The sequence below is a fragment of the Solanum dulcamara genome, chromosome 3 (assembly GCF_947179165.1).
Source record: "Solanum dulcamara chromosome 3, daSolDulc1.2, whole genome shotgun sequence".
Taxonomy (NCBI): Eukaryota; Viridiplantae; Streptophyta; class Magnoliopsida; order Solanales; family Solanaceae; genus Solanum; species Solanum dulcamara.
The window spans coordinates 36561330-36633418 of NC_077239.1; positions in this window are offsets into that span (position 1 = coordinate 36561330).

Below are 72089 nucleotides of genomic sequence, written 5' to 3' on the forward strand. Positions count from 1 at the left end.
TTGGTCACAAGCTCATCATGAAGCTGATGGGACAATTTTCACTAGAGATATGAACGTCGGCGATGACACTGGTGACGGTGAAGGAGTTCCGGCGACCAAATTCGACCAAATTCAATACCAAAATGTCCACAATGATGATGTGCATCTTCTTAGCATGGAAACACAGCTCGAATCTTCACCAAAAGCTTCGAATATCTCCAAGACCACTGACAAGAGTGATGGCGCCATAGCTCCGGCCAACTATACGACGCAAGACAAGTCGCAAAATGGCCACAATGGTAATGAGCACCCTACCAGCCACTTAAGGTACTTCGAATCTTCAACAATAAGCTCAAATTTGAAAAGTCGTCAAGACTACTGTGGTGTCACCGGAGCTCCGGTGAACCAATTGATGAAGGACCAATGCCAAATTGTTCATCAGAGTATTACGCAACTTCCAAGCCACAGAGGGTCACTCGAATCTTCACCAACAAGTTCAAATTCAAAAATTCGTCAAAACGACTATCAAAGTGAAGAACACAGTGACAGGCCTATTCAAGATGTGAATAATGCATTGACTCAAAATCAATATCAGCAACAATGGGAGGTAACACAATACCACAATATTCAAAAGAGTATAAATGATCATCTAGATAAGGATCACCATGAACACATGACTATGAGAATTGATCATATCAATCATAACAGCAGCAGTTCAGCACAAGGATTATTAGGTAAGACTACTGACTCTTCTATATTAGGTGTTAATCATGTGCACAATGGTATCCAAATACAGGCTAAAACTGTTGACCACAATAATGTCAATTTAAAGTTTAATGCTCTGCAAAATGACAAGACTGCTAAGGTTGCTAATGCTAGCACTACTGAGATGCATTTAGAGGTGATCAAGAATAATAAGGTGCTGTAGGATTCAGTTGATCAAGTGGATATTGCTGCTAAACATACTGAATAAGGGAATACATCCCTTGGAAATGTGCAAACAAACAACAATAAAAACTAACAACCTATACAACCAAATGTGAATACTCAATCTGCCCAAAGACCTTATGTACCAAATACCAATCCTATGATAGTGTCTAACAATTTTGTACTCACAACCAATAACAAAACTTCTACTGTGAATAATGGAAGCAATGCAGGTCCCAAAAATCCAAATCAAATTAGAACTCCAAGTACTAATATTCCTAATCCTCCTAATCATGTGGTGCCTCAGGCCTGGGCTAATAGAAATAATCCTGCACCCCAAAACACCGACCAAATAAGAACTTTTAATCCTAATAATCCTACTCCACCAAATCCTGTTGTGACCCATACACTTGTGACTAGGCTTAGAGCCCAAGAAACTATGCAGAATGCTCCTATACATATCTCTCCTCCTGAAATCACTACAAAACAAGGATACCCTGCAGTATTGTTTATAGAGGAAGACTTCATGGTTAATCTGGCAAGTAGGTGTAAATACACTCTTATTGGGAAGTTTACACATACTATGCCAAGAATGGAAGTAATTAGAAAGGAGTTTATTCTCCAAACAGAACTTAAAGGAGGGGTGAAGCTGACTCATTTCAATTCTAGACACTTATACATTGATTTAGACAATGAATTTGATCACTCAATAGTGTGGTCAAAAGGAAAAATGTTCATCCAAGGCCAACTTATGAGACTGCAACTTTGGACTCCCACATTTAAACCAGAAGAGGAAACTACTTTGGTCCCTATATGGGCAATCCTACCAGAACTTCCTTAGCACTGTTATTGTATGGAAGTAGTCACACCTCTATTGTCTCCAGTTGGGAAAGTGTTGTTCTTAGACTTGGCAACATATAAGAAAACTAGAGGTAGCGTAGCTGAGGGAAAGGTTCAAGTTGATCTTACCAAGCAAAGACCTCAACATGTCTGGATGGGTTTTGAAAAAGATGTGAATGGCAAAGGTAGATGGCAAAAAATTCAGTATGAAGGGGTGCCTGAATATTGTCAGCAGTGCAAGCACCAGGGTCACACCCTCAATGCCTGCACAGTGAAGAAAAGAGAGGAAGAAAACAGGAAAAAGAAAAATTAAGAAGAAGCTGCAGTAACCAAGGATAAAGGCCAAGAACAATCACAACCTGCCAAGCTACAAGTGTAGAATAACCCTTCAACACCTACTGCTACACTTCATCCACATATTGCTAATGCTAACACAGGAGAAAATCTACAAGAAAAAAAGGTGTGGCAAACTCAAAAGAGGAAGGGCAAGAAGAATGGACAACTTCACCAGCAAGCACCACACCAACAAAGTAAACAAGGCATGATGCACCAAGGAGAAAGTTCTAAAACTCATCAAATTCCCACAAAGGACAATCAGCAAGCCAGGAGCATGCAACAAACCGGTATGACCTCTAATATTAATGTTTATAATCCTCAAAGCTGTAATGTTGCCTCTGGAGTCCAGAGACAACCCCCTATGCCTCATAGAATAGCAAATCCCAGCCCTCATTATCCCTTGAATCAAGTGGACCAGGACAAGGAAAAGACCATGTCTACAACTGCTAAGGTCAATACTACAGCAAGGAATTGCCCAGGTATTGACTCAATGCTCCCACACCCCTAAAGCTCCCCCAGTAATTTCTTTAATGCTTTAACTGTTGTCACTGCTGATGCTGAAGTAGTTAATGGAGGTGAGGATGGGGGATGTCAGGAGACACCTACTAACATGAAGGAAGGGGTTACCAGGGAGAGGGAATCTCAATTGGATGACCATAGGAATGACTTTACAACCCCTGCAACCATAACTCACACTTCTAGCTGATCAAAGCTGCAGGAACATCAACTTGAGGTCCAGGAAGAAGGTAATATCAGAAGGAAAAATTCTATGGAAACACTACAGGGTACTAAGGCTGATAGTGGTAATCAAACCATTACCAGCCACAACATTCAGGTTCACAAGGATAAGTCTCCACAATCTGATGCTCAGCAGGCTTAACAGGCTTCTAAAGATAGGCTACAGGTTAATGAACAAGATATGGGACATGATCAAACACCAAATATCAGTAAAACAAACACTGGAGCACAAACTCAGATCCTCAATAACAAATCCACATTGTCTCTCAGTAAGAAAAAGAGGGATGCAATGAGGAAGAAACTTATCCAGGATATGAAAACAGGACAGCCAAGTGTGAACTATGTTCTTGTACCAGAACAGACAGGCATTTATGTTACCCCTCTACAAGTTCAAGATGTATCTAATGAAAGGTATGTTCTTAGCAAAGGAGACATCTCAGAGGACTTGACTGATGAATACAGGGTCACTCATTCTGAAGATAAGGAAGACCCTGACCAATGGGAGGAAACATAGCAGGCAGATCAATTGAAGGCCTTCAGATCCACCATGGCAGCTGTGGTACATCAGGTTAATGAGAAGAATAGTCCATATCCAAGAAGCAAGCAAGAAAAAAAGAAAAATAAGCAGAGTACCATCAATAATACTACTAATGTTGCTATCAAAAGCATAATCAACACAAGGTCTAAATCTCAAAAACCTCAATGATTAGTACACTTTGTTGGAATGCTAGGAGTATTGATACTCAGGGTGCTCTAGATAAATTACAGAGGTTGAAAGATTACCACAAGCTCTCTATGATTACAGTGCTGGAACCTTTCTCCAACAAAGCTCAGCTTCACTTCCACCAAATTCAGTTAGGTATGAATAATGCTATGAACAACTCCAACAACAAAATATGGTTATTCTGGAACCAAGACATTGTGTGCAACCTGGTGGATCAGGATGAACAGCAGATCACTTGCAAGTTCAAGCATTCAGCTTGGCCTAATCAATATCTTATTACCTTTGTATATGCCAAATGCAAAGACTATATGAGAAGAGAGTTATGGGAAAAGATGCTTCAATTCTCTAGGATGGAGGAACCTTGGTGTACCATTGGAGACTTCAATGTGATCACAGGTGTTGAAGAAACGATGGGGGGGGGGGCAGCTTTATAACATGAACAAGAGCTTTGAGTTCATTAGTGTCATTGAAGCTTGTGGACTCACTGATCTTGGTTTTCATGGACAACAATTCACATGGTGCAACAAAAGAGATGCAGAGGCTAGAATATGGAAGAGACTTGACAGGGCCATGGTCAATGGTGCTTGGTTGGAGGTCATGCCTGTGACCACTCTTAATCTCCTGGAATCTACAGGTTCTGATCACTGTCCTCTTCTGCTGAAATGCACTGAAAGACAAAGTACTACTATCAAATATTTCAAGTTCTTACACTGTTGGGTTGAAAATGAAAACTTCCTTGCTACTGTGAGATCTTGTTGGGAAAGACCTGTGGATGGAAATCCAATGAGGATCTTTCATCAAAAACTGAAAAAAGTTTCTAATACTCTTAGCCATTGGTCCAGAAATCAGTATGGGGATATATTTGCCTCAGTCAAACAATTTGAGGAACAAGTGAGACAAGCTGAAGAAGATATCATCAGTGACAACAATGAAGATAATAGGGCCAAGCTAAATCAGATCAATGCCTAGTATATTAGGTACTTGAAGATGGAGCAGTCTATTTTGAAATAAAAAACTCAGTTGCATTGGTTCAAAGACGGAGATGCCAATACCAATTATTTCCATGCCATCATCAGAGGGAGAAGAAGAAGGTTGTTCATCTATCAGATCGGTGATGAACATGGTAATTCCATCCAGGGTAATGACAATATTGCAAGTGCACCATGTGCACACTTTGAGAAAATATTTACTGCTGAGGAGAAACAAATCAATGAAAATGTGCTTAAATACATCCCAAGGCTAGTTAATGATCAACAAAATGAATTACTACATTCCCTACCTACCAAGGATGAGTTAAAGGAAGTAGTATTTTCTATGAGTCCTACTTTAGCTGCAGGGCCAGATGGCATGAGTGGCAAGTTCTTTCACTCATGCTGGGATATCATTTGTGATGACCTGCTGAAGTTAGTACAATACTTCTTCAATGGTCACTATATTACCAGGTATATATCACATGCTTGTTTGGTTCTACTTCCTAAGGTTGGACAGCCCAATAAACTTTCAGATTACAGGCCCATCTCCCTCAGTAACTTCACTAACAAGGTTATATCCAAACTCCTTTGCCTCAGACTTGCTCCTATTCTACCTTAACTCATCTGTGATAATCAATCAGGATTTGTTAAAGGCAAGAGTATATCTGAAAACATAATGTTGGCCCAGGAAATTATTAATAATATTAAGAGGCCCAAGGTTGGGGACAATGTAGTGATCAAGATAAATATGGCCAAGGCCTATGATAGGGTCTCTTGGTCATTCATTTTTATGGTCATGAGGAGGATGAGATTTGGAGAAGTCTTTATTGATATGATTTGGAGGATCATGTCAAACAACTGGTATTCAGTGATCATTAATGGTGCAAGACATGGTTTTTTCCATTCTACAAGAGGTCTTAAGCAAGGAGAGCCCCTATCACCTGCCTTATTCATTATAGGAGCTGAAGTTCTTTCCAGGCTGCTGAATAATCTTTACCAATATTACCTATATACTGGTTTCCAAATGGAAAGAAAGGGTCCTCAAGTGAATCACTTGAGCTTTGCAGATGATGTGATTATATTCACATCTACCAATAACTTTTCTCTAACACTTATCACCAAGACTCTACAAGTGTATGAAAATAATTCAGGCCAGCGTATTAACAAGGATAAAAGTCAGTTCCTGATTCCTATGAACACTTTTGCAGAAGTTATTGATAGAATCAGTAGTATCACAGGTTTTAACTGTACACATGGTCCCATTATTTACCTGGGATGTCCACTCTACATTGGAGGACAGAGAATCATATACTATACAAGTATGGTGTCCAATGTTCTAAGCAAAATCAGAGGTTGGCAGACTAAAGTGTTAAGCTATGGAGGTAGAGCAACATTGGTAAAGTCAGTGTTGCAATCACTACCAATCCATTTGTTTCAGATCTACTACTACCTCTATGAAGTAGATCAAGGCCCTTATTGCAGACTTCTTCTGGGTATGGGACAAAGAGAAGAGAAAATACCATTGGGCATCCTAGGAGACTCTCAGCTATCCTGTTGAGGAAGGGGGAATTGGCATGAAAAATATACAAGAGGTGTGCTTAGCTTTGCAATACAAACAGTGGTGGACCTTCAGGTCCAAGAAGACTTTATGGGGAGAATTTCTGAAGGCTAAGTACTGCCAAAGGGCACACCCAGTGATCAAAAAATAGGACACAGGTCAGTCTATTATGTGGAAACACATGATGGCAAATAAAATTCATATTGAGCCACATATACATTGGCACATCAACTCAGGTACCTGCAGTTTTTGGTGGGATGATTGGCTGGGTATTGGCCCACTAGCTACTCATAATAACTATCTTCTAAGACTCAACAATAGTACAGTCTCTAAATTCCTTAAGAATGGGGAGTGGAATGTGCAGAAAATCAGACAACAAGCCCCTCCCCAGCTGGTGCAGCAAATCCTTAACACAGACATTATGTACAAACCTCACATACCTGATCAACCTTGCTGGAAATTAAATTCTCATGGTGGTTTTACTTGTAAATCTGCTTGGGAACTAATTAGAAAAAAGAAGCCTAAGACCTTAACTGGTGGCAACACTTGGCACATCAATATTCCCTTCAAAGTTTCTTTTCTACTATGGAGAGCCCTCAGATACAAGCTTCTAACCAATGATAAAATTATCCAATTTGGAGCAGCACCAACAACATGTTCTTGCTGTTACAGTCTTGGATTGGACAATGTAGATCATATATTTACTTCTGGAAATTTTGCCAAGCATATTTGGCAACAATTCCCTAGTTCCTGGGGGATCCTGCAAGGGACCTACCCATTGAGATGTATCCTGATAAAGTGGTGGACTACCAAGTCCAATAATGATGCTCATAAACTCATGTTGCAGGCCACTCCTATCTTTGTTTGTTGGCATATATGGAAGAATAGATGTGCAAGTAAATATGGAGGAAAGAAATCTAGTGTTACTATAGTTAAGTTCTCCATAGTCAAAGATCTCTACATGCTGATAAGCAATGCTTACCCTTACATTAAATGGCCACAGAGCTGGAAAGAGCTGGTTACTATGGTAGAGAACTGCCAACATGACATGAGAGTGACCAAAGTTATGTGTATCAGACCTCCACCTTCCACAGTGAAGTTGAATACTGATGGGAATGCATTAGACAACCCTGGGAAAATTGGAGCAGGAGGAATATTAAGAGACCAGAGTGGTAACTTAATATATGCCTTTGCAACTCCATTGGGACTGGGTACTAACAACCAAGCAGAAGTGCAGGCAGAAACTATTGGCATCACTTTGTGTCTCCAACATGGCTATAGTAGAGTGATTTTGGAGGTTGATTCAGAATTATTGACTAAGTGGCTGAAAAAGACCTCAAACCACCTTGGAGCATTCACAGATATGTTGCAAAATTGTAGTCTTTGGTCCACCATGTGGAACTATTTCATTGCAAACATATATTCAGAAAAGCAAACCATCCTGCAGATACCTTATCTAAATACAGCCACATGTTCAATTATACACAACACTTCCACAACTTCCAGCAGCTACCACAGGAAACAAAAGGCTACATCAAGATGGATAAGCTAGGAATGACAAGTTTTAGAAGAAAATGCCTAAAAAGAATCAAACAACCTCCTTGACTGATCTCCCTTGCACTGTGTAATAGACTTTCTATGTATAATTTAGTTTATTCTTTCATATTCAACCTAGTTATTTCTTATTGTAAGGGGAGAGTCTCCCTTGTTTATTGCTTTCATAGAACAACCAACTTACATTTGGATGTAAGAGCTAGAGTAGTGGTGTCTGCTTTAATTTTTCTCTGTAGGTAGAAGGTTGCATTGCTATTAGCTGAGATCAGCAATTCATTGTGCCCTTAGAGTAGCAGTAGCGTGGTGCATCAGTTGACAACTTGGAGCTGGCCTTGGAGATGCAAGATTGATGCAGAGCTATAACACTTGAACCAGCAATTGGAATTATCCTCTTATTTGTTTAATTGTGCAGGTACTCTACACAGCAGCAGCTTCCAAGAACAGGATCTTCAATATCAACACCCTACAACAACCTGCAGAACTGCAAAAATAAGCCAAACATGCACCACACCATCCATAATTGCTTCTTGGTATAGCAGTGGCATGGTGCAACTTTTGATAGCTTAGAGTTTGCCTTGGAGGTGCAAGAATGAGTACAAGGCTCATTATACAACATCCAAGAATGAACAACAACAAGAAGAGTGGTTGCAACAAGTTCAAAACTACAACAATTTCATATACACTGCAGAAATGCAACACCAAACAACAACTCAACCCATAACTGAACCTGAAGTTACAGACTTTGAAGATGAAGCTGCAGGTAGATGGGCTACAACACAAGAAGCTACAGGAAACACCAACAGGCTACAACACCAATAATATCCATAGCTACTTAGCTACATTGGGACAGGAACTGAAGCTGCAGGTAGGCCATCTTTTGGTCATCAACTTCTTCAGCATCCACTCTTTAATAAGAGGAGCACTCACAGCCCCTTGACATAGCAGCTGCAAGTCTGCAGGGACAATGTTCTTCCACAACTTTGACAACCTCGGTATTATAAGATTAAGAAAGACAAAGATGAAAATAACTTTCCCGACCCATGCGAAATAGAAGTTTTGTATACTTGCCCTTTTTCATTTTAGCTATGTATGATATGTAGCTTACTTGAATAGGACTAGTGTAGGTTACTTTTTTGTATTAACATGGAAGGAGAGAGTCTCCCTCATTTACGTTTTTCTTAGTCGAAGTGTATCGAAAGGAGTCCTCTCATAGGTTTATTACTTTTTTAATTATTATATAGCACCTTTTGTATTAGGGATGAGTTAGCCGACCTTAGTAGGTTAGCCGACTTATGAACCAACATAGGATCAGAGGTAAGGTTTATGTCCCCCTCCTTGTATTTTCTATTTTGTTATTTATGTTAAGGTTTGGAGGTGATGCTCAACCCCTGACTGTGCACGAGAGGTGGGAGCCTCGTGTAGGGTCTGTTCCCATAAAAAAAATCCAATTAGAATTCCGAAGGGACACACTCCTTTTAGAATATGAATAGCCCAAAGTTTCACAATTTCACATCTAATTAGGATTTGGAAAGAATAAATTTGTATCATTCTACTAGAGTCCTACCCAAAAAGTAATTATAATTACTTTGGAGGAAGGACTTACTCACCATCACTACTTGTCTATAAATAGACTCCCTCCTTCTATTTATTTTCATCATTGGTATTGGCGATTTTGATACTTCTTTTTGCATATCCTCTTGAGTTCATCAATATACAAGGTACGTTTTTTTTTGTTTGTTTACTTTAAAAAAAAAATTGCATCATTATACATATGTACTCGCAGTGATGTTGTAAGCGACTTTCGAAAGGGTAAAACACAGATTTTTTTTTTCGTTTTTTTTTTGCAAATGAAAATATTACTTCATATACAATAAACATTTACTCTATTGGAGTCAAATGCATCACATAGTCTAAGTCAAAGACTTTACACCGTCTGAGACAAAGACTTTACATGATTTGTGGCCAAGCTAAGACAAAGACTTTACATGATTTGTGGCAAAGACTTTATACCGTCTGAGTCAAAGGAATTCCATAGTCCAAGCTAAAGACTTTACACCGTCTAAAGCAAAGACTTTACATGATTTGTGGCAAAGACTTTACACCGTCTGAGTCAAAGGCATTCCATAGTCCAAGCTAAAGACTTTACACCATCTGAGGCAAAGACTTTATATGATTTGTGGCAAAGACTTTACACCGTCTGAGTCAAAGGCATTCCACAGTCCGAGCTAAAGACTTTACACCGTCTAAGGCAAAGACTTTACATGATTTGTGATAAAGACTTTACACCGTCTGAATCAAAGGCATTCCATAGTCCGAACTAAAGACTTTACACCATCTAAGGCGAAGACTTTACATGATTTGTGGCAAACACTTTACACCGTCTGAGTCAAAGGCATTCCATAGTCCAAGCTAAAGACTTTAAACCATCTGAGGCAAAGACTTTACATGATTTGTGGCAAAGACCTTACACCGTCTGAGTCAAAGGCATTTCATAGTCCAAGCTAAAGACTTTACACCGTCTGAGGCGAAGACTTTACATAATTTATGGCAAAGACTTTACACTATCTGAGTCAAAGGCATTCCATAGTCCAAGCTAAAGACTTTACACCATCTAAGGCAAATACTTTACATGATTTGTGGCAAAGACTTTACACCATCTGATTCAAAGGCATTCCATAGTCCAAGCTAAAGACTTTACACCATCTAAGGCAAAGACTTTACATGATTTTTGGCAAAGACTTTACACCGTCTGAGTCAAAGGCATTCCATAGTCCAAGCTAAAGACTTTACACCGTCTAAAGCAAAGACTTTACATGATTTATGGCAAAGACTTTACACCGTCTGATTCAAAGACATTCTATAGTCCGAGCTAAAGACTTTACATAATTTATGGGAAAGACTTTACACTGTCTGAGTCAAAGGTATTCCACAGTCCGAGCTAAAGACTTTACACCATCTAAGGCAAAGACTTTACATGATTTGTGATAAAGACTTTACACCGTCTGAATCAAAGGCATTCCATAGTCCGAACTAAAGACTTTACACCATCTAAGGCGAAGACTTTACATGATTTGTGGCAAACACTTTACACCGTCTGAATCAAAGGAATTCCATAGTCCAAGCTAAAGACTTTACACCATCTAAGGCGAAGACTTTACATGATTTGTGGCAAACACTTTACACTGTCTAAGTCAAAGGCATTTCATAGTCCGAGCTAAAGACTTTAGACCATCTAAGGCAAAGACTTTACATGATTGGTGGCAAAGACTTCACACCGTCTGAGTCAAAGGCATTCCATAGTCCAAGATAAAGACTTTACACTGTCTAAGGCAAAGACTTTAAATGATTTGTGGCAAAGACCTTACACCGTCTGAGTCAAAGACATTCCATAGTCCAAGGTAAAGACTTTACACCGTTTGAGGCAAAGACTTTACATAATTTGTGGCAAAGACTTTACACCGTCTGAGTCAAAGGCATTCCATAGTCCAAGCTAAAGACTTTACACCATCTAAGGCAAAGACTTTACATGATTTGTGGTAAAAACTTTACACCGTCTGAGTCAAAGGCATTCCATAGTCCGAGCTAAAGACTTTACACCGTCTAAGGCAAAGACTTTACATGATTTGTGGTAAAGACTTTACATAATTTGTGCAAAGACTTTATACTTTTTGAGTCAAAGGCATCTCATAGTCAAGCCAAAGACTTTATACCGTCTAAGGAAAATACTTTACCTGATCGGTAAAGACTTTCCACTATCTAGATCAGACATAGGTTTTGCTCAAAGAATATAATCGTTCATTATTGAGATTCATTACCACGATTATTGAATTATTAATTTAAGCGCTAACACTTTTTTTTACATATTGAATCATGGTTTACTTTAGAGATTTGACTTCCTCTTTTTTAGAGTTGCGATACCTTTTGTGTTTTGATAGTACAAGAGATATATCATTGTATGAGAGCACCAAGCCAGGAGAGACTTAATTTGTCATAAACCAACCTTCTTAATCTAAAACATATCCAAAATGTATAGCTCAAGTCCCTCAGGATCGTTCTAAACAAACTTCAAAAATAAACTTCACATGAAGGAAAGCTGACAGATTCATATTCGGATGATCTTATTAAAAAAAACTCATATCTCAGCGTAGAGAAACTGAAAAAAGGTTCATAGAAATACACTATGTACAATAACCACAGCTAATAGCTTTATAGATTTGTATAAATACTTCTTTGAAGTCAATTAAAATTCTGTCTTGATTGGCCTTCTCTAATTCACACATTATATGACAATCTACAAGAATATTGTGATGCTCAAATATTGGTGTGCCTCATTTCTTTTGAACTTATGAGACTAAAATTAGGATGTAACTCACGGACTATGGTGGAGAGGGTCAAGGGAGACTATGAGTTCTTTGGATACTCATGCGGCTGAACTCAGAATATAATTCTAAGCGCCTACGTACCTTAGTGAAGAGGATCAAGTCATAATGTAGTTCTGAGAGAATGATTTTTTATTTTTTTGGGTGCCGTGCATAGTTTATACTCTTGTGGGCCAGGAGTAACATGCAGTTTATACTTGTACCTTAAGGAGTGTGTTTCTTTTCTTCAGGGATAGTATCTCTTTATGAACTTTCCGTTAATGGGGCCAATGCGCAATCCTTCTAAGTCAACCAGTTTGTAAGCGCCATTTGAGTATAGTTCTTGTACCACATATGGTCCATCCCATTTAGCAAAGAACTTGCTTCCAGACCAACAAGAAGTAATAATGGTCCTTGTTATAACAAGAACTTAATCACCCACTTGGAAACATCTAAGACGAACTTTCTTATTAAAAGATTGAGCTAGACGAGCTTGATAACATTCCAGACTTTGTTGGGCCTCTAGTCTTTTTTCATCAAGAGCCTTCAATTCTTCAAGGCATAACCAAGCATTTTCTTCATCAGTGAGCCCTTCTTAAATGGCAAGGTACAATGAAGGGATTTGACGTTCAAGTGGAAGAACAGCTTCAACTCCATAAATAAGAGAATAGGGAGTCGCTTGTGTTGGCGTGCGATACGTAGTCCTATATGCCCAAAAAGCCTCCTCCATTCTTTTATGCCAATCTCTCTTAGACTTGGAAACAACTTTTTTCAATAAGTTGCAAAGTGTCTTGTTAAACGCTTCAGCGAGACCATTACCAGCCGCATAATACATCGAGGAATTGCGTTGCTTGAAGCCAAAAAGATCACATATCTTCGTCATTAACTTGTTATCAAATAGCTTGCCATTATCTATCAATATGTATCGAGGAATACCAAAACGGTAGATAATATTGACTCGAATGAAGTTGGCGACATTCTCTTTCTTTACTTCTCTAAGAGAAACAACTTCTGTCCATTTTGAGAAGTAGTCAGTTGCAGCCAGGATGTACAAATGTCCACCAGAGGAATTAGGCAATGGTCCAATAACATCCAAACCCCAAGCTTCAAATGGCCATGAGGCAATAGTTGGGTGCAATACTTCTAGGGGTTGATGTATAAAATTCGCATGAAATTGACAAGCTTTACATCTTCGGACGTAATCCAGGCAATCTTTCACCATGGTTTGCCAGTAATATCCCATCCTTTTTATGTGAAAATGAAGTTTTGGCCCTGATTGATGCACTCCACATACTCCAGAATGTACTTCGTGCATAGCTTGAGTAGATTCATCTACCCCCAAACATCGTAAGAGAACTCCATCGAACGACTGCCTGTAAAGTGTATTTTTATAATAAAGAAAATGAGGGACTCATCGTCAAATTTCTGTTCTTCTTTGAAGGTTTTCTAGCAATATTCCATAACACAAATAATCTATTATTGGTTGTCGCCAATCATCAATTTTAGCTTCCAAAGTGGCGATAACTTGTCAAAATTCTTCTTCATGCTCATCTGGAGGTGGAGTTATCCATCTTTGGCAAACTACAACTTGCATTTCATCAGGAGATACTAATGCAGAAGCTAAAGATGCCAATCCATCAGCCTTTTTATTTTCCTTTCTTAGGACATATTGAATAGTCACCTCTCCAAGCCACCCTATCATTTTTTGAGCATAATTGTAGTATAGGATTAACTCAGGCTTCTTTACTTCATAATTACCCAAGATTTGATTGATCACCAACTTGGAATCCCCAAAAACTTGTAGTTGTAATTGTTTCATATCAATGGTCATCTCAAGCCCAAGTAAGAGTGCTTGATATTCAGCAACATTATTGGAGCAGTGTTATATTAGAGTGAAGGAGTATGGCAAAACTTCTCCATGGGAAGTGACAAATACCACTCCAGTACCGACTCCTTCACGATGTGCAGCACCATCAAAATACATCTTCCAAGGTGGCTGAATTTCCACTAGCATTGCGTCTTCATCAGGTAATTCATCAGATAACTCCCAATCATTCAGAATTAGATAATTGGCTAAGAAATCTGCTAGCACTTGTCCTTTTACTACCTTCTGAGATATATACATAATTTCAAATTGTTGAAACTGGAGGTATCACCTTGCTTGTCTATCACTTAAGACAGGCTTGGACATGAAAAACTTGATAGGATTCGCTTTAGAGACAAGTTGCACAATATGAGCTTGGAAGTAATGCTTCATCTTCTGAATCGAGAATACGAGTACCAGACATAACTTCTCAATAGGTGAATACTTGATCTCATTTTGTGTCATCATCCTACTCAAGTAATATAGGGAATTTTCTTTCCTTTCATCATTTTCTTGTGCGAGAAGTGCTCCTACTGACCTTTCTTGTGATGCGATGTATAAAATCAATGGTTTTCCAGGTATAGGAGCTATAAGTACTGGAGGTTTCATCAGATAAGACTTTATGTTCTCAAAAGCATTGGTACAAGCTTGGTCCCATTCAAAAGGAACATCTTTCTTCATAAGGCGACTGAATGGTTGACATTTCCCAGCCAGATTTGAGATAAACCTCCTAAGACATGCTAATTTTCCTTGTAAGCTTTTTAACTCATGAATATTTTTTGGCTCAAGCATCTTCAAAATAGCATCTATCTTATCTTGATCAATCTCGATTCCTCGTTGTCGAATAATAAAACCGAAAAACTTTCCCAAAGTAACTCCAAAGGCATATTTTAAAGGGTTCATTTTGAGTTGATATCTTCGAAGTCGTTCAAACACCATTCTCAAATCTTGCAAGTGGTCATAACTTTTCTTTGATTTCACCACTAAGTCATTGACATAACGCTCAACATTTTTACGAAGCATGTCATCAAAAATATTCTGCATGGCTCATTGATAAATGTCTCCAACATTTTTTAAACCAAACGACATTACTTTGTAGCAATATATACCTTTAGGAGAGTGAAATGTAGTAAGTTCTTCATCCCTTGGTGCCATGCGAATTTGATTATATCCAGATGAACCATCCATGAAAGGTATTGCCTCGTATCCAGTTGTAGAATCAATCGTAAGCTCAGGGATTGGAAGAGGAAATTCATCCTTAGGGCATGCATTATTAAGATCTCTAAAGTCAACACAAACTCGTATTTGGCCATTCTTCTTTCTTACAGGTACAATGCTTGAAATCCATGTAGGATATTTGACTTCATGAATGAAACCTGCTTCAATGAGCTTGTTAACTTCAGTTTCAATCAAAGGAACCAGTTCAGGTCTAAAGAGACGTTGCGCTTATTTAATAGGACGAGTGCCTCATTTCACAGCAAGACGATGAACTGCAACTTTAGGGTCTAATCCTGGCATTTCTTTATAACTCCAAGCAAATACATCCCTAAATTTCATAAGCAGCTCAATATATTTCTTCTCTTCATCGTCATCCAGTGAAGCACTTACATATGTAGGCCTTATATCATCATCAACACCAAGATTTACTTCCTTCAATGCATCAACAGTATTCTTTATCCCATCCTCGAGTTCAGGTGGCGCATCTTTAGCATCCTTATTTTCTTGAGGATCATCATCATTAAAAGATATGTGATTTGATGATCCCACACTTTCTTCATCTTCATCTCGCTCCCTAGTGTGAACTATGATATGAGTTCTTTCTCTCAGGACATCTCCACATGAAACTACAAGTTTTGTCTCTCGCCTCATTCTAGAAAGGATCAAACTGGGCTAATTCTTGGGTGAATTATGCTCCCGAGCATGTACCCGTTCGTCCATTGTTCTATAATTTCCTTGGCGCTTGTATTTCTTCTTCATTGGTCCCAATCAATCAAACACTGAAGTTTTTGGAGTTGATTCTATTAGCCGATCAGATGCAGAAATGTTAGGAGTCATGCTACTAAGTCGATCAAACACAAAAGGCTTCTTGTTGAACATCATCAGTTCTTCCACAGGGGTAATGTAGTTGATGCTCATCCTTTTTATAGAGATTCGGATGGGTGATGGTTGTTTGTAACCCAAGCCTTCGCGCAATTGCTTGACATCATACCCTATCTCTATTATTATCCTTTGAGTTAGATTTAGGCCATGATTTGCCCTTTCAATAACTTTATTTGGAAGCTTCCCTACTTTAGCAGCTTTATTGGGATTGTATCCCTCTTTCACTAATAACTTATATGCATTCGGGTCAAAACCCTCATTTGTACGCTTTTTAGGAAGTGATTCATGTGAATCATGATTTGATGGTCTGACAAATCCTTGTATCATTTTTGAAGGTGATTTGATTGTATCAATTTTCTTGATAGGGAATGTCAACTTTCTACTCTACAATTCAGAAGGTGGGATCTTGACTTTGTTTGTCTTTGGTACATAGTGAGAAATAGGAATCATTCTCTTACTTGAAGATGCCTCACTTATCTTAAGTACTTTACTCATGTCTGAAAGCATTTTACTCTTTTCAATCATGACCCTTGCATTATCAGGTGCTACATCAACCTTTTTTGTAATGTCAGCAGGTATCGCATTATCAACTTTGACTTCTTTTGAAGCATGGTTCTTTAAGTAGAATTTTGCATCAGCAAAATGTGCTTCTGTCTCGATGAAAGGTTCATCATCAGCAACTATCTTCTTTTGAACCCCATCTTCAAAGTATTTGAAACATTGATGGTAGGTGGATGGCACCACTTTGTTCTCATGTATCCATGTCCTTCCTAACAAGATATTATACGAGGTCTTTGAGTCAATAATATGCATCCACGCACTCGAACGCATATCTCCCATCTTTATATCTAATTTAACAGCACCAATGGCTCTCTGCCCCCTTGGTTAAATCCTTGAATCATTAGATGACTTTCAGACAGTTCATTTATCGGGATTCCAAGTTCCTTCACAGTATGAATAGGGAGAATATTGACCCCAGATCCATCATCCACCATGATACTATTCACTTTATGTCCAACCAAAAAACCTACCATATATAAAGAACGATTATGCAGCACTTCACCCAATAAAAGATCATCATTAATGAATGTAAACTTCGCATCACAAGTTTTCACTTCTTCAGAGTGAGGCTTTATAGGGCCTTCATGGGATGGAGGTAATGATGGTGATGAGCTTTCTCCCATTGTCTCTTCTCTATCAATGTTACAACACGAGGCCTTGGTGTCACGATGAGAAATCTTTTCACGAAACCAACTTGGCAAGAATTCCTCTAATATCACCGGAGGACGTTGCTTTTGATAGTAATTTCCCCCAACTCTTGACTTCTTCACATTCTTCTTTACCCTTTGAGTTTTAGGTAGTTTCTTCATCTTTGCTCTAGTCACTTGCTTACTTGGTTCTCTTTGCAAGCACATTTTACAACGTCTTCATCGTGTCACTAAAATCCATCTTTCATCATCAGTATAAGCACCGCAAGATTGGTTTTCCTCTTGAGGTTTATCTTCCCTTATTACTTCATTCATCAAAGGAACAAGCGATGATGCGTTAACATCTATTGGTTTGAAGTCACCAAATTTAATCATCTTTTGTGGTGATGTGGCTAGGTCATCACCACTATCATGTATTTCGACAAAGTTGCAAAGAACTATGGGGTCGAGTGAACCAAAAGTGACAAAGACTTGATTTGAACTCTCTTTCTCATCTTCAAGCAATATCTTTCCTTCAAGGGCAAAGTCCATGATCTTTTCCTTAAAGATAAAACACTTTTCGATAGGATGTCCCATCAAACAGTGATATTTGTAGTAATTTGGATCATTAGTCCTCCCAGCCTCATCTGGATGCTTCATTTCAGGTAGCTCAAAGAGTTTTAATGCCATAAGCTCTTCAAAAATTGCTGGAACATCTGAGTCCAAGAAAGGATACTCTTTTGCTTGCATTTCCTTCAAAGTCAGCTTTCTACCAGCGTTATTCTGAAAAATCGTGGTCTTCACCCTTTGATTCTTGCTTAGATTTGTAGCCACTTTCAAAGGTACGGCATTAACATTCATCGACTCCTTATTTCCAAACTTAGGTGCCGATTTTCCTCCTTTCTTTACCTCTATTTTGTCTTTTCCCTTGCGAGGCCCATAAATAAGTAGTCCTTCAATCCCACTTGCAGACATGCTCAACTCTATATCATGAGCACGTGTGGCTAGTTCCTCAAATGATTTGGGTTTAATACCCTATAGGATATAACGAAGTCCCCAATGCAATCCTTGAATAGACATTTTTATTTTGGAAGTTTCACTAAGCCTGTCCTTACAATTGAGGCTTGCATTTCTTCATCGGTTGATGAACTAAATGACGAGTTCATCTTCCCATTGATGTGTATTTGTGAGTTCAACCATGCTCACAATACGCCTTGTGCTATAGAAACGATTAAGAAATTCCTGTTCAAGTTATTCCCAACTATCAATAGAGCCTACCTCGAGATCCGTATACCAGTCAAAGGCATTTCCTTATAAGGAGCGCACAAATTGCTTGACCAGATAATCTCCATATGTTCCAGCATTATTGCAAGTTTCAACAAAATGGGCAATGTGTTGCTTTGGATTTCCTTTTCCATCAAATTGTTGAAATTTTGGAGGTTGATAACCTGCAGGCATCTTCAAAACATCGATTCTTCAAGTGTATGGCTTTGCATATGTAAATGATGACTTTGAAGACACGTCATATTTATCTTTGATGGTTCCCATAATGAAGTCCTTCAGTTGATGAATGGGAATTCCTCCTTCAGCAAATACTTGCAGCTCATCACCCACATTTATTTGCTTCGTAACTGAATCTCCCTTTTTTTGTATCATCGGACGTTTTCCAGGTGCATGACTTGAGTCCCCCTCCATAACATTCTCAACTCTGTCCGTCAACTTGACAATTCAATTATCTTGATCTTGCATATATTTTGTTAGACCTTTAATTGCCTTTGTCAAACTTGCCAATTGTTCTTCAATAGTTGAGGTGTTAGTCATCATCGCTTGGATGGCCGTTATGGATGATGGATCAAAGTATGGATTTTCCCTCAAACTGAAATTTGACTAAAATAAGTTACGTGGAGTGACTGGGGCAGATCTAGTGATCAGGACATCATCTTCATCTTGAATAGTGCAATTCCTTGTGTTAAAAGGACTAAGTTGAGCCAACGTCCTTTCAACAATATCAGCTATATTCTACCCTTCTTCTAATTCATTCGAAAAGAATCTTGCCCCCTTTGAAGATGAAGGATCAAAAACAGGAACCGATGCGGACGACACTTGGAGTGCTTGTTGTCCTAGCAAGTTTGCTCTGTTCCTAGTGATGGGTCCCAAACTTCCCATAGTCGCATCCAGTATGTTCTCCACCTCAGAGGAGAATTTGGAATCAGTAGCCTTAGCAATAATAGCCCTGGAGTCAAACTTCTTAGATGCCATTTTAAGTATTCTTGAAGTTTGATGATCGATGTAAAAAGATGAGAGGTAGAGATTGTCCCACTGGGCGTGCCAAAATTTGTAAATAACAAATTTTTGAGCCGAGAAAAATAAATAATCAAGACCCGAAAATTGGAGTAACAAAGTATAATATTTGATTTCAAAATGTAGTGCGGGTTACAATCTCTATGATAATCCTCTGATTCTTCAAAAAATATGGAACACGTTGAACTTGAATTTGATTTAGAGTCAAGGGCTTGAATAGCTTGATCTTGAATCTTCATCTTCAAATTTGGATTTGAATTATTCATCACGAACACTTGTATGGTTATGACGAACAGTAAATATGAACAACAACATAAGCTTCTTTTGAGCTTTGCATTTTCTGTTATTTCATGTTGATGGAGTCAGTTATACTTTAGAACTAGTTTATCTAACTTTTTTTCGTTTTCAGTAGTTATAGATAATTATGCTATATGTATTCATTTCTGCAAAATCAGTGAAAATGCCAAGAAGTGCTATCTTTATGTCATTAGTTAGGTCATTACAATCAATGGTTGATTCTTTTTTCCAAACATTCTACTTGCGTTTGCTTTTCAATGTTTCAATTTTCTGGCTTAAACTTTGATGATTTGATTCTGTAACATATGTGGTTCGACAATTATGTAATGTTTTTCCATTTTGTATATATGAGAAAAAAGTATTTAAGTTTGTTGATCTGTTTCTTTTTTCATCTTTTAAGATCAGACTTCGACAAAGTATGCACATGGAGATTTGGTGTAGCTTTCTCCTCTTCAATTTTTTTTAGTTCATTTGCCCTTCTCAATGTTTGTTAAAGTGGGAGATTTGTGTACATAGAAAAAGTGAAAATACGAAAAAGTAAGAAAATCACAGTATTCAAGAAAAAATAAAAGAAAATAGGATGTTGGATCAAACATTATAGTGAAACTCAATCTTCGGTGTTGTCATCCAGAAAATAAAATATGAATTGCAACAAGGATTTTGAATTATTTTACTTAGTAGACTTTGGAAATCCCATGAAAGTTGTTGGATCTAAAATTGTCACGATTCGATTTCTCAGGTCTTGATGGCATCTACTATAACCCGCCAGTAGGTAAGCCAATCCGTAAACCCGAAATGACAAGTAATGGGTTTGAGGGCAGAAACTAATCATGAATGGAAAATTCTAACCTACACAGAATAAATAAACGGAAGAAAATCCAAAACATTATATATACAACTAAAGATCCCTCCCAGAACCTGGAAGTCACAAGTACAGAGCTACTACAAAATAAAATACGAGTACAAGTCCCAAAACTGGACCAAAAATATATACATCAACTACTAGTCTCAAAAAGGCAAAAGACGGGTCATCCACACTGCAGGAGACAGATATGATCCCAAAACGTCAAGTGCTCACTCTAGTCTCTGAAGTTGACTGCAACAGGCTCGATCTATCCTCAACGGTAGCTGGTGATCGGCCCTACATCACAAAAGAAGATGTAGAGTATAGTATGAGTACCAAAACAATAGGTACCCAATAGGCATCATAGGTCGACAGAACAAAAAAGGTAAAAACATTATGAAAAAGATGAATAAGTCTAAATAAAAACTCGAACGAATCCCATAAGCCCATGAGTACACAAAATAGCTACAACTACCAAGAATTTGAGATGCCCAGAATCGAAGAACCATGTCATTTCCAAACCAAGAATCTCCTAGGGTCGGTGAACCAAGAATGCTTTAGGGATAGAGGTCGGTACTAGGAACCAGATGCTAGCCCGAATAATTAATGTGGTCGAGGCCGAGGCTAGGTACCCGGGTGCTTGCCATAAAACATTGGTACGGTCAGGCTGGGCTAGGTACCCGAATGCTCATCGTAACACATCAGTCAGATCGAGGCTGGGGCTCGGTACCTAGATGTTCATCATACTAGCAAGCTGGCAGAGGCCGAAGCTGGGTACCCGAATGCTCCCCAATGAAATTTCAGAACGGAGGCCGAGACTGGGTACCCAAATGCCCACAAATAATTTATTTTGTGGTGTCAAATGTTCTCCTTTTCAACTGGACACTAATAGATTCGAGAATCTCTTTCCCAATAAATCAACTAATATACCTCCGAAGCTTGAACCAAAGCCGAAACAAAATAATAACAAAGTCTAGCATCGTCGACGGATCTCAAAAGTTGCAATCATGCCGAGTTATGGATGAGGGTATTCTTAAGGGCAAGATTACCGCCTAGCTAAGGCTAATCTATCAGGCACCGGCCTGCTATATCATTTTACAGGGATCTAAATCCGTCGGAGTGACACTGGGCAAACTAAGGCAAGTTTACAACCTATACTAAGGCCACATGCTCCACAATATAAACAACATAAGCATTCAACTCTTCTTACAACACTAACAAACAACGAAAAAGAACACATGCTTATAATTACCCGAAAAATCCAATAAAGGCCTAAAATATGGTTTCTAATACCTAAGATATAAAAATAAGCTACCCAACCTGAATTCCATCTAGTTCAACATGATTTCACACATTTCAGCTCAATCTAAAGAAACAAAAGTTGTACTCTACCAGCAGGCTGAACACGCGCGCTCCAAGTTATTGTGTCACAAAATCGTTACAGCCGTTTAGACACTAATTTTATAATTTTCAGAGATGGACCAATTTTGAGGTCTAAAATGGAAAATGTGGGATATGCATCTGAAATTTCAGAATTGACCCTAAAAATAAATTCTAAACAGTACCCTAAGCTCAATGATCGAATTACAACACAATTCGAAGTGGAAAAAATAATGCAAGACGATCAAACAACCAACTTTCACATTTTCAAACTAAGAAAACAAATAAGGCAGCCTCTTTATGCAACGATTTCTCAAAATGAAACTCTCCCAATCAAAACAAATTGCACAATCACGTTTCTTGCAAAAAATCTCACAACTTAGCCTAAAAAATAACTAAAATGGAGCTCAAATGATCAAACTACAATTTTTTAAAATGTTACACAATTTCAATCAGAAAATAGCTAAAACAGTAGCTAGATTCATAGATTTACCTCACACGAAGCCTCCCCACAAGATTCTGATCTTATCACAAAATTTGCTTGGATCTAAACCTTTAGATCATCAAATTTAAGCTTGAAACGAAGGTGAAATCGATGTATGAAGTGAAGCTAATTTCCAAGTAAATGCTAAAATTGGTTGCTTTAATAGAGGTGGGGGTGTACCAGATAGTGCACCAGCACACCACCAGATTTCAGAAATTATCAAATCCTTGATTTCGATGCTCCGAACTCATTTAGAGTCGGACAAAACACAAACTGTATAAGAAATCTCATTGGAAATGATATTCTGGACTCAACGGTGTAGTCATAATTCCCATCAGAGATCGTTTCAATCAAATATGGGTCCTACCTCCGAATACCAAAATCCACCAAGACGGTCAAAATGAACCCAAAAGTCTCAAGAACCGAACAAAAGGTTGTTCTAAACTAAACTCGATGTTTCAAAGATAACCGCGTTGTCAGAATTCCCATTCGAGCATAGTTTCCAAGAATTATGACCAAATTCAACCATAGACTAACTTTCAAAGTCAAAAGAGCCAAATAGCCTCAAACTCATATTGATTTTCATGGTATTCATGTCGACCATGCTACTAGCCTAATTTGGCCATTCCAAAACTGATGGAACTATCAAAATTTGAATTCGAGGTCTTCTTGATCCAAACTCAAAAAGTCACAACTAAATCAACTTAGGCCTTCAAAATACCAAAATGGCTCGAGACCTCTAAAAATTCAACCAACAGTTATTCTAGATCAAAAATCATCCCCTGAATCCAATGAAGTCATCAAAAATCCATTTTGAGCATCAAGACTTTAAAAGTTGACCAAAATCAAATCTTGGCCTAACATTCCTCGAATTTCCAACTCAAGACCTCAAATCTTTGTTACAACTCCAAAACTGATTTCGTAAACTCTTTTAGGCCAATTTCCATGTTTTGGAGCTGCTGGAATCAAAGGAATTCCATTCCGAGACCCATAGCTTTGGTTGACCACGAATACCACTTTTGAACACTTAAAGCTTATGAAATCTCAAAATTTCGAAAGACTTAAATTTCTGTAGGATTTTCTAAAAGAAACACCCAGTACCAATCAAAAACAACTCTAGGCAACTAAAGGGAGGGCTAAATGGTCATTTTACCAAAAATTTCAAAAATTACCTTCAGGGTCATTACAACATGCTAGTCTAAAAGAACTTTCGTCTACAAAAGTAAAAGTATAGTCACAGCCTGGAGGCACAAAAATACCAGGGTTCTGGGCCTGCAAGCTTTGCCAGAACCTTAGACACCCTCTGAGATCGAATAACACCATTAGAGAACTCAAGCTGAGAGGAAAATCCTCAAATTCACTTCCAACTCCAAAAACTCCTCCTGTCCTTTCTTGGGCTCCAACTCTTGCTCGCTTAGCCCAAACTTGACCAAAAACATCAGATTTCAACCGAGGACGACCAAACTAAACCAGAACCACTGAAATGAGCAATACAGGACCATTCAACTACTAACTTAATGGGACAACCTCTAACTACGACAACCTTATAATCCAACTAAAACCACTAGAACCACAACTCCGAGCACCAAACAAAGTAAGTCTAACCACCTATCTAATAAGGAATCGCACCACCGCAAAATCAAGAATAAGGGAGACAAAAGGGGAAGCTAACTAGCTTGGCTGCACACTCAGAACATCACCACCAAGATAAGGCATGGGGAGTTGCTCAACCGCCACTACTAAAAGAAATCATCTACAGAGGTAAAACACACGCACATGAGTCCAGATAAGGTAGTCACAATAGTCAAGAGGTAACTAACAATCCAAATAGACACGTATGGGTCTAAAAACCACAAAACTCATATAAAATGAGCAATATAGAGCAAACCAAAGAAATAAACAACTGCAACCAATACCTGGATCCGAGCTTCCCAAGCTCTATGCTGTTGGGGAACTATGCAAGGGTCTTACCACCTTCTTGATTTACTATATTTGAGTCTTTGGAGTACTTTAGGATTATATTATGCGTCGAGGATTTATGCTTGTGGGCTGGGATCCACTGAAGAAGATCATTATCCTTCTCCTTCCCTTTTTGAGGAAGAAAGATGGGATCCAAACAAAATCGATGAAACAGAAGAAATTTGAGTGAATGGAAAGGACAAAATAAAGGATAATTTCCACTCCCACCTTACAAAAATAGGCTATAACAATATGAATACTAGTAATCGTCTAATTTATGACTGGCTGAATTGTGAAAGCATAGAACAAATCCTAACCGACCTCGGTCTGAACACCTGAAGCATCACCAGTAACGCTCTTAGACTACCTCTAACTTGAGGCGACGTAAAGCTATGATACTGACTAGCTTATGTGATTAGATCTCACATCGAACTCCATATAGGTAGTTCCATCAAATCTTAAGTGCAAAAACTACCACCGCCAACTCCAAGTCATGAGTGGGGTAGCTACACTCATGCAACTTAAGCTGCCTCAATGCATAAGCAATAACCCGGCCCAGCTGTATCAGTACACAACCCAAACTAATATGAGATACATCACTATAAACATTGAATCCCTCGCTCTCTACTGGAAGAGTCAATATAGGAGTGGCGGTAAGCAACTCCTTGAGTCTCAGAAAGCTCCTCTCACATTCCTCCGACCACAAAAATGGAACATCCTGGCAAGTTAACCGAGTTAAAGGTGTTGTTGTGGTAGAAAATCCCTCAACAAAGTGCCTATAGTACCCTGCCAATCTGATGAAGCTACGAATCTCAGTCACAGAGGTAGGCCTGACCCAATCACAAATAGCCTCAATCTTCGCCGGATTTACCACAATGCAATCCTTAGACAACACGTGCTCCAAGAATGCTATGGGCTCTAGCCAAAAGTCGCACTTTGAGAAATTAGCGTAAAGCCGCTGATCTCTCAAAGTTTGGAGCACATCTCTCAAATGTTGCTCATGCTCACCCCGACTTCACCAGTATAACGGAATAGCATCAATGAAGACTATAACAAATGAGTCAAAGTATGACCTAAATACCCTAGTCATCAAATACATGAGCGTGGTAGGGGCATTAGTTAACCCGAAAGACATCACTAGGAACTCATAGTGGTCGTAATGAGTCCTAAATATGGTATTACGGACATCCGCTGCCTAATTCTCAACTGCTGGTAGCCGGATCTCAAATCAATCTTAGAAAACACCACGACACCCTAAAGATGGTCGAATAGATCATCAATACTAGGCATGAGATAACGGTTCTTTACCAATACCTTGTCAACTTCCTGCAATCAATACATATCCGCATAGTACCATCTATCTTCTTAAGAAATAGGATTAGGGCACCCCAAGGCGATACGCTAGGCCGAAGGAATCCCTTATCTAAGAGTTCCTAAAGCTGAACATTGAGCTCCTTGAGCTCTTAGGGGCCATACAGTATGGTAGGATGGAAATAGGATAAGTACCCGGCTCTAAATTAATGGCGAAGTCAATATCGCAATCTAAAGGAAGACCAAGCAGGTCGGCAGGAAATACATCTGTAAACTCTCGGACTATAGGTGCTGAACCATAGGGCCCTCCCTACTCATATCCCTAACACAAGCCAAGTATGTCAAACATGCGCCAGCCACTGACCTCCAATCTCAAACAAAAGAGATTATCCCAATCGGCGTGCGATTGGAAGAGCCTTGTCACACCACTGGTGGAATACCTGGCATGTCTAAGGTAATGTTCTTAGCATAGCAATACAAGACTGTGCGGTTAGGGGAAACCAGTCCATGCCCATAATCAAGTCTAAATCTACCATATCAAGCAAAATAAGATCAACCCTAGTATCTCCCCACTGAATAGTAACCACATATGATGTAAAGACCTAATCCACTACTAAAGAATCACCTATCGAGGCCGAAACAAGAAATGTCTCAACAAAGGGCTCTTGACTCAAACTAAATCGAGGGGCACAATATGCATATATATAAGAATAAGTCAAGTTAGATTTTAGAAACTGATAAGAAACATTCCGCGCAGCAATGATACAAAAGAGACACGTTCCTAAAGACATCTTTTAGCCTTTCGAAGATAAGTCACGGATTTCTCTACACCGATCCGTAGGACTCTACTAGACGTTAGCTCTATAAAGTAAGACCGGAGAACCTGGGCTCTAATACCAACTTGTCACGACTCGATTTCTCAGATCATGATGACACTTATCATAACCTGCCAGTAGGTAAGCTAACCCGTAAATCTGAAACAACAAGTAATGGATTTGAGGGTAGAAACTAACTATTAATGGAAAATTCTAACCTACACAGAATAAATAAGTAGAAGCAAAACTAAAACATGATATATAAAACTAAAGATACCTCCCAGAATATGAAAGCCACAAGTACAGAGCTACTACAAAATAAAATACGAGTACAAGACCCAAAACTGGACCAAAAATATATACATCAACTGGCTAGTCTCAAAATGGCAAAAGATGGATCATCCATACTAAAGGAGACAGATATGATCCCAAAATATCAAGTGCTCACCCTAGTCTATGAAGTTAATTGCAACAGGCTTGATCTATCTGCGACGGTAGCTGATGCTTGGTCCTATATCACAAAAGAAGATGCAGAGTATAGTATAAGTACCCAGACAACATATACCAGTAGTCATCATAGGCCGACTGAGTAGAAAAGGTAAAAACATAATGAAAAAGAGGAATAAGTCTAAATAAGAATAATGACAAGCGTCTAAATAGAGATAGTACTACTTAAGAGCACTACCGCTAACTACACCCAACTAGGCCCCGATAAGCCCAACTGGGAAAATCATGCGCAAATTTAAATAAAAATCCAGATGAACCTCCATAATCCCACTGAGTAAAAAGAATAGCTACAACTACCAAGAATCTGAGATGCTCAGAACTGAAGAATCATGTCATTTTCGAACCAATAATCTCCAAGAGTCAATGAACCAGGAATGATTTAGGGATCGAGGCCGGGACTAGGACCCAGATGCTCGCCCGAATAATCAATGTGGTTGAGGTCGAGGCTGAGTACCCGAATGCTCACTATAAAACATCAATATGGTCGAGGTCAGGGCTGGGTACCCGGATGCTCGTCATAACACATTGGTAAAATCAAGGTCGGGGCTAGGTACTCGGATACTCATCGTAACACATAAGTACCCAGATTCTCATCATACTAGCAAGCCGACAAGGGCCAGGGCTGGGTACCCGGATGCTCTCCGATGGAATTTCATAATGGAGCCAGAATTAGGTACCCAGATAGTCACAAATAAATTATCCCTTGGTGCTGAATATTCTCCTTTCCAATTGGATGCTAATAAATCTGAGAATTTCTTTCCTAATGAATCAACTGATATACTGCTGAAGCTTGAATCGAAGATGAAATAAAATTATCACAAAGTCTAGTATTACCGATGCATCTCGAAAGTTACAATCATGCCGAGTTATGGATAAGGGTATTCTTAAGGGCAAGGTTACCACCTAGCTAAGGCCAAACTACCAGGCATCAACCTGCTATATCATTCTATAGGGATCTAAGTCCGCTGGAGCAAAGTCAAGGCAACTAAAGCAAGTTTACAACCTATACTAAGGCCACATGCTCCACAATATCAACAACACAAGCATTCAACTCTTCTTACAACACTAACAAATAACAAAAGAGGCACATATTTATAATTTCCCAAAAAACCCAATAAAAGCCTAAAATATGCTTTCTAATACCTAATATATAAAAATAAGCTACCCAACCCGAATTCCATCTAGTTCAACATGCTTTCATACATTTTAGCTCAATCTAAAGAAAGGAAAGTTGTAGCCTACCCGCAAGCTGAAAATGCGCGCTCTAAATTATTGTGTCGGAGCTTTTATCTTCCAAACGGCCTTGAAATGCTATCACGAATTCAAAAACAGAATCACAATATCATTACGGTTGTTTAGACTCTAATTTTATAATTTATGGAGATGGACCAATTTTGGAGTCTAAAACGGAAAATATGGGACCCGTGTCCGAAATTCCAAAATTGACCCCCAAAATAGGTTCTAAACAGCACCCTAAGCTCAATGATCGAATTACAACACAATTCGGAGTGGAAAAAAATGCAAGACGATCAAAAAACTAATTCCAACATTTTCAAACTAAGAAAACAAATAAGGCAACATCTTTACATAGCGATTTCTCAAAAACGAAACTCTCCCAATCAAAAAAAATTGCAGTATGACATTCTTTGAGAAAAAGCCCATAACTTAGCCTCACAAATCATTAAAAATGGAGCTCAAATAATCAAGATATAATCTTTCAAAATTCCCCACAATTTTAATTTCAAAATGGCTAAAATAGTAGCTAGATTAATAGATTTACCTTACGTGTAGCCTCCCCGCATGATTCTGAGCTTACCAATGGATTCCCCATGAAATTCTTTTGAATCTAGACCTTTAGATTGTCAAATTTAAGCTTGAAACGAAGGAGAAATCAAGGTATGAATTGAAGCTAATTTTTCAGTAAATGCTAAAATTGGTTATTTTAATAGAGGCGAGGGTGCACCAAATACGGTGCACCAGTGCGCCACCAAATTTCATCAATTACCAAATCTTTGATTTCGATGCTCCGGACTCATCCATAGTCGGAAAAACACAAAGCGTATAAGAAATATGATTGGACATGATATTCCAGACTCAATAGTGTAGTCAAAAGTCCCATTAGAGATTGTTACAATCAAATGTGGGTCCCACCTCCGAATACTAAAATCCACCAAGGGGTTCAAAATAAACTCGAAAGTCTTGAGAATCAAACAAAAGGTCCTTATATATTAAAATTGAAATTCCAAAGCTAACCGCGCTGGCAAAATTTCCATTCGAGGGCATTTTCCAAGAATGTTGACCAAAGTCAATCATAGATTAACTTTTACGTCAAAAAAGTCAAATGGCCTTAAATTCATACCAATTAGCTCGATATTTGTACCGACCATGCTACTAGACGAATTTAGTCATTCCAAAATTGATGGAACCATCAGAATTTAAATTTGAGGTTTCCTTAATCCAAAACTCAAAAAGTCGTAATTAAACCAACTTAGGCCTTCAAAATACCCAAATAGCTCGGTACCTCTAAAAATTCAACCAATATATCTTTTAGACCAAAACTCATTCCTCGAATCCAACGGAGTCGTTAGAATTCTATTCCAAGCCTCAAAACTCTAAAAGTTGACCAAAGTCAAACCTTGGTCTAAAATTCCTTAAATTCCCAATTCAATACCTCAAATCTTCATTACAACTCCAAAACTAATTCTTCCAATTCTCTTAGGCCAATTTCCACATTGTGAAGCTGCAGGAATTGGCAAAATTCTATTCCGAGATTCGTAGCTCTGGTTGACCCCTAATACCACTTTTCAATACTTAAAGCTTATGAAAACTCAAAATTTTCAAAGACTCAACTTTTCATAGAATTTTCTAAAAACTAACACTAGTACCAATCAAAAAAGAGCTGGACAAATAAAGGGAAGGATAAAATGTCCATTTTATCAAAAATTCCAAAAATGACATTCAAGATCATTATAAAAATAAAGTCATTTGATCAAGCAAAGATCGACTAGGAGAAGTAAAGCTTTGTTAACTTTCAATTCTTTTTCATTATGTGATCTTAATTTATTTTTACTACTCCACATGAGTTTGTTTCATGTCATTTAATGCTTAATTTTATTTGTTTCATCAAATGTTATTGTGTTTAATTATGAAACATGCCTAAAATTGGTGAGATGTTTTATCAATAAAAAGTTAATGGATGATTTAGAGGAACAAATGATTAGTTTTCTTGTACTTGAAGATGAATTTTATGAGACAAGTGATAAAAAGAAGAATCCATGCCTTTTGTAGTATATTAAATGTATATATGATTATGAGTATTAAAGCTCCAAATACAATAAGAGGGATGGATTGACAATGGATGGCTTGATTTCTATGGCAGTTATCAGGGACATTTATCAAAGACCCAAATGTGACTTTCCTAAGGTAATTTGGAGACGATTAGTCATTAACAACTATGATGTCCCCAAATGAATTTCATTCTCGAACTAGCTGCACTTGAAAAATTATACACAACATATAATCAGGCCCAATTGGGGGTGACATCCAATGGATTGTGTTCCCTATGTAATCTGATAAATAAAAGCTTCCACACTTCTTTTTTCGATGTCAGACTACTGCAGTGATCTCAAAAAGGATATTGAATTGGCAAGAAAGAAATAGAAAAACTATGTGTTGGCCTGATGAAAGAAGATAGGCAAAAACACACTTCAAATACTCTAATATAGAATTTTACAAGATAGCTTTAACTGGTTGTTATATTTCGCAGGAGAGAAACCAAAGAATTTTTCAGAACAAAGCAAGACCTGCAGATACTATAATCAAGATGTAGATCCTATTTCAGATGAAGTAGAGTATAAAGATGACAAGAAAACTACAAGTCCTGAACTTTTATGCTTCGTAATGACCAACCAAGTCTAGAAGTTAAGTTAGTTACTGGTAGTACTTATTAAGTTAGGGGCTAATTTGTCTAATTTAGTAATATATTTTGGTGTTGTAAATAACTGTATTGCCTTTATTGTAAGACCCCAAAAGTTGGGAATTCAGAAAATGAGATTTGAAAGAAGTCTCCCTAGAAAACTCAACTTTTAGGCACAGTTGAGGGCCACGAAGGCCACCATGGGTCGTACTCCTCACCACTACCTAAAGTAAGCTACCGTGGTAGAGATCCTAAAACTCAGGTGTGCAGGGAAGGGATTCACGACAGGGACCAAGATCCATGATGAGCACCACGAACTATGGTGTCCTCCGCTGTGGACACTCTCCTAGACCCTTAGACAATCCCCTCAGTACGCATGACCTCCACGAGCCATAGTTTCCTTCACAGAATGTGGTAGGTCTCATGGAGAGGAACCCTTGCGAAGACCCTTATCTACAATCTAAGTCCATCACCATGATAGTGACCACGACCTGTATTGGCCATCATGGGCCTTGGTGGACGACCATTTAGTTGTTTGAATCCAATTTTAAATTGGGATTATTTTGGTCATTCTCAAAGTCATTAATAAATGTGGATGGGTTTTGACCTATATCCTAACCTATTAACTATCCTAAACTCTTTTAACCCTCTTATTCTCACCCTAAAACTCTAAATCAAAATCTTATCTCTAGAAGTTTGCTCTTCAAGTCTTCTTCCTCAATCAAGTTCAAAGAAAATCTTCAAGGTCAAGCCTCCATTCTCTTCAATAGGGCTCTTAAAGTTCAAGGTATGCGGTAATATATCATTGATCCCTTTCACCCATGAAATCTTATGCTTCCCCCCAATTCTCTCTCTGATTTCTATTCAAAAAACCCTAATTTTATGATGACTGCATTGAGTCTTCTTATTCATGATATATTCTATACTATTGATTAAATCATGCATTCAATTGATATTATTTTTATGAAAAGGTATGGGTTGATATAAAGTGTATGGTCATGCATGTTTTCAATCCAATTTCAAGATCTCCAAGTAAATTGATCATGTATTCATGTTTCTACTCTAATTTTAAGTATAAGATATGATCATGAATTCCAATTATGCAAGCATATTTTATGAATGAGGATGATTCAAGACCCTAATGATGTTTCTATGAAAAGGATTTATAATGATGAAGGTCTACACCCATATTAAATAAATCATAAGACAATGAGCTATTCTTATGAACAAGTTTCTATCAAGTATGATTATGAATGGTTTATGATTGATACCAAGTATGATTTATAATTATGACATGACATGTATTCCGTGGGATATTGACTTAGCATTGAAAGGACCTTGAGGTGGGGCTCGACCTAAGACTTAGTAACAACCTGTAGTTTTGTAAACTGTATTTCCACCATAGATTTGCTATTATAGCCTAACTAGTGGATCCACATATAACTCTTAATAATGATAATGTTGGACGGAGTCTACTTTGGCAGGTAGCATCCCCCTTCTCAATGTGGAATCATCCAATTTCATGTAATAGCTAGCATGGTATTATATGTCGGTTAAAAGTTCTATCCCACACTATTTAAAGTAGAGTTATAAAGCCCTCATGATGATGATCTTTTGATACACTGACCAATGAGTTTTATGTTTTCATGGTTTAACTCATGTTTTAAGATAGTGGTCTTGCATCTCATGATTCATACTGATTATGTCCTATGTTTAGTTTTCATACATACTTCTTATATACTTAGTGCATTTCATGTACTAATGCACACATTTTGCCTATATTATATCATAATGTAGGGTACGACAATCTCGCTCATCCTTCCATTCATGGCTAGAGCTTATTGTAGTTGTGTTGGTGGTGAATCCTCATGTTCCGAGGATGTGACACTTTATTTTTTCATTATGTTATTTGACTATGTCATTTTATTCTATTTTATTGTCATGGGTGAGATAGAAACTTGTCTTATTCCCCCATCGAGTTAGAAGAGGCATGTTAGATGTTCACAAAGTCTATGTTGTCGCATATTTTGACGTCTTTCCTCTTTTATTGAGATTTTCCTATTGAGACTTTACTTCTGCTTTCATTATTTAGTTTTATTTCTCTAAATATCTTATGAATGCTTATGTATGATATGCTAAGAGGCTTGGTTAAAGTCCTTCGGGATTTCAATCATCGTGTCATGCTTGAGGCCTAGCTTGGATCATGACAATTTGGTATCAGAAAATGAGATTTAAAGTGTCTTGGGAGTCTAACATGACGCATCAAGTAGATTCTTTTTCATTGGCATGAAGTGCACCACATTTATGAATAGGAGGCTATGAGACATTTTTCAAAAAAACATCCCTTCTATCATGATCCCATTGTGCTATAGAGTTGGACTCTAAGAATTCATCCTCTAACGGTTTTTCATTGAAAATTATAGAATCATGTCTCCACAAAGATACTCCATCTGAAGAAATGTCGAGAAAGAGAAACAAGCTCCAATTATCGCTCTGAATGAACAAGTGTCTCGTGCGGAGTTCTGAGCCACTTTTTAAGCTCTTGCTCAAGCCATGACTACTCAGGTGAACCAAAGGACTAGCTTCTCCCCCAAATGTGTCTACATCGACTTCAAGGGTTAGATACTACATAAGGATGAACCCTTTCGAGTTTCATGGATTCAAGGTTGATGAAGATCCCCAAGACTTTGTTGATGAAGTGTATAAGATTGTCATTATTATGGGAGTGTCTTCGAAGGAGAAGGGGGAATTGGTGGCCTACCAACTCAAAGGAGTTTCTCGATTGTGGTTCAATCAATGGAAGGTCGACATGGTTGAAAAAGGTCCCATACATTGGGAAATTTCAAGGTTGTATTTCTTGACCGCTTCTCTCCCCTTGAGTTGAGGGAGGCAAAAGTGTTGGAGTTTATCAATCTCAAGCAAGGAAATATAAGGGTGAGAAAATATGTCATCAAGTTCACAAACTTCTCTAAGTATGCTCCTTCTTTAGTAATCGACTCTCGTGCTCGAATGAATAAGTTTATTTCGGGTGTGTCAGACTTAGTGATGAAAGAGTGATGAACCGCTATGCTCATCAAAGAGATAGATATTTCTAGGCTCATTACATATATTAAACAAATTAGAGAAGGTTAAGGAGAGAATGGTGAGGGAGTCCGAGAGGGCTCAGTTTGAAAGAGGGTTTTTGCAATCCAAATTCAATAGTGGTAACGGTTATTTCCAACAAGGCCAAAGGCTTCAAGGCCAAGGTCCTCACAAGATCTGGGTCAAAGGTTTGATATTCGATCAACTTCAAAGAGAAAGCCATTTTTCAAGATTGATCTTCATCAGTTTATCATCAACTTCGAGTAAGGAAATGTGACATTCCGAAGATAACTTTTAGAACTCGGTATGGTCACTTTGAATTCTTTGTTATGTCTTTTGGACTGTTATGTTCTTTCCTATTCCATTCATGTTAGTTAATTCCTATTCATGGATGAATGTTCCCAAGGAGGAGATATTGTAAGACCTTAGAAGTTGAGAAGTCAAAAAACAAGGTTTGAAGGAAGTCTCCTAGAGAACTCAACTTTTTGGCATAGTTGAGGGCCACAAAGGCCACCACAGGTCATAATCCTCATCACTGCCCATGGTGAGCTACCATGGGGTAGATTCTAAAACTTAGGTATGCAGGGGAGGGGTTCACAACAGCGACCACAGTCCGTGGTGAGCACCATGAGCCATGGTGCCCTCCGTGATGGACACCCCACGCATGACCTCCATGAGCCATAGTTCCCTTCACGAACCTTGGTGGGTCTCGTGGAGAGGAACCTTTGCAAAGAACCTTGTCCAAAAGCCAAGTCCATCACCATGATAGTGACCACAACTGTATTGGCCATCACAGGCCATAGTGGAAGTCTATTTAGTTGCCTGATTCCAGTTTTAAGTTGGGGATATTTTGGTCATTTCCTATATTTTCATTAATGAATGTGGATGAGTTTTGGGACTGTATCCTAACCTATTAACTACCCTAAGCTCTTCTAACCCTCTCATTCTCACCCTAACACTCTAAATCAAAATCTTCGCTCTAAAAGTTTACTCTCCAAGTCTTCTTCTTCCTCAATCAAGTGAAAGGAAATCTTCAAGGTCAAACCTCAACTCAACTAGAGCCATTTGATACGGTGGATAGAGACTAGTTGTGTACCCTGCTCAATATCAATGCCAAAATCAATATCATACTCAGGAAAAAGGCCAGGTAGATCTGTGGGAATACATCAAGAAACTCTCGGACCACCGGAATAGAATTATTAGAAGGAGTGTCAGCACTAGTGTCACGGACATAAGAAAGATAGGCTAGACACCCCTTTCCCACCAATCGATAAGCCCTGGGGAAAGATATCACACCACATGATACATGACTAGTTGCATCTGCCCACATGATCAGAGGAATACTAGGCATGTACAAGGTAACGGTCTTGGAGAAGCAGTCTAAATCTCCATGATGAGTAGACAACAAATCCATGCCTAGAATCAAATCAAAGTATACCATATTTAGCACAATCAAGTCCACTCTAGTATCATACCCTAAGATAGTCACCACACAGGAATGATACACTCAATCCTCTACTAAAGAATCAGTGACAGAGGTAGCTATATATATCAACACAAGAAACGGCTCATATAAAACATCCCATCGAGTAGCATAACAGGCAGACACATATGAGTAAGTGGACCCTGGATCAAATAAAGCATAGGTAAGCTGATTAGAGATGAAGATCGTATCTGTGATAATGACATTCAATGTTTCCTCCTTTGACCTACCCGAAAAGGCATACATATGATTGTGTCCACCACAAAAAATTATCCGTCTAGTATGGGGACCACCACTAGTACCTTGAGAATCACCTTTGCCGCCCTTCACACTCTCTGTGTGTGGCTAAACTAGGCCGAGGGGAATGAACCTGCTGACCCTACATACCCTACTGGCTTTAGCATCTGCGATGGCTAATAATAGTATAATCCCTAGCAAGAGGACCTATCATACCTCCCTGTGATATCCCAGCTAAACTTGAATGGCCATCACGACCTGTATACCTAAAAGTCTGACCCTAAGAAGACTGACCCAAAGTCTAGATGCTCTGACCATCAGTACCTATTGTTCTATCATCGATAAGCTGTAAGGATGCCTGAACCGATCTACTTGGTGGATACTGATGTGGATGGCCTCTACCAAAAAAGCCCCTACCATGTGACTAGCATCCATTGAAACTGACCTGGTGGCAAGGCCTATTGTCACTACCTCCATAGGCTTCACGATGTATAACTTCAATAGTACAAGCATGATCTACTATTTGTAAGAATAAACAGCCCGGTACAACCATCTTCTTTGTAGTCAACCTCAAAGGGATAGATAACCCTCTGACAAACCAGCACACCTGCTCCTCTTCTGATGACATAATCATGGTAGCATGACTTGAGAGGTCATGAAATCGAGACTCATACTCTGTGACCATCATTGATCCCTATACCAGCGCTATGAACTCATCTTTCATCCTTTCCTTCAAACTGCAGGATACACACTTCGATGATGATCCCATAGGTCTGCAGCTAAGATAGGACCTCCACCACTGCTTTGCTAGTCCATCCAGCTAGAAAGTAGTGTAATCAACCCCGTGGGACTCCACCAATCTAAGGTTATGCAATATTTCATGGAAACTAACAAAAAACCCATGGGAATCCTCGCTCGTGGATCTCGAGAACTTAGGAGGGGCCAATCTAATAAATTCACCCAACATCTTCTACTCCTCCACAGTCAAAACTGGTCTAGTTTCCATGTGCTAAAAATTTGTGGGAATAGACTGAATCACCAGACGGAGAGCTGTAATAGTAGGCTGTAGAACTTGGGTTGGATCATATTGTGCCCTTGCCTTTCATAAAATTTGTGCCTTCTCTCGGAACTGAGGTCCCACTGAAGTGCTAGGTAGTTTCCCTGCTCAGGACATACCCTCCATGAAGCTGAGGATACGGGCTAGAGTATTCTGTAATGCTGGCGTGGCCATGAATCCTGGTGGAGGCTAGGTTGGATTCTCTTCCGTTGGCTCAGGCACGAACTGCTCAACCTCTATATCCAGCTCCGACACTGGTGTTGTAGCTTGAGCTCTACCCTGGCCTTTATGTCGACCTTGATCCCTACCTCGAGCTGGGGCTCTATTTATAGGTGTAGAGGGTCCTCATCCACCCCGACTAGATCTCATCTTCATCATATGAGAAAGAGTGAAATAAACAAGATTTAGAGGTGTTCAACATCATTAGCGCATGATCAGCAAAAAGAATAGTGAATTAATTCCTAAAAATGTCATATAGCTTTCCAAAGATTGGATACAGATGTCATCGTATCGATCCGTGGGATGCTACTAGATACTTGCTCTTGTAATGGTGATATCAGTGAACCTGGGCTCTGATACTACTCTGTCATGACCCGAATTCAATCAATTAATAGCGACTACTATAACCCCCAAGTAGGCAAGCCAAACCCAATCAAACGGAAGTCAAATCATATTTTAAATAAATAAGAAATAACATAAGAAGGCAGAAGCAATCCGAATATAACAAAAGAAATCAGGCCAAGGTATAGATATATAAATATGATACAAAATATACAAAAAGGCTCGAAAGTGACCAAATATAATAGACTAAAACTAGACCAAATCCCAGACTTGGTGTCAGCCATATAGGATCTACTAAGTACAAAAGCTGACAATATATATATATAATACAGAACTGACTACACCCAAAAAACAAAATAATAGCCAGTACAAAAGAAGGAAAGTAGCAAGTCTTTGAACGCTGGGAGCTCATCACAATCCGGATCTGGCATCGCTACGTATGATAAGGCATGCACTGGAGGTGGATCGAACTTGGAGGTACATCAAAAAGATGTAGAAATATAGTATGAGTACAAAAACATGGTGCACTCAGTAGGAATCATATACCGACCGAGCTCAAAAAGAATAAATATATAATAAGCAGCATAATGATACTAATAATATCAAGGGAGAAGCATAAAACTACGATCTCGGGGAATGGGGTGCGGAAAGATCATACAATAATCAAGTAAATCCAACAAATCATGTCATCACATCAATAATCTCAACTCATAAAATACCAAAAGAAGGCACAAATGTAAACTTGTTGTGTGGCTCAATATTCTCCAAAAGTATCATGAAGCGCCCAGAATAACTCTTGAGCTCATCAATAAAATGGTCTCATGGAATCATACCTCGAGATCATCAACAGCAAAATAATAACTCGGATTATGTATCAACGGTCTGCCCAAAATTCACATCTCGACCTTTTTTTGTTCTTTGGTCATTTCCGATAACCTGGTAGATCTACTGAACCTTTGTGGGTTCTAGGTATTTTGAGTAGGGGTTTGGTATATGGTGGGGAACATCTAGAAATTATCGATATTTGGATTTTAAAGAGGGGGTGGTGGTATAAGGAGCTAGCATGATGTGGATTAGGAACAATTAGGGTCGATAGTGAATTGTTTTTGGAATGAAACGATGGATGGGTTGTTTAGGAAATATCCAGATGTTGGATTCGGATCAAGGAAAGGGAGTGAAGGTCTTCCGTTTCTAGTAGTGAGAGTATTGGCGGAAATATCCAAATTTGCCAAATTCTGAATCTTATGCGATTCAATCCTCATCTCAATAATTTGTTGTACCAATTGTGCAGTCAACTCATTATGTTTAGCGATGACAAGGTCCACAGTAATTTTTGTCAAATCATTGTCCCCACTATCTTTAATTTTTTTCCCTTCGACAAGCTTTGGCCAGGAAAGAAATCTTTGAGATCTTTAGACCTTGTGAAGTAAGAATGTTCAGCCATTTTCTCAACACAAATCAATTTGAATTACCTGATAATAGAAAAATAACTCAAAAGGTAAACATGTTAGTCCTTATTCACGATAGATAATGCAAAACATTATTTAGAGAAGTAAATACACAAGAGTTTCTTTGTTTGAAGAAGAACTAGCCTACTGTCACGACCCTAGCCTAGGGCCTACATGTAACGTGGCAAATGAGAAATCTGAAAGTACGTCAAACAAGCCTCTTAGCATTCTTTTATCCTTTAATAGGTAATGACAATAAATAAACAAGTGGAAAAAATAATAGTAAATCTTCAACTTACATATGTCCAACAATACCTCTAACTTTTAGATTTAGCGGGGCTAAGACAAGTCCCTAGCTCACTTTCAATTATAATTGAAAGAAATGTCATAGTAAGTGTCTAAAGATCTAAACATATCATAAGTTAAAAAGATAAAGAAGTATTATTTCTGAAACATGGGAACTCACCAAAAGTAGCCTTCAAACAGAATCTCAACTAGCCACGTGGAAGAGAAAGAGGAGGAGCACCAGTCCTACACGGTGATATCATATAGTAAAAAGAGTATGCGTTAGTACTTTGAATGTACTAAGTATGTAGGCATTCATGACAAAGTAAAACATTTAGGACATTTATAAGGTAAAGTACATAAATAAGTGCATGCATGATTAATCAAGTAGATATCATTTAAATTATATATATATGGATATATACATGCATGAGTAATCATGTAAATAGCATTCGAAATGTTTACTTGTCGGAAGTTGACTATAACCAATATTAAGACCATGTGAGCTATTACCTGGAATCCAACATAACCCCCTATGTTGGCCGAAAAGTCTACTTGCCTAGGGTAGAACTCCATCAACTTTACATTCATTCTTTAACTTTAACTTTTAAGGGCTTTGATGGATCCATTAGCCTAAGCCTACAAGGGTTCCTATGTTGGCACATAGTGAATGAGACAAGGGGTTGCTACTAGTATTCCCTTACCGAATCCCACCTCAATGGCCCATTCGGTACTAAGTTAATCCCATGGAATAGTTTAATACTTCAAAATAGTCATAGCATATAGCTTGAGAATTCAAAACATCATATTCGGTAGAATAGCTCATTAAAAAATTTGGTGATTCAAATATGTAAGAATTATCCTTATAGCATAAAGAATCCATCATTCATAGCATTTTATCATTCTTTTATTTTATTGAACTCTGTTTTTATCATAGATATTGCTTTCATAAATATTTATTTGGAGTCAAAGCTTTTAAGTTAAACTTCATTGAAAACATAGTAAAATTAGATGGGTTCAAATCACTTCAACTTGCAAATATGTATGTAAATGAATATGATAAATACTTTGAAATCCATTAATTAAAAATCATGCTTTAAATAACCCACCATGAATTTCAAGAACCTTTAAAGAGATAAATAGAGAAATTACTTGCAAACCATCAATTCATACATATGAAATCATTTTGAATTAAAATAGACAAATAATTATTAGTTTAACCATGATTTATTCTATTAAGTAGAAATAATAATTACCCATAAGAAAATCTTACTTGAAATCAATAGATTTAGTTGAAAGAGTTTTGGACTACATGGGTGGAAAAACCCATTGATAAACACCCACATACCGTAGAGTAAAGCTTAAAGAAAATAAACATAATTTATCATATAATCAAAATACTTTAGGCATGAGAGTGGAAGGAATATTCTCATTGAAGCCTTACACATCTGGAATCCGAAGTGTTACTCAGAATCGAAGGACTTAATAAACACTCTTGGATCCTAGCCTTTTATCCTTGTCGGAGCATTTTATGTACTACCCGGAGTATATGAATCACTAAAATAGTATTTGTACACTACTAAGAACTAAAACTATATTTTGAGAATGAGTAAAGAATTGTATAGAGAGAAGAGTTGCTTGAGAAAGTTTAATGAACAAAATGATAAAACAAGGTGGGTATTTTTAGGTGTGAAGGAGGGACCTAACAATAATTAAAATAATTATATAGAAAAATATGAAAATTTAATAGAGGATTAAGATGCCATGAGTGATGTCAAATGGATCTAGATCTTCTATGGTTGGTGATATAAATCTTCTTTTTACAAAATACCCTTTTTTCAGAGCTATGTTTGAACAAAATAACTTCCTAATTAGGATTTGATGTCTTCATATGAGTTGAACCTCTATAATTCTTTCTTTGCGTCGTTCAACAATCAACTAATTTGGAGTATCCTATAGTGCGATATGATTTTTCTTCTATAATTACTCCATTTCATCGCAACACTAGGTCTTGCAAAGATTAATTTATTTGACCTACTTAGCCATCGAATCATAAGTTATGGTCTTCATGAAGGTTGTAGGTAATGATATTAGGGTTATTCAAAAATTTGAATCAGCTAATTTGGACTATTATATGAAAACTTTCCAAAATACAGAAATAATATCATTTTTATCGAGAATTGGAACACCATATACAACGTTTTTGGGGGTGTTACACCTACACTATTGGGAAATAACTAAATAGATAGAATTTTGTCTATTCGATTTGAGATTTGTGAATCAAGAAGGTTGACTAATGTTGAGCTGAGGTTTTCTTGCATTTTCACAATTCTATCTTGACATCTGTTGGTGTGAAATTTGAATTTCCTCATAATAAAGGAGGAAAATGTAATCCTTTAAAAGGTAGGGATCGAGCCTTGAAAGGATAAATACATATCTAACAAAGAGAAGTCAGCCCTTAAGTTGGACTAGATCAGATCTCTTTTCGAATGAAAAATCAACCCTTTTGAGATGAAATAGAGCAAGATTTGAGATATGAAAGTAAAGTTTGAATTTTTTTTGGGAAAATTAAGACTCTACAAGTGTTTGGACAAACATTTGATAGTGACTTGATATTTGTGCCTATGAGGCTATAGAAAAATTTCAAAAAAAGAGTGGATTAGCATGCTACCAAATAAAGCAACACATTCACAAAAATAGTTATAGCATATAGCACACAGATAATTATTGCTCTTGTTAAACAGATATGTGATCCTTTTGTGCCAAGGGTAGACCTAACGATTTGAAGGATGTATAATGCTATTTAAAATATTCCATTGCCCCAAAAAACATATTTATACAAGTTTTATCAATAAAATGAATGGGGATACACAATCGGGAAAATGGGATACTAATAATCAATTCCACGCAGGGGTTCAATCCTTAATTATGATTCCATGAAAGGTCCTTCATTCTTGACTACTTGACATCTCCTTTTGCTTGTAATGACCTTCAAGGTCATTTTCATACTTTTGTATATTTCTACCATTTTAACCTTTTTCGTAGCTTCTTTCTAGCTCTTAGGTGATCTTGGAATGGCGAAACACTCCCCAAGGTGTTCGGTTGAGTTTTGAGGTATTTTGGCCATTTTTGAGGCTTAAGGTTTGAAAGGGTAGACTTTAGTCCACATTTGGAGATTTGGGAGTCGTATGAGAATTTTGACAATTCCATCAGCTCTAGAAGGTCCATTTTGGTCTATAAGGAAGGTTGGTTTGGGTTTTGGAGTCTTCGGTTTGAGTTTGTGTGATTTGTCATTTTAACGTTAAAGTTTTGGCCAAGTTTGATTTCAGCCAGCATTTTGAGCAAAAGCACTTGGATGAAAATTTTGTCAGCGCAATTAGCTCTGAAATGCCAAGTTTGGTTTAGAACAATCTTTGGTTTGATTCCCAAGATAATCAGAATGAGTTTTTGGCCGTTTGTTCATTTGTAGTGTTTTGTTTGAAATTCTTTAACTTTGGTCAACATTTCATCAAAACTACCTCAGTTGGGAAATGTATTGATTTGGTTGAGTCCGGAATGTCATTTCCAGTTGGGTAACATAGTTCATTTGTGTCAACTAGATTACGAACGAGTTTTGAGCCCCCATTGAGGGACTTGTTTCCCTTAGTAAAATGCACCAGCACAGCTGCTGCTGCACCTAAAATTTACTCTCCACATTTGTGGAGGTCAATATTCTTGTTCTACGCATTCACGGGCCTTAGGCCGCTTTCGCGGAGGTTTAAGTGTTTGTTCTCCACATTCGCGGAAGGTCAGCTGACTGACCTCCGCATTCGTGTAGGCCAAATGGGGCATGGCAGTAAAGTCTTTTAAGAACTATTGCCATCCTCTTTCCTCTAATTTTTCCACATATCAAACAGAAATATTAGCAGGAAATCTTGACCATTTTCGATCATTCTCATTTCGGTACATTGAAGATTCTTGTGGGAACATTTCGAGACACTTTCTCATCCTAAAAACCTTGTATATTTTGCACATATTTGTTGTTTCCTTGTCGGCTTCGGTCACCCCTTATTCAATTTTTAAAATTTTTCTTTGATCGGAAACTATACTTGACCTAATTCCTGCCTCAACGAGAAATGTAGGCACAACAATGGCTCGATCATATTTTTCATAAGATTTTCATTTAACTTTATAATAAAAAATAGATAGAATTATTGAGAGGATCTTAAAAATTCGCAAGAAAATGGTATAAACTTTTTGAAATGATCAAGATGTAATTTTTTTCGATGAATCAAGCTTGAAATCATGTCAAAACTAATGCAATTTTTCTAGAAGGTATCTCAAAATTCCACGATGACAAACTCGGGAGTTATAAGAGTTCTTCCATATTTTAAACTAGCATAGAAATTTTGAGGAGGGTCCTCAAAAATTCCTCCATGACTATATTTCAAAGAGTGGACTAGTGTGCAAATTAATTGCATGAAGGAGCATGAAGACAAGACCAACACAAATCAATCTCTTAAACTAAGAATTTTTCTTTGATTGCAGAAATAATGAAGTCACAAAGATGACAATGTCGGAATTGTCAAGCATGACAAAATGCGTCATTTACACCCATTGTGGCTTCATCAAAATAACTCAGATAATATCTCATCTCTTTTTTAATCTCCATCTCATTATGTTACTTCAAAATTATTTCTAAACACTTTCTTTGTATTTTGTAGGAATGGGAGACAAGCGCATTAGGTTTTCCCAAAGTTTAAAGAATCAAGCTAGAGAATTACCAGGTGGAAATATTGATAGAGTTGGGATCAACCCTAAAATCAACATCAAATTTAAAGGTGACCAAAGGTGATATTTTCCCAGAAATGCTACAAGGACAAAGACCAAGTCCACCATATCGAAAGAGATGCTGAAGATCACAATGTCTTTGAGACAATTGAAGTCATCAAATCGATACAAGTATACGATAATGATTGAAGATGTGGCAAAGAGCTCAATTTTTATTGAGTTTTTACAAGAAGGTGGAAATGACTTTAATCTTTGTATAAAAGAATTTAGTCATTCACCTCTGTAACTCTATCTCTTAAAAAAGAGAGAGTCAAAATCCTGACGAATTATATATGTCAATATGGTTTTTATTATTGTCCCTTAGGATGATTGTCACGTATCTATATAGCTATACGTGTTTATTGACCATGTGAGGGTCAATCTCTTAGAATTGTTGGGTTATCCACCCCATAAGTGGACTATGTGTTTTTACTTATCTGTTGATGGCCTCGACATATAATTTTGTTAGGTTGTCCACCCATAAGTGGTTCACATATTTTGTTTGCCTTCTTGAGAGCCTCTATTTTGAATTATGTTGGGTTATCCACTCCATAAGTTAGATTATTATCGATCATTCACCTTGTTACAGTCGAAATATTATCGAGCATCCACCTCATTACAGTTGGATTATTATCAAGCATCCATCTTTTTAAATTTGAATTATTATCAAGCATCCACCTTGTTATAATTGGAATATTATCGAGCATCCACCTTGTTACAATTGGATTATTATTGAGCATCCACCTTGTTATAGTTAGAATATTATCGAGCATCCACCTCATTACAGTTAGATTATTATCGAGCAACCACCTTGTTATAATTGAAATATGATCGAGCCTCCACCTCATTATAGTTGTGTAACATCCCTAAAAAATGCCCATAAAATACCTTAAGAATGACTTGGAAATAGGTCACTCATGCAACGCATTATCCTTAATCTTTTTGAAAAATTCGAGTTCGTAATATTGATCAAGGGGTCAAAATGTTACACCCTATACTTTGGTACCTTGGAATGCTTCTTAAGCTTCTTAAGTTTCTGGGAAGGCTCTTAAATTTCTTAGAAGTCTTCATATGAGTCGAATTATCTACAACGCTATCAAATAATCCTAAGGAAAGGAGAAGGAGATACTCCATAAGAGAAAAGATTGAAAATAGGGTTATAAGAATTCGAAAGAAGTTAGAGATTAAGTAGTGAGTCGTAGGACTCGACTTACTTGTGAAAGCTATTACTTGGGGCATTTTACATACTAAGCTACTTGAGTACACGTCGAGCTTAAGTATCAAGGAATACATAGGCTCTTGAAGTGAGATGAGATTACGAGCTCACGAAAGAGAAATAAAGAAATGACGCACCTACTCGAAGCAAGTAGGTGATGCACCTACTTGGAAAAGCAGGTGATGCACCTACTTAGGGTCAAGTAGGTGATGCAGAAGCTTGTGGTGGACCCCATGCTGCCATATGGCAGCCAACTATTGGAGGCATGATTGAGGTGGCGCCCTAGGAGGCTGGCACCTGTCACCCCTAGGGGATGCCATGTGGCACCTCCTAAGGATGCATATATATATATATATATATATATATATATATGTATGGATGACTAAGGAGTCATTTTTAGCTTTGGACTTAGCCAAAAATGGAGAGCAAAAACGTGAGAACAAGAGAGAGGCAGCCACGGGTTGCTCCAATTTAAGGTAAGCCCTCCGATTTTGTTCCATAAATTAATTATTTAAGGTATACCACAAATACATTATGGGGTTTAATAGCATAAAATTACTATTTGCGACAGCAAAGAAGGGACACGAACAGTCTGCAACTTTCAGCATGTTAAGGAGTTTCTGAAGTTAATTTTCAGCAAGTTTGGAAAGCTGTTTGTTAAGGTATAGCTTGGTTATATTCACCCACGTTTTGGTAAGGGTTTGGAAATGATATTAAGGTGTTAATAATGTAAAGTTATGGTTTGAAGCAGCACAAAATGGATAGAAAACAGCCACAACATTTCAGCCGCAATTAAGGAACTTCCGAGGCGAGTTTTGGCAAGCTTTGGCCAATTTGGGTAAGGTAAGGGTTTTCCTTTCAATTTGGGGTTTATGGTGCTGTTATGAAGTGTTTTAAATGTTTTTTAAGTATCTGGAAATATGAAAATCCCATAAATATGTTTGATGTTCGAAACAAACTAAATTAGAGTCGCTATAGTTAAATTGTAGTCGAAGCAAGGTGTTACGCTTGTGGTGTGCTGCTGAAGGTGTGGGGTGGTATGTTTCAGGGCCTAAAAGTATTCTAAAAGAGTTGTAGGGGCTTATTGTTGCATCCACACGACTCCTCATTTCATACAATTAAAGGTTTTGTGAAATAAAGACTAGAAACCCTATTTTGGTATCGTAATTTTCAGCAAGTTGTTTGGAGCTTATGTTGTGTAGTGTTGCCATTTTTTAGTTATATATGAGCTTCAGGTTGTTGTTGTTAGTTGGCTGTAGTGATTAGGGATCTAATTGGAAATTCGGATAGGGCATGTTATAGGGGGGGTGCTGCTCGATTTCCGTTAACTCCTAAACTAACTAAGGAACTAGTCGAGAAGGTGAGTGAGGAGATGAGTTCTATGAATACTCATATGTAACTTAAGACGCTGGAAAGCCGAGGGTTGTTTATGCTCATATTCCTTTCATGTTAAATAGGTTCAAGAGACGACGAGGCGAACATGTTAAGAGTAATCCATAAGAGGTATGTAAAGCTAATGTTCCCTCCTTTTGGCATGTTTTTGGCATAAGTATGTAAAGCTTACTCTTTCTCTTGTCATGTTTTGACATAAGTATAAAAATCTAATCTTTCTTTTGGCATGGTTTTTATGAAACAAATATATGATTGTTTTATGGTTCCAAGGAAGTTCCTATTCCTAGAGCCACTAGGATGGCCAATTTTTTGATTTCCAAAGGACATTTTATTGCGCTTTAATACGAGTATATAATTCCAAAAGTTCCATTTTGATGTAATCCATTGTGACTTTCAAAAGATACTTAATATGATTCTTGTCTTGATTGTGAACGATAGCTTATTTTAATTATTCCATTGATCCCCATAATATATCTAGAAATATAGAAATGATTTCAAAAAGACTATTTTAACATAGATCATCGTGACATCTAAAAGACATGCACTATGATTATCGCTCAATTTTTTTTATATGACTTGGCATCGGAGTTACACTATTGAGTCTCTAGAAATATTTTATATTTTATATTGCATATAGTTTCTCACTATTCCACTCGTGGATGCCTCAATGCTTCCTTCCCCGAGCCTGGGTCAGGTTTTGTTATCGTGTGTACTTATCTGCATTGTTCGTTGTGCCCCAATGTGAGGGGGAAGGTACGACCTATATATGGGTTTTGTGGAGTTATGATATGCCATGTAGACAGATGATATGATATGATCTATTATGATTATCTGATATGATATGATCTGTTACGGAGATATTCCCTACTCTGGAGTTATGATGTGCTGTGGCGCCAGTGATAGGGCAGCGACCATGATTTGTTCACCGAGTCCCATAATGGGGACAGATATGGCTTATGTTCTCTGCATACATTATCTGTGGTTATGAAAAGCATTTTGGTATTCTGGATATTTTGCTCATTTTTGCACATCCGGTTCTGGTAATGATTTTACTTATTATAGTATGTGCTTTACATATTCAGTACATTTTTTGTAATGACCCTCTTTCTTCGGGGGGCTGCGTTACATGCCTGTAGGTACAGACACTCAGTTTGCTGATCCGCTCGCCTAGGACATCCACCCTGTTGGTTGGCAATGCTCCTTTATCCAGAGCCCTACTTTGGCAATAACCTTTCTGTTGTATATTTATTCGTAATGGTTAAGGGTACGACGGGGCCCTGTCTCATCATATGATTATGCTATCATTTTATAGAGGTCTGTAGACTTGTGTTGTAGGTTCTGTATATGTGTTTTGGGCTTATGTTCAGTGACGGCCTTAACGGGCTTCGTGTGCCACATCTATTTTCGTGCGCTCTCTAGCAATCTATTTTGATTTCCTCATTTGTTTATTCTGCTAACATACTCAGTGGGGCTAAGGGTACGTATAAGTGCCCAAATCGGGCACCAGTCATGATCTACGGAGTTGGGTCGTGACATAAAACCTACGAGAAAATGGTCTCAGTAGATTTTTAGGACCTGTAGATCGGAAGAAGGATTTTTAAAGAATCCACAAAATAGTGTGGTCCGTGACAGGACCGCATTGCAGACCTAGGACAGTTTTTCGATAAAGTTAATCATGAAAGGTCCGCATCGCGGACCTGGAAGGTCTTCTGGCCGAATTGAGGTTTTTTAAGGGCATTTTAGACCTTTTCCAAATTATTACTTAATGAACCTAGAAATTTTTAGAACCTAATTCAACTCTATAAATTAAACTAAACCTCTAATTCTATTCATTCTTCTACAACTCATCTATCAAATATTTCTCTCTCTACAAAAAGGCTTTCAAGGGTTTCCATTGAAGACTTCAAGCAAATTCACTCAATTTCTCCATCAAAATTCTCAAGTTCTTCCAAATTAATTAGTGTTTTCACTCAAGGTATGTGGGTATTGATTCATGAATCCTTTCGTTAATGAAGCCCAATCAATTTCTCAAGGTTTTCTATCAAATTAAAGTATGGTATTTTATGAGTTTTGTGATCTCTATTCAAATTGCATGAATTTTAATTTAAAATATGATCATGAGTTTATTTTAATATAAATTGATGGTTATTGAATTAAATTGAAGAGTTTTTCCATAAATTCTCCTATTTTGATTTCTAGGGTTCATGTTGTAAATTATGAGTATTTTGATTTATACTTCTAAAGGATATTATCTATATGAATTATGTATGGGCTGATATAAAGTTTATGATCATGCATATCTTCAAGAAAATTTCATGATTTTCAAGTAAATTGATCATGCATTCATGTCATACCCTAATTTCACGTCCAAGCTATGGTTATGAATTTTCAAAGTATGAATTATGACTATGTATTTCCATTATAATCATGAATTATAAGTATGTCTCAAATTATGGTTTTTCATGCAAGTTATGAAGTAAGGCGACTTAAGGCCTAACAATATGAATTATGCAAATATGATTGTAATGATGAAAGGGAAAATTCTCACATTACAGGAATGACATGTTAGAAAATACAGGAATGATAGAAATTATAAAAACAAATTAGAATGTTATACATGTAGTAGCATAGAACATCTAGCCAATATATGTCCTAAAAGAAATAATAGTAAGACAAGAAACTCTCAATTAGTGGAAGAACTACAAGAAACTCTATTAAATGTAGATGAATATATGTACGATACTGAGAGCGTATACTCTATAGTAAGTATTGAGGTAGCAGAGAAAACTCAGTCTGAATCTTCAGACTCTGAAGAGGAAAACCTCATAAATGAACTAGGACTAGAAAAAGAAATGTTAAATTTAAAAGACTTACAATTAAGTACCATGATGAATATAGGTCAAGAATGTAGTCATAATTTTGAAAGACATAAGGGAATAGATAGTAACCAATGTAGTATCTGTAAGTGGTACCCAAGTAAAACAAATAGAGCCAAATGTCAAAACTGTTACTTGGAAGCATGTATAACTTGCATAGAAGCTAAGTTAGAAGTAAAAATAGAAAAACAACAAGAAAATTTATCAGTAAAAGACAAGGTTACTAACTTAAGGTTATTAACTCTAGAAACTAGATTAAATGAATTAGAACAAAGACTAATCTACCTTGAAAGAGGAAAACAAAAGGTAGATATAGAAGAAATAGCACAAGGAATAATACACCTAGACAATATAGAATCTGAACTCATGAATGAGAAGAAAACAATAATTGCCTTATATGTAGTGAAGCTAAACAATTTAGAACAGTAAAAGTGTTAGCTAGAATTAAAATTAAGGACATAGAGATAGAAACTCTCGCATTAATACATACAGGATGTACGAGTTGTCTTATAAATAAGAAGATATTACCAGCAAAAGTACTAAAAATATTTAAAGAACCTATATCAGCAATACAAATGGATGAAACTTATAATTTTAACAATCATTATATAGACAAATCCCAAATAAGTTGTATCAATACATGTAATGAATTCTACAAATCTACATACAATATGTATAAATTTCTGGCTAAAGACATGGATATCAAAACAGATATGGTAATCGGATTGCACTTTATTATACAAAATAATGGAAGTTGTTTGTTTTCTAGAGATAGAATAATGTTATTTAAAAATATAACATATACCCCAGTACAAATTCAAGACGAACCCTCTAAAGGCTGGTCTCAATTAACAGCAATTCCTAAAGAAGATACAGCCATTTGTTGTACAGACTGCAGCACTAAAAATAGTTGTACCTTGCAAAAAATACATGAAAAAGATGAAGAGTATTTAAAACAATCATACCTAGAAGATATAGAAAAAGACTATACCTTAATAAATATAGAAACCGATTTATATAATTTTCAAAAAGGGATACATGCTCTAGGAACAATAAAAAATCCTATGGATTTAGATAATATAATATCAATACTAGATGAAATGGAAATAATTGATGAAAAACCATTAGTACATTGGGAAAGTAATAAGATCATGTACAAACTAGACATAATTAACCTAGAGTACACTATAAAAACAACATACACTATAAAAACAACATCTATTGAAGCTAATAACGAAGATACAAAAGAATTTAATAAACAAATTAAGGAATTAGTAAAAACTAGAAGTAATAAGACGATCCACTTCTAAACATAGATCTGCTGCATTTATGGTAAGAAATCACAGTGAATAGTGTCACGGTCCGAATTCGGGTGTGATAGCACTCATCTCAACCCACCGAGATAAGTCAGCCTAATACCCAATGAAAAGTATATGCGGAAGAAAAAAAAAAGGAATTAATATTTAACTTAAGCGAAAACACATAAAATAAACTCAAAATCCTCCAAGATTGGTTGTCATGTGTACAAGCCACTAATACATTATCGAAGTAAGAAAGAAAATACAGTCACAATGTCTTTGTCTCTAGAATAGGATTAAAACATAATAAAAGAGTAAGATGTGTCCGCTAGATGGATGTAACAGCTACCTCAACACTCGAGATGATAGCCTTGGAATTGGTAGGAAATACTAGGAGATCAAACAGGTCTGGGCTCACAACCTACACAAGTGTAGAAGCAAGGGGTGAGTACCAAACAACACGGTACTCAGCAAGTGGATAACTAAAACTAAGCAAAGCTCAATAAATACAAGTACTCCTATCCTCCCAACCGAACCTCCTTAACTACAACCTGCATAAAACCAACCCAACTCTCCACTTGTACAATAATAACAGTAATACAGTCCACGAATAATCATCAATAGTCTCATCAATGAATCATATCAAGTCAAGTTCTGCATATACGAAGCAATAAAGGGGTAAACACAAATTCACAAATATCAACAAAATGCAATGCAATGCAATGAGATAATCCATGTCTGTCCTATCGGTACACATCCGTTGAATTACAGTCCGGAACGAATGGGGGACATTTCTGTCCATATAACCTGCCACGGAGCGTGTGGCCCATCCCTTCAATATATATATCTTGCCACGGAGCGTGTGGCCCGACCCCTTTGTTTCATAATACCTGCCACAGAGCGTGTGGCCCGACCCCTTTATTTCATATTATCTGCCACGGAGCATGTGGCCCGACCCCTTTTGTTTTATATCATTTTCAGTCGCAATATAATATGTCAGAACTAATGCAATCAATTCATGTTCATATAATTCACGATAATAACATGACAACAACAATAATTTTTAGTATCTGACATCAACATAGTCATTTCACATGTCCAAAATAAACCCATAATCACAACATATCAATTCCACCAATACATGTCATTAGATCACCATTTTATACCCCTTATCTCCATTTTTAAGACCAATCATACAGTCAATAACCCAGTTCAATTCTCATTACTCCCCAGTACACATAACACGGAAATACAAGCATCTACAAGCTTAAACTGAGGTTTAGAAATTCACTTGCCTTAATTAATCAAGCAATTACTCTGGTACTTGAGCCTTCCCTTTTCGTTGGGCCTCCAAATAAGTATAATCTAATCAAATCAATAACCATAATAAGATTTCAAAAATAACAACACCCATATTATTATATGTCTAGCCTAGACCCTAAACCTACCCAAATCTATAATCAAGTTCCTAATGTTGATGTCAAATAACATGTCAAATCTCATATTTCCAAATTTTAAGCCTAGGGTTAGGTTCTAATTTCCCCAATATCATAAATTTAATGGAATGCATAAAATAAATATACCTAATATTTAACTATCTATCTCAACATATTAAAATTCGGGAACTAACTCATTCTATGTCATTGAAGTCAAATCTGAAAAAAAATATTCTGATTATGTTCACTCGTGATAGAATAAACTGACATGTCAAATTTCAGCTAAAACGGATCGTTATTTGACCCCCAAATCAGGATTTTATATGAAGAATCCTAGGGTCATATTTTCTTATTTCAGCATTATTTCTCCACCAATATACCTTAAAAATATGTTCATAATCACATGAAAATTTAATGAAAAGGATGAGAATAATTACCTTGACGCTTTGGAATGAAAATCCCTATTTTTCTCTTCTCCTTTATTTTTTTCCCCTTTCTTTTCTTTCTTCCTCCGTATTTTTTTCTCCAGTTTCTGCATTCTTTTTCTTGTTTGCCGCCGCTGCACATCTGATGGCTTAATGCCATAAGACTTTATATATATATATATATATATATATATATATATATATATATATATATAATTTTATTATTATTATTATTTATTCTCTTCTTTTTCTTTTTTAAATTAATCATGTACTAAAAATGACAAACCCTACTAACCTATTTTATTAAATATAAGAAAAGTGGTATAAGTATTAAATAAATTAATACTTTAGCCCACTAATTAAATGAATTCTCTAAAATTATCCTTCAAATAATTAACCAAAGTTACTGAATAGTCCAAATAACCCATTAAAATTTTACGGAAAGGGTCTCATATGAAAGGAGGAGAACTCGTTCTCAAAATGACCTAATAGATCATTACAAACAGGTAAGAGAAAAAGCTAGAATGGTAATAAATTATAAAAGGTTAAATGATAATACGAGAACTGATGCATATAAACTATCAGACAAAAATGAGCTAATAAATAGAATACAAGGAAAAAAACTATTTAGTAAATTTGATTATATATATGGATACTGGTAGGTAAAAATGCACCCAAAAGTATAGAATGGACAGCATTTACTTATCTTGAAGGACATTTTGAATGGCTAGCCATGCCCTTTGGGTTAAAGACAACACCACCAATTTTTCAAATAAAATTGATAATATACTTGGAGATTATAAGAACTTTGTATTAGTTTATGTAGACGATATTTTAGTATTTAGTAAAAATATACAAGAACACTTAGGACACTTACAAACGGTCTTCAGGTTATTTGTAAGGCATGGAATAACAATTGGTAAAAAGAAAATGGAATTGTGTAAGACCCATATTAATTTCCTAGGAGTAACAATAGGCGAAGGAAAAAATAAAATTATAATCACATATAGCTAAGAAAGTACTAGACATGCGAGATAAACTAGCTAATAAAAAAGATTTACAAAAATTTCTAGGACTAGTAAATTATGCTAGAAATTTTATCCAAGACTTAAAAAAAATAGTGGGACCTTTGTATGCTAAAACAGTTAGTAAAGGACAGAAACATTTTAATAAAGAAGACATTAAATTAATCAAGAAAATTAAAGAAAAGGTTAAAAATATACCAAACTTATAAATCCCCCTTGAAACCGATTATTTAATAGTACACACAGATGGAAGTCAGTTGGAATAGGGAGTTATTTTGAAAACCAGACCTAGTAAATATAGTAGTAAAAATGAAGAAAAAATATGTGCCTATCAGAGTGGTAAATATAAAGAAAAAGGAAATATGAGTAGTATAGACGCAGAAGCCTTAGCAATAATATATGGGTTAAATAATTTTAAATTATACATATTAAATAAAAAAGAAGTTTTAGTAAGAACAGATTGTGAAGCAATAGTTAAATTTCACCAAACAATAAATAGTAAAGCAAGCAGTAAAAGAAGATGGTTAAATTTTATGGTCGTTTAATCAATATATAATAATGTAGTCTTTGAATATATAAAAGGAAAAGATAATAATCTAGCAGATCAATTAAGTCGATTGCAACTTAAAAATAATTTAAAGTTATATTTCAGCATGATACCAACTGGCCAACAGACAAAGGCAAGGGCGTAGCCCAATCAGACTCGTATGCTCGGACACTACTAAATAAGACTAATTTCAGACCCCAAGGTATCATTGAGATGATGGAAATAATTTACTTTGGTAAGTTCAATTTAATTTCTTATCATCAATGTAACTTATCTTTTAGAATACTACCAGACTGTAATATAGATAAAACTCAGAAATATTTAGTTGATAATCTATGGATAGCTTATAATAAATAAGACACTAAATATATTATTGCTTTCAATAACGCTCTATGTCAATATTTTTCAGACAAAAATAGAGAGAACAAGTTTAAATATTATGTGGTTATACATGGTAAGACTAATGGTGTTTTTCAGACTTGGTTAGAAGTCATAGACTCAATAAATGGGATTAAAAATCCTCTCTTCAAAGATTTTAATAATTTTCCTGAAGCTTTAGACTATGCCAGAGGAATACTTGGCCCAAATTATTATATTTCACCAATACTCAAACAAAATCCAAACCAAACCCCTCAATACAATATCCAAAAAGACACCGATAAAATTATTTTTTCTGATCATTGCTCCACCATGATCGAAGCCTTCAAAAGATTAAACACCAAAAATGAGGCTCTCGTTCAAGAAAATATGAGACTTCTGAAGCATCTTGAAACCTTTCAAGGTAAGTTTGTTTCCAAAACAAATAATACAGGTACTTAGACTGAAGACATGAGTTCTCTATCTCAATCAAAAATGGATGAGAAGGATGTGCATTCTCCTCTGAATGCTCGAAAATCTACTGTACCAGATCAAGGTATAGCTAGTCCGGTTCAAACGGTGGCCGATAAAGACATATCAAATCCATTAATGGCTGTCACTTTGTCAAATAGTGAAGAAGAAGAATCTTCTTCCTCATGAAGATGATTACCTAAAACTTTCCACAAAGATAATTCTAAGAAGAATATGACTATAAAAAAAATTAATAAAATTGAAATTATAATTAAGTAGACTTTAGAGTAGTTTTTTCAAGACCATGGATGTGATAAGCATGTTATTAGTAAAGATAGTCCAGATCCGGAGAACAAAGAAATCCAGTCAGACGAAGATACCAATACCAGCCCAATAAGAACACCAAGTTCGGAAGGAGACTATGGGAACAATAATTATCAGGATACCCAGAACCCACATAAAGACGATGATTCAGGCATGAGTTTTGACTATGTTGCCTTGCATAATCTAGATACTTAGAATAAGGATATATCTAAGAAGACAACGACAAAGATGATACAACTAATCTAGATGAAAAGACATAAAGATGAGTAAATTGCTAATAATGAATGTACATAGTGTGCCATGTGGGTATGCCCACAAGTGTTTTGTAAGTGCTGTCACTTTATCACTACCCTCCAAAAAAGGGAAAAATTATTGACAAGCACGCGTCTATCCGTGTCAGTAGTCAGTCAAAAGATGAACTAATAATGCATATGACGATGGGTCCCACTGAGCACCCGACGTGCATTATTAAGGAATCTTATCAAGATGTCGGCCATTTCTAAGAAGGCCACGTAGAAGTGTTTTGAACCTTTGGTTTACTATCTCTACCTCTATATAAGAGATAGTTGTGTGAATTATAAAAACAGAATGCTTAGAGAGAGATGCTCAGAATCTAGTGTGAGAAAATTCTAAAACCTCCAACATATTCCCCTTCCCTCCATATACAAATATCCCACCGTTTCTTAAACCTTTCTCTGGTTGTACAAAAGTTTAAATGAAATAAAATAAGTGTGTTTGTGTTTGAAGCGTAGCTTTTACCTCAAGACCTTCGGGGTTCCCAAAAGGGAAACCTCTCTCAGTTGAGTCATGTAAGTCTCATAAAGTTTTATATCCTATTCCCACAAAAATATGTCTTTATTTTTTTTAACAATTTTACTTATGCATATATAAACTGTATACTTCTATAAAATTTTCCCTTAGTACATGGTTAGTTTCTTAATTTTTAACAACTCCTATGGATTAACCTGTAAATTCCTAAGATTAATGGCTTTCAATCCCGATGACTAATAGAGGACTAATCTGCGGCCAGATTTGTGTCTAGGGTGTGGTTAAAGACAAAAGTGTTAAGAACATAGATTAAGAGCCTGTTTGGATGGGCTTAAAAAAGTCACTTTTATGTATAAAGTGTTTTTAGAACTTTGAAGTGCTGAAAGTTATTTTTATAAATAAGCAGTTGAGTGTTTGGATAAAAGTGCTTATGATGTGAATTTTAGGGTTAAAAGAATAAAAAAAGATAGTTTGAGAATTTATTTAAAATATAAGGGATATAAAAGTAATTTCCATGGTCAAAGAAAATGACTTTAAGCACTTTGGAAAAAAAAGTTAGGAATCCTAACTTTTCATTTTTGACTGACTTTAAGAACTTTATGGATTAAAGTCAGCATTAGGCAAACACGTCCAAAAGCTAAAAAGGGGCTTTAAGTTGGTTTTGATCAACTTAAAGCCAATCCAAACGGGCTCTAAGAAAAAGAGATAAACAGAGAAAGATAACAAAAAAACTGAGGTATATTGGCTAGAAATCAGAATTGTCAACCGAAAGAGTCCTTCGGGAGACTCGTAGATCTGGTGTAACAATTCCACGTACTTAAGATTATATAAAATCTGGGAAAATAGGAAATAAATTTGAGACAAACATAATAAGACAAAGTGAGAAGAGGGGGTATTGAGTAGGACGTACAACTTATTGCCTTATGAAACTATCGAACTACACAAAGATCTTATTCATGTTCTTAAGCATGATTATGTAGGCAATCCCAACCAATTTCGATCAATGCATTTTCAAATTAATTTTTTAAAAATAAATAAAAAATGGATGCAATTGAGCAAGTCGAGATTAAACATCCAGTTGTCTAAGCTTATTCTATAAATAAAAAGACATTTATATGCATGAAGTGCAACATGTGGTTATAACTGAAGAATGTCTAATCCTAACAAGTTTTATTGTCCATGCACATAGTTACCTTAAAAGGTGGTTGATTATTTTGTGGTTAAACTGGTGTCTCACTCATATAATACAAGGTCAAAGGAAAAAAGAAAAATGCCTCGCAAAGATGGATCAGAGTCAGATAATGAAGAAGTTTGAAATGAATTTTCTCAACATGAATTAGCATTAGAGGAGGAAGTAAAGATAGTGAGACAACAAATGACTAAAATGTATAAATTTTGGATGAATGGACAAGCTCCACCTTCTTCAATTGCTAAATTTCCTAATATAACTATGCCGACTCCCATTCAAGTCTTGACAAGTAACCCATGTTATCCACCTGGTTTTAGCCCATTTGTTAGTGTATCCCATACTGTGAGAACTTCCACACTGCACCCTCAAAATGCACCCCTAATAAGTAATCCAAATTTTCATGCCTACTGAGCAGAGTAATGTAATTTCTCAACCACCGTTGATAAAGAAATCTAATAATGATCTTCAATCCAAAGTTCGTCATGATTGTTCTCGTATAGAGATTGAGAAAGCTGCTAAGAGCAAGGAACATGAGGAGATGACAAGAAAAATGAAAATTTTAGAGCAGAGTGTGAGATATATGCAAGTATTAGATGGTCACAAAAGTGTCTCATTCAGTGATTTGTACATGCTTCCTCACGTTCATTTACCAATTGGTTTTAAGACCCCAAAATTTGAGAAATATGATGGCCATGGGGATCCTATAGCTCATTTGAAGAGATATTATAATCAATTAAGAGGGGTTAAGGGGAAAAAGGAATTGCTCATGGCTTATTTTGGGGAAAGCCTGGTTGGAATTACCTCAGAATAGTTCATAGATCAAGATGTTTCTAACTAGCATACATGGGATGATTTGGCTTGATATTTTGTTCAACAGTTCCAATATAACATTGACATTGTGCCAGATCGTAGTTCACTTGCCACATGAGAAAAAAGACCACTGAAACTTTTCGTGAATATGCTATTAGGTAGAGGGAGCAAGCTGCTAGGGTTAAGCCACCAATGAAGAAGTCAGAAATGATTGATATTTTTCTTCAAACGCAAGAACTTGACTACTTTTATTATTTTCTGTCCGTTGTTGGGAAAATATTCGCCGAAGTTATTAAGATTGGGGAAATAGTGGAAAATGACATTAAGTCTGGAAAGATTGTAAGTCAAGCTGCTTTGAAAGCCATAACCCAAATGATTAAAAATGGATTGGGAAGTCTTGGGGGAAAGAAAATAAAGAAGGATGTTGCAACTATTATGTCAAGCAAACAAAAAAGTCCAAAGGATCCACTTTATCAATATACACCATCTCAGTCCCATCACTATCACCCCATGTAAGACACACAACACTCTATTGTCCCACCTTAATATGCAGTCTATAGTGCACATCCACCAAACTACTCCAATGGTGAGTGCTAGCATATCAAAACTGGCGTACTTCTCTTCAGAATTTTCGACCACCCTTTAATCTTCGTCCAAGGCAAGAATTTCATGGAAATAGGAGATAAAATGATCTATTCACTCCACTTGGAGAGTCATACACAAGTTTATTTCATAAATTAATGTAGTGTGACATGATCACACCAATTGCTCCAAATCATATTAATCCAAATTTATTGGCTTTTGTTCCCACCGCCCGATGTGAATATCATTATAATGTCTAGAGACACAACACAAAAGATTGTTGGACACTAAAGAAGGCAATAGAAGATATGACCCAAGAAAAACAATTGTGGTGCAGGAGAGTGGTGATCAAAACATTGTTAACAATCCCTTGCCAACTCATGACACTGTGGATGCAAAACTCAGTGGCTAGACTGTCAAGCTTAGACATTGAAAAAATATCTCTATCCTTTTGAGGAAGAAGTCTTGGTAGTATAGTTTGTCATCATTTTTGTTATTTAAGGATTATAAGCCAGATTTTATTATATTTGTTTTGATAAGTCAATTTTTTTCCTTTAATTTTATACTATTATGGTTAGTTTGTTTTTCCGTAATTTTTTTGTTTGTTTGTTATTTGAATTATGATGGGACTATAACCTTTAGTTAGGTTGACTTGTCGTTAAATCCTTTTATCCTTTTAATTAATGAATTGCATTTTTTCATTTTTACGTCAGTTTTATTTGTTGAGTTTAGTTCTTCTTATATATAATTCTTTCCATGCTAGCTTTAGTAACATGATATGTATGCGGAATATTTGGTCAGATCTTAAAATTTTGCCAAGGTCGAGGATTAAATGCACCAATCAAAATAAATATGGAAGAAAAATAATAGATAAAATAGGTGAGGGATCAATTGAAGTCTAGCTTGAATGAAACTAAACTAGTCCCTCTGGAAATTGTGAGAATGCTACGAACATATAGTAATAAGAGCGCATCCTTTATAGAGATAAAGCATTTCAAAAAAAGGAGCTTTATATATGACAGGCATTTTAGTGAAGTGACAGAAATATTCATTAATTCAAATGTTGAAAAGAGATAATGTATGATTTTCACTTCTTATTCTCAATTGCTTGCTTTGTAGTTGACATTCTTGAGGATTGATATGATGAAGTCATTTTTTTTGCAAGCCAAACACTGTGTAATCCTTTGCTACCCCTTTTAAGTCATAATTTTATTTTCTTTCATACCCCTCTCTTGGAATCAAAATACAGTCAAAAAAGAAAAAAATGAGTCACAAAAAAAGACTCAAGAAAAAGAGAAAAGAAAAAAAAGAGAAGTTAAAAAAACAACCACAAGAGAACAATCTTTCTGAACTACGTTCGACCTGATTCTTGTTTTGGCAAGATACGTAGGCAACCTTATTTTGAGGTACGGTCCAATCAAGAAAAAATCTAGAAATTTCCCATCACAAAAACTGGGGCAAAAAAAAGAGTTTTTATTTTTTGCAAAAAGAGTCGATTCCAAAAGTTGTAAGTTTTAACCCTGTTATAAGTATTATTTTTGAGCTTTCATGCCTTCCTCTTTTTTTTTCTAACCATATCCAATAGTCACATTACAATCCAAAGAAAGAACTTCTGATCAATTTTTTTAGAATGACAAGTCAAACAAGCTTTCACTGTTGATTATCATACAAGGAAAAGTATCATGTCACTTACTTAAGGATGTGAAAAATGAGAAAAATTTATTGGTGAAAATCATCACAGACACCATAAGACATCATTTGAGTTGAGAGAAAGTGGATATCATGACCCTATTTCTTAAGTCATGATGACATCTACTATCAACCCAGCAGTAGTAAGCCTAACCTCACAGTCTGGAATCATAGGCAACAGACCATCACAAGCGAAAGGAAAGAACCGAATGATGATGATGACGACGACGATGAAAATGATGATGATGATGATGATGAAGAAGACGATGACGAAAATGATGATGATGATGACGGTGACGATGACGATGACAATGATAATGATGATAATGATGATGATGAGGAGGAGGAGGAGGAGGAGGCATCGGCCGACTGAGCTCCAAAGATAAGCAAGTATAAAGAACATGTAAGCATGGAGTATATATCACAAGTAACTAACAAGAGTAATACATAATCCTGCAATAAGAAACATTTGATATAAGAAAGAGAAAAGATAGGAAACAAACAAGGAAATTGATAACGTTCTTGGTGGCGCCAGCCCAAGACCTAAACACGGCAATCCATTATGAAAGAGGCAACTAAGTGACCACCTACTAACAAAACTAAACACAGATATCACATAAAGGCCCAAAGGACCATATCACTAAATCCCTACACAAAAAGACAGATAAATAAGAAAGAGGGCAGTAACTATCTTCAAAAAAGAGACCACCCTTTATACCGTCATAAGTTCACAAATAGTAAGTCAATACCTCCTGATCCCCTATGTGCCCAAGAAGCTCACTCACAAACAGGTAAACCCGTACGGCATCCCATAATACAGGTAGGTAAAACAACTATGCTGGTGATAGGAGATGCATATAGGAATGAAAGTAATACAGTAAAATCAGTAGTACCATTTGTGCTGAGTTCTTTATACCAAGATATATACACCTACTTCCCATCCCGGCCAGTAAGTAGGACCTATGCGCCCCTATGGGATTACCATGAGGGGCTCGAGAACACCCCTATATACCGCTCGGCACCAATCCAGGTCTTATATCAATCTGTAAAATGAGCGCATCCTTGATGCCTCGAATCAATATCCTAAAATGAGTGCATCCTCGATGACTCCAATAGATATAGTAAAATGAGTACATCCTCGATGCCTCCAATCCACTAAAAATAGTTTTAATAAAGATAGTACGACCTCACATTTGAAAATCAGTATAAAATAGTTTGGGTTACAACCCAGCTTTCTCAAATCAATGTCAAGAACTAATACATGCACCGCGGTCAACTACATCTATGAGCAAAAAATATCTAATGCAATGCATGCCATCGCCAGCACCCAAACAACATGCACAATCTCATACAATAATGACACCATAAGCACCTTACCCTCTAGAGCATACAAATACAACCGACCTCTAATCAAGGCCTAAACCTCAAATCTACTCCTCTAACTCAATCCACGGCCCCAAAGGGAAATCAACCCTAATTGGGTAATAAGGAGGAGGAAAAATGAGGGAATAAGTGCCCATCTAGTCTATCAATATCTTCAAATCCAACTAGGAAAATATCACCTCGAGATTCATAACAACAGATAGCCCCAACATATGACGACAAGAAGACAATGGGGATTCTAGCTATAAATCTAGAAATGGGATCCAACAATAATTCACAAGTCTAACCGGGTGGAAATCACTACACCAAGGCTTCCAAAAAGTGTCACGACCCGACCTAGGGCCTAGTCATAATAGGTGATTGAAACCCCGAGGGCTCCAACCAATCCTCTTGTACATATCATATGCATATATAAGGTAAAGCAAAAGTGAAAATATCATAAGAGAGTCTAAACCATGAATAGAAATTTAAGAGCATCACATGACAACATAAACTCAAAAAATTTATCCAACTAAATGTATCTACTCATGAATATGGGCAGGGGCTAAGACATGTCACTATATCACCCTCAATATGAAACATAGCAAAACTCTTTGAAAATAATAACTAACTAGATAACTAGTCCTCGATAAATGAGGACTCACCACAAACCCCGCTGGATAGGAAAGCTTAACAAGCCACATAGATGAGTATGATCTTCAACCTCAACCCTTACATTATGAGACAATGTAGGCAAAAGTATGCATTAGTATGTTGGAATGTAGTAAGTATAAGGGTGTGACATGCAACATAAATCGTGACATGCAACATAAATCATAAAATACAATGGTCAAGTAAATCACATGATAAGATGAGGTAAGTAAAGTAATGAGAAAATCATATTGCCCAAAGTATTTAAAAGCATAATTTAAAATCATAACATACATAAGAGATCATATATATGTGGATAGGAACCATAACCGATAATAAGACCATGCAAACTATAACATGGAATCCCGTTGTCTCCCTATATAACAAATAAAAAGGGGAATCTACTTGTCAAGGTAGACTCTACCCCGCTAGGCGGATCATACATACCCTATATGTGGATCCAATAGCTAAGCCATGAAGGCAAACTACGGTGGCATGTAGTTTATGGGACATGAGGCTGCCACTAAGGCTTTTGGTAGGCCCTCCACCTCAAGCCCACTCAGTGCTAAGTCAAATCTCACAGAATACATGCATAGCATAGAAATCATAATTACATATATCATAGTCATGATAATAGGTTTGAAATCATATAGTATCTCATTTTCATAACATACTTGTAATGTGAGAATTGTCCTTTCATCATTACAATCATATTTGCATAATTCATATCGTTAGGCCTTAGGTCACCACATAGGGCCTTAAGTCACCTTTTAGGCCTTAGGTAACCACATAGAGCCTTAAGTCACCTTACTTCATAACTTGCATGAAATTCATACCTTGAACTTAGAGTAGTACTCAATTGCATAATCAATTGACTTTGAAAAATCATGTAATTGACTTGAAAATATGCATGATCATAAACTTTATATCAGCCCATACATAATTCATATAGATAATATTCCTTTGAAGTATAATTCAAAATACTCATAATTTACATCATGAACCCTAGAGATCAAAATAGGAGAATTAATGGAAAAACTCTTCAATTTAATGCAATAACAATCAATTTATATGAAAATAGACCCATGATCATACTTTGAATCATAATTCATGCAATAGGAATAGAGATCATAAAACCCATAAAATACCATACTTTAATTTGATAGAAAACTTGAAAAATTAATTGGGCTTCATGGATGAAAAGATCTATGAATCAATACCCACATACCTTAAGTGAGAACACAAGCAAGTCCACCACATCTTACTGGTTTGCGCAGTTCCTTTGATAAATCTATCTTTTGATCTATGAGTCCTAAAAATCCACCGAGACTATTTTCCACAGGTTTTGACCCCCTGATTGATACTTCAAACTCAGATTTTCCAAAAACATTAAGAATAATGCATTACATGAGCGGCCTATTGCCAAGGCATTCTTAAGGCACTTATGAGCATTTTGAGGGATATTACAAAAAGGTGCTATAGTAGTGAAGGACACTAAGCCTTATAAATTCTGACCAACAATGGCTACATCAACTAAGTCTCATCCCAAAATCAATCCTAAGGCGCAAATCCACCACTCACCATAAACATCGAGCAGGCCACCTAAGGGAAAACCATTAATCTTACAAACTAGACTGGAAGTCTCATAAGGGCAACCTAGCCTAAGGCTCTCACTGGGGCAACTAACCAAGAATTTAGGAATCAAACCTAACCCGGCACATACAATCCAAACCACAAGTCATTTATACTAAACAATGCCTCATGAAGCTTAATCAAAAGAAAGGAGACTGTAGCCTACCTCGAAGCCCAACACACACTCTTTAAATCCACTTTCTGATAGCTTTGCGCTCCAAAAATAACTCCAAATGCCTCCACTCTATCAAAATGTCACTCATCAGTATGAATGTTTTGACACTAAAATTATATATTTTGGAGACGGACCCAAAAATAAGTCTAAAATAAGATTGTGGGACCCATAATGGGAACTCAAAAACAACTTCGTAAAAATGTTCTAAATGTATTATTGAGTTTGTACCCCAAATGGGGCACAAATAGAGGCTCAAAATGACCTAAATTAGCCCAATATTTAAAAACTCCATTAAAGCCCTAACTAAGCTTTGGCAGCCCATTTGGGAAAGAAATTACCTCAAATTAATGATCTTCACACTTCCCTGAACATTCCAACACATAGCCATGATCAACACGAACCCATCGGACTTGGAATCACTAAAAAATAAAGCTCTCTAGCTCCTAAAATAGAAGAATGAAAATGGGAGTCAGGGTTGGTTCGCGTCTGGTCTTTAATTAAAAGACCAGACAACAAAGCATCGCGATCATGGCCTTTGGCCTCGCGATCGCAAAGTTTACTGAGCCATGCATCGCGATTGCAACCTTTAGTCTTGGGATCACAAAGGCTACTGATCCAATGTATCACGATCATGACCATAAGCCTCGTGAACGCGATGAGCAATGGTGGTTGCATCGGCTCAAACTTGTTCTTTGAATAAGCTCCGATGGGGGGCTTAAGATTCATTCAAAATTTTATGCATATAAAAAAATATGCTACCCCACCAAATTCAATGTTTTAGACTCAATAGTGCAGTCAAAATTACAATATGAGGTCGTCTCGATAAAGTATGGATCCCACACCCAAGCATAATTTTTGTCAATTCTACAAGGAGGCTCAAAATGAGATCGGAAGCCTCAAGACACGAATGAAAGGTCGTTTTAGACTAAACTGTACATTCCGGAGCTAATTGCGCTGATAGAATTTCAATCCGAGCATGTTTTCCAAGAATATTGACCAAAGTCAATCTTAGGCCAAATTTCCAAGTCTAAAGCGCCAAATGACCTCAAACTCGCACCAATTGCCTCAATGCTTATGCCGACCATGCTACTAGCCTAATTTGGTCATTCCAAAGCTGATGGAACTATCAAAATTCCATTTTGAGCTTCTCTTCCTAAAGTTTTGACCGAAGTCAATTGTTCAAACTCTAACAGCTCCAAAATGAGAAATCGAGCAAAAAATCCAAGCAAACAACTAGGCGATCGAACTATCAGTTCCAGTAAGTCATAAATGACTTGGGGTAACTATACGAAAGCTCTAAATGCTAAAAAATATTAGAGAAAGATGAAAATAACCTTGAGGGTCATTACAACATCCACTACTAAAAGAACTTTTATCCTCGAAAGTCAAGGGATAGAAAAGAACCCAAGGGCACGAAAAGATTAGAAGTTAAGCCCAAACCTCTACTTAACCTACAGGTACCTTCTCAGGTCAGACAACGCCAACTCAGAACTCAAGCTAAGAGAAATCTCTCAAATTCACTTTTATCCATCATAACTCAACCTAATTTTGAATTTCTCACTTTTTATACTAACTTCAACTTAACAAGAACTAACTCAACCAAATGCATTAGACTCATCCAAGACAAGCCAAAACCACATAGATTTCTCAGAATTCGATGACCAACAGACAAGAAAAGGTGCTAAATAACTCCCAAGATAGGAAAGGGAAAGGACCAACTCAAGAAAATTCTAGGATGGCTAAACAGAAATCCCTTGAGCAAACAACTAAGCTCAATATCCACAAGTTATAAATCTACTACTGCTGCAGCAAAACAGTAAAACCAATATGATCTACTACTAAAAGAAATCACCTAAGGGAGATAAATACATACATATAGTTTCAAGTAAAGTTGTCCTAGAAAACAATATGCAAGTAATCAGGCTAAATAAGCACGCTCGCATAAGTTTAAGTAAGTTAATTAAAGAATAGCAAGATGAATCTAACAAGCCAAATAATAACTAATGGGTACGAAGGACCTGGAAATAAAGTTTACGCAAATTTGATTGATAATTGGAGCCTCGTCCTCTATCTGACTTATAGAAGCATGGGATGGAATATGTTTGACCCTGAACTTTAACACCTGAACCACTAACCACTATACTCAGGGCACCACCTCTAACTGACTATCCCTATGCCCTACGAACCTGATTCTATCAAGCCTATCGCATGTGATGTATGACTATATGACACTCTTTAGCTAGATACCCAAAATCACTTCATGCATAGCACTTCCCACCAAACACAGCCTGCTGAGATGAGCTAGCTAAATTAGTATGAGCCCCAAAACCTGAATGCCCAGATATCAAAACCTAAGAAGTTTGTTATGAACTTTGTCCATCGTGGGTACCATAACCTATCATAGGACCGTCTGGAGCCTGAGGTGCTTTTGCCATAAGTGTGGTAGGTCTAAAGTGAAGCTGACCCTCACTGGGATGATGCCTACCTCAGACCAGGGTGTTACCTCTACTACATTGACGGTGATATCTCCTACCTCCACCTCTATAAGTCTCCATACAAGCATGCTCCATAAACCTTACATAGCTGACCACCTGGGGAAAAGTAGACCCCACTACTATCAACTGATGTGATGTTAGATAGAGCAATAAAATCAATCCATCAATAAACCTTTGAATCAACTCTCGCTTAGTAGGAAACAAGGAGAAAGTATATCCAGCCCACTCTAGAAACTGTTAGGCACTTGCTCTAATATCGATGATACCGAGGAACCTAAGCTCTAATACTACTCTATCATGACCTAATTTCATAAGTCAGGATGATACCTACTATCAACCCATCAGTAGGTATGCCTAATGCCATAGTCTGAAATCATAAGCAAAAAACCTTTAGTGGCGGTAAGAAGAAGAGGAAGAAGAAGAAAAAAAAGAAGAAGAAGAGAAATAAGAAGAGGGGGAGAAAGAGGAGGAGGAGGAAGAAAAGAAGGAGGAAGAATAAGAAGAGGGGGAGGAAGAAGAGGAAGAAGAAAAAGAGGAGGAGGAAGAAGAAGACGAAGAGGAGGAGGAGGAGGAGGAGGAAGAAGAGAAGAAGAAGAGGACGAAGATGAGGAAGAAGAGGAGGAAAATGAGGAAGAAGAAGAGGAAGAAGACGAAAAAGAAGAGGACGAAGAAGATAAGGAGGAGGAAGAGGAAGAAGAAGAAGAGGAGGAAGAAGAAGCAGACGATGAAGAAGAAGAAGAAGAAGAGGAGGAGGAAGAGGAGGAGAAGGAGGAGGAAGAGGAGGAGGAAGAGGAAGAGGAAGAAGAAGAGCAAGAAGAGGAGGAAGAGGAGGAAGAGGAAGACGAAGAGGAGGAGGAAAAGGATGACGAAGAGAAGGGGAAGGAGGAGGAGGAAGAAGAGGAGGAGGAGGAAGAGGAAGAGGAGGAATAAGAAGAGTAGAAAGAGTAGGAAGAATAAGAGGAGGAAGAAGAAGAGGAAGAAGAAGATAATGAGGAAGAAGAGGAGGAGGAAAGGGAGGAGGAGGAGAAGGAAGAGGAGGAAGAAGAGCAGGAGGAAGAAGAGGAAGAAGAGGAGAAGGAGGAGGAAGAAGAGGAGTAAGAAGAGGAAGAGGAGGAGGAAGAGGAAGAGGAAGAGGAAGAAGAAGAAGAAGAAGAAGAAGAAGAAGAAGAAGAAGAAGAAGAAGAAGAAGAAGAAGAAGAAGAAGAAGAAGAAGAAGAAGAAGAAGAAGAAGAAGAAGAAGAAGAAGAGGAGGAAGAAGAAGAAGAAAAAGAAAAAGAGGAAGAACAAGAGGAAGAAGAAGAAGAGGAGGAGGAAGAAGAGGAGGAGGAAGAGGAGGAAGAAGAGGAGGAGGAAGAAGAGGAAGAAGAAGAAGAGGAAGAAGAAGAGGAGGAAGAAGAGGATAAAGAGGAGGAGGAAGAAGAGGAAGAAGAGGAGGAAGAAGAGCAGGAGGAAGAAGAAGAAGAAGAGGAGGAGGAGGAGGAAGAAGAGGAGGAGGAAGAGGAAGAGAAAGAAGAAAAAGAGGAAGAGGAAGAAGAGGAGGAGGAAGAGGAAGAAGAAGAGGAAGAGAAAGAGGAGGAAGAGGAAGAAGAGAAAGAGGAAGAAGAAGAAGAGGAAGAGGAAGAGGAAGAGGAAGAAGAGGAAGAGGAACAAGAGGAAGAAGAAGAAGATGAAGATGAAGATGAAGAGGAAGAACTCAAAATAGAATGAGATAGGCAACTCTGAAGGCCAAGAGCTCACCCAAGTCTCAAAAATCTAAGAGCTGCTCCGCACGATATCTAACTCGGTAGTGAAAACTCGTACTATGATCTGTAGGGTGCAGAAGTGTAGTATGAGTACCAATAAGTGGCACTCAGTAGGCATCGGCCGACTCAGCTCTAAAGATAAAGTAAGTATAAAGAACATGTAAGCAAGAAGTAGATATCACAAGTAACTAACAAGAATAATACAAAAGCCTGCAATAAGAAACATCTGATGTAAGAGAGAGAAAAGATAGGAAACAAACAAGGAAACAGAGAATGTACTTAGTGGCACCACCTAAGACCTCAACACAACAACCCACTATAAAGGAGGCCAACTAAGTGACAACCTACTAATAGAACTATACACGGATATCATATAAAGGTCCAAAGGACCCTATCACTAAATCCCTGCACAAAAAGATAGATAAATAAGAACGAAGTTAGTAACTACCTTCAAATAACAGACCACCTTTTATACCGCCACAAGTTCGCAAATAGTATGTCAACATCTCTCGAGCCCCTGTGTGCCTAGGAAGTTAACTCACAAATAGGAAAACCCATACGGCATCTTATACTATCGATAGGTACAAACAACTATGCTGGTAATCGGCAATGCATATATGAATAAAAGTAATGTAGTAAAATCAGTAGTACAATCTATACCAAGTGCCTCATACCAAGATATATACACCTACTTCCAGTCCCTGCCAGAAAGTAGGACCCATACACCTCTATGGGATTGCCATAGGGGGCTCAGGAATGCCCCTATATACCGCCTAGTGCCGATCCAGGTCTTATATCAATCTGTAAAATGAGTGCATCCTCGATGCCTCGAATCAATATCATAAAATGAGCGCAATCCTTGATGCCTCAAATCAATATAATAAAATGAGCGCATACTCGATGCCTCCAGTCCACTAAAAATAGTAGTAGTTAAGGTAGTACGACTCCCCTTTTGAAAATTAGTATAAAATAGTTTGGGTCACAACCCAGCTTTCTCAAATCAATGCCAAGAACGAATGCATGCACTAAGGTCGACTACATCCATGAGAAAACAGTGATGCAATGCAATGCATGCCATCACTAGTACCCAAAAAACACACACAATCACATACAATAATGATGCCATAAGCACCTTACCCTTTAGAGCATACAAATAGGGCTTACAAATACAACCGACCTTTAATCAAGGCCTAAAGCTCAAATCTCCTCCTCTAACTCAATCACACGTCCCCAAAGGGAACTCAACCCTATATGGGTAACAAGAAGGAGGAAAACTGAGAAAACAGGTGTCCAACTAGTCAATGAATATCTTTAGATCCAACTGGGAAAATATCACCTCGAGATTCATAACCACAAATAGCCCCACCAAAGAGCGACAAGAAGGCATAAGAGGTTCTAGCTCTAAATACAGAAATGAAATCCAACAATAATTCACCAGCCTAACTGGGTCAAAATCACTACTCCGAGGCTTTAAGAAATGTGCTACAATAATGAAGGACAATAAGACTTATAAATTTCGGCCAACAACGACTACATCAACTAAGTCTCATCCCAAAATCAATCCTCAGGCACAAATTCGCCACTCACTAAAAATATCGAACAAGCCACCTAAATAGTCTAACCAAGGCCAAACCAATGCAAAATCATTAATCTTACCAACTAGACTGGAAGTCTCATAAAGGTAACCTAGCCTGAGGCTCTCACCGGGACAACTAACCAAGAATTTAGGAATTAAACCTAACCCGCCACATACAATGCAAACCACAAGTAATTTATACAAAACAATACCTCATGAAGCTCAATCAAAAGAAAGGAGACCGTAACCTACCTCGAAACCCAATACGCGCACTCTAAGTCCACTTTCTGGTAGCTTTTCACTCTGAAAAAGATTCCAAATGCCTCCTCTCTATCAAAATATTAATCACCTCATCAATACGAACGTTTTAAAACTAAAAATATATTTTCGAAGATGGACCCAAAATTGGGTCTAATATGGGATTGTGGGACGTACAATAAGAATACCAAAAATGACTCTATGAAAATGTTCTACACGCATTATTCATCTTTTACCCCAAAATGGGGAAAAATTGAGGACCTAAATTGGCCCAATATTTAAAAACACAAATAAAACCCTAACTAAGCTTTGGCATCTCATTTGGGCAAGAAATTATCTCAAATTGATGATATTCACACTTTTCTGAACATGCCAACACGTAGCCACGATCAACACAAACCCAACTGACTTGGAATTGCTAGAAATGGAGCTTTCTATCTCCCAAAATTGAAGAATGAAAATGGGAGTCGGGGCTGGTTCGCATCTGGTCTTTAAATAAAAGACCATACAAAAAAGCATTGCGATCACAGCCTTTGGCCTCGCGATCACGAAGGCTACTGATCTAGTGCAACGCGATCGCGACCACAAGCTTTGCAAATGTGATGAGCAATGGAGCTTACACCAGCAAGTGCTACACCAGCAGGTGCTGCACCAGCTCAAACTTGAGGTTTGAACAGGCTCTGATGGGTTGCTCGAGATTCATTCGAAAACTAATGCGTGCAAACAAAATATGCTACCCCACCAAATTCAATGTTTCAGACTCAATGGCGTAGTCAAAATTTCCAACCGAGGAGGTCTCGATATAATGTGGGTCCCACACCCAAGCATATTTTTTGCCAATAGTACAAGGAGGCTTAAAATGAGATCGAAAGCCTTTAGACTTGAACAAAAGGTCGTTCTAGACCAAACTCGACATTTCGAAGCTAACCATGCTGAAGAAATTTTAATTCGAGCACATTTTCCAAGAATGTTGACCAAATCAACCTTAGGCCAAATTTCAAAAGGCTAAAGCGCTAAATGGCCTCAAACTCGCACTGATTGCCTTGATGCTTTTGCCAAATATGCTACTGGCCTAATTTAGCCATTCCGAAGCTAATAAAATTGTCAGAATTCCGTTTTAAGTTCGTCTTCATAGAGTTTTGATGAAAATCAATTGTTCAAACTCCAAAAGCTCCAAAATAGGGAATCGAGCATAAAATCCAAATGAATAACCAAGTGACCGAACTGTCAGTGCCAGCAATTCATAAATGACTTGGGATTTCAACGAAAAATCTCTAAATGATAAAAATATTAGAGAAAGATGAAAATGACCTTGAGAGTCATTAAAGTGGATAATGAGAAAGTCTTATCGGTGAAAACTTTCATGGGAATCGTAAGGAGATGGTGAGTTAGAGACGCACAAAATGTGAGAGCCTTATTGATGAAAATACTAGCAGACACCGTAAGGTGCTAGAAAGATATAAAAAAAATAAGAGAGACCTATTGGTGAAAATCCTCCAAGGAACCACTAGTAGAATGTTTGAAAAAAATGAAGTTTATCTTGGTTGGACAGATCAGACCATTTAATCCAAAATAAATATCATGATCATTGATGATTGGTTACAATATTCGAATGAGCCCTTTCTTTCCTTTCTTTTTCAAAAAGGACGTCTGTTGTTAAATATTGCTTTTTTGCATTTGGTACCACTTTATTTCTTTTGCTTTATTTGTTTGAGTCAGTTTTATTAAATCAAATAAGAAATAATTTCAAAATATACTACCATCTTTTCAATCTTACAAAGTAAATATTTGCCAGTGCATCAATGATGGAGTAAATCAAGCAATAACATGCACGAAGAATTATCGCACTTGACTGAATATGAACAGGTCATGAAATTGTGGT